This window comes from Nicotiana tabacum, chromosome 9 (assembly GCF_000715075.1).
Source record: "Nicotiana tabacum cultivar K326 chromosome 9, ASM71507v2, whole genome shotgun sequence".
Lineage (NCBI taxonomy): Eukaryota > Viridiplantae > Streptophyta > Magnoliopsida > Solanales > Solanaceae > Nicotiana > Nicotiana tabacum.
The window spans coordinates 93,579,771-93,651,148 of record NC_134088.1 but is presented as its reverse complement, the minus strand read 5'-3'; the positions used below and the strand labels follow the sequence as shown (position 1 = coordinate 93,651,148).

The window sequence follows — 71,378 nt, the reverse complement described above, 5'->3', positions numbered from 1 at the left end:
TCTGAAAACTCACGCACAACATGTACTGAATCCATGGAAGGAACCTACGCACTAGAATCATGAATATAGGCCAAACAAGCTACACACCCCTTCTCGACCATACGTCAAGCCTTGACATAAGAAATAACTCTGCTAGTATAATGGCCAGGAGTCCCTCTCCACCCTAATCGAGGCAACCCCGGCATGGCTAAGGTCACTGTCTTGGCGTGACAATCCAATATAGCATGATAAGGTGACAGTCAATTCATACCCAAGATAATATCAAAGTCTACCATATCAAAAAGTAGGAGATCTACGCTAATCTCAAGACTCCCAATAGTAATCACACACGAGCGATAAACACGATATACAACAATAGAATCTCCCACACGCGTGGACACATACACAGGAGCACTCAAAGAATCACAAGGCACAACCAGATATGAAGCAAAATAGGATAACACGTAGGAATAAGTAGAGCCCGGATCAAATAGAACTGAAGCATATCTATGGCAAACTGGAATAATACCTGTGATAACGACGTCAGATGACTCGGCCTCAGGTCTAGCTCCGTCTCTCGGACGACCTCTAACTGGCTGGCCTCCACCTCTAACGGTCTGACTTTCACTTCTACCTGCCTGACCTCTACCTCAGGCTGCATGGCCCCTGCCTCTAGCTGGCTGAGTGGGTGGTGGAGCAACCAGTGTCGGAACCATGGCATGATAACTCTGTTGTGGTATGCCGCTCAACACTCTCGGACAGAACCTCCTAATGTGACTAATACCTCCACACTCAAAACATACTTCCAATTGTTGTGGCTGCTAAAGTTGAAGCTGACCCGAACGGGCCGAATAACCATGGTGATAGCTCTGTATCGGAGGCGCACTAATAGGAGCTGATGGTGCAGAGTAGGCTAGCTACTCAAAATGAGATACATAAGGACCACGACTCCCCGAAGCACTGTAAGATGCCTGAAGTGCTGACTAAAATGGCTTGGGAGGATAGCCTCTACCAAAAGTACCTTGTCTCTAGATGAGGCATCACTGAAACTACCGGAATGACAAGGCCTCTTATCGGACACCGGCCCCCTCTCCTGACCACGAACCATCTCGATATGTCTAACAATATCTACAGTCCTTTGGAAAGTAATATCATCTCCAATCTCCTTGGCCATCTGTATCCTGATGGTGAAAGTGAGCCCATCAATGAATCTCCCCACTCTCTCCCTCTCATTAGGGAGCAAGATAATGGCATGGCGATCTAGGTCCACAAATCGAGTCTCATACTGGGTACCAGTAATACTACCCTACTGAAGACGTTCAAACTGCATGCAGTAATCCTCTCTCAGAGTGACAAGAATGAACTTCTCTAGAAATAGCTGCGAGAATTGATCTCAGATAAGTGCAGGAGAACAAGCTAGTCTAGTCAACATATAATCCCTCCACCACCTCTTGGCAAAACCAGTCATCTAAAACACTGCAAAATCGACCTCATTGGTCTCAACTATGCCCATGTTGTGTAACACCTCGGGGTAATGGTCTAAGTAGTCCTGTGGGTCCTTAGAAGATGCACCACTGAAATGAATAGGGAAGAGCTTGGTAAACTTGTCCAATCTTAATAAGGCCATCGGAAGATATAGCGGGCCTGTCAACGGCCTGTGCCGCAATAACCGGCTGAACCATCCCAACTGGCTGGGCTGCTGGAGTCTAATATAGGGGAGTTGCCTGCTCCGGGGTGTGAGTAGCGGGAGTTTGTGCGAGTCGGCTCGTGCCACCAGAAATACACCAATATAGGCCACACTCTCCATAAGGCCCACAAAGCGAACTAGAGCGTCCTGAAGCACTAGAGTGGGTATGAACCCCTCCGGGACCTGAGCTGGCCTAACGAGTACGGTCTGAGCTTGTACCTCCTCCTCATGATCAATCTGAGGCTCCACTACAGGTGTTACTACTCGAGCTCTAAGCTGAGCTCTGCCTTTGCCTCGGCCTCTAGCTCGACCTTAGCCTCGACCTCTGCCCCTGGTGGTAGCTGCCACAGGGGTTCTGGCTCCTGTGCGGCTGTAGATATTGTGTGTGTTCTCGCCATATACAAGAGAACAAGAATAGAATGGTTTAATCATCATTATAGAGTAAAATCGCACGATAGAGAAGGAAAAAAGTGAATTTTTTCCTAAACTCCATAGCCTCTGGAAGATAAGTGCATACCTCCCCGTACCAATGCTCCAGACTCTACTAAGCTTACTCGTGACTCGTGAGACCTAGGAAACCTAGTGTTGTGATACCAAATAGTCACGACCCGGAAATCCCACTCTCGGGACCATGATGGTGCCTAACATTTCACTTGCTAGGCAAGCCAACATTAGATGTAGTTATTAGCCATTTTTAACAATTTAAATTAAATGAGAACCAATAAGCTGAAATAAACTAAAATAGGGTGAATAAATTAAAATAATGGCGATATCCAAATACAATCCCAGAACTGGCGTCACAAGTTCAAGAGCGACTAGAGTACTTCAACTAATAGTCTGAATGAAAGCATAATTGTCTCAAATGAAATAAACGGCTAGAATAATGTAGAAGGGGACTTTAGGGTTGCGAATGCCGTACAGTTATACCTCAAGTCTCCGTCAAGCACCGGATTCAAGCAATCTACTGACCACCGCTAGGACCGACTCCAAAATCTGCATAAGAAGTGCAGAGTATAGTATGAGTACAACCGACCCCATGTACTCTTTAAGTGTCGAGCCCAACCTTGACGAAGTAGTGACGACACTAAGGCGGGTCACTTACAATAACTTGTACGCAGTATAATAATAATAATAGGAAAGGAAAATAGGAAAGGTAAAGCAATCAACTTATGAAAAAGAACTCAATGCTTGTAATCAGAAAACCCAGAATAACCGATCTCACAATTTCATGTAACAACACTGGAAATAAACACAATAACAATAATAAATACAGAACACACAATCCATTGCGGCGGGCAACCCGAACCCACCGTACACGCAAAATCCTCCATTATTTCACCACATCAATATCAAAATCACATATAAAATCTGTTGCGGCGTGCAACCCGATCCCACCGTATCAATATCAAAATCCTCCCTTATTCTACCAAAATCATAATCATATATAAAATTTGTTGCAGGGTGCAACCCAATCCCACCGTATCAATATCAAAATCCTCCCCCATTCAACCATATCACAAATGTTATGACGTGCAACTCGATCCAAAAAGAAATTCAATAATTGTAATCAATCCAATAATTCAACTCACAAGAATCTCTACGATTAAAGAAATATAAAAGCAAAGCAATAAAGGAACCCCATACCAAATCAAGGAATACTAAAATTAATACAAAGCAACAAGACAAGCCAAGTATATGACAGTTAAAGTATACAAGTAAGACATTTAAGGCAAGTAGCAATTAATCATGGTGTCATGGAAGGAACGAATATTCAATACAAGAATAATTAATGACAAGTAAGAAGTTACGGCATAGAAAGCAATCAATGCATGTAACAGTTAAGACATAAAATAAGATAATTCATGAAATATGAGAAAGCATGGAAACAATTATTTTGACGACGTATATACACTCGTCACCTTGCATATACACCGGTACACACGTAATTCACAAAACATATAGTTTAAGGGTTCTTAATTCCCTCAAATAAAGGTTAGATCCAACACTTACCTCGGTCCGCAATCAAATCAAAGCTCAACCACGGCCTTGCCTTTCGAACAAGCCTTCAAACCAACCAAATCTAGCAAATTATTGACCAAATGATTCAAAATAAGCTTTAGAAACTATCCCTGAATGAAAAAGGTTCAATTTAGATCATTTTGAAAAAGTCAATAAAAGTCAACCCGGGCCCGCTTGGTCAAAATTGAGATTAGGACAAAAACTCGATTACCCATTAACCCCCGAGCCTGGTTATGTAATTTGTTTCGAAATCAGACCTCTATTCGAGGTTTAAATTCCAATTTTACAAAATACCCAATTTCTTCCAAAATCCCTAATTTCTTCCATGAAAATCATAGATTTAATATTGAAAACACATTAAAAGTAACGGGTAATTGAAAAGAAGTAGACTAAAGTTGCTTACCAACGTTTTTGGGAAGAAATCCTCTTAGAAAACTGCCTCTAGGGTGTTTAGGGTTGAAAGTTTGTGAGAAATGAGCTAAATCTTGTCTTCTTAGCTTTTTGTCCAGGCGCATATGTCGCAAATATGACCTGGGGTTCGCAAATGCGAGAAATCCATCGCAAATGCGAAGAAACTCACATATTTGTTATCATCGCAATTGCGATGATTTGTTCGAAAATACGAATATTTGAACTTCGCAAAAGCAATCAAATGATCACAATTGTGATCTCTGTTGTTCTGAGGCCCTATTCGCAATTACGAACAAAATGTTAGCAATTGCGATCATGACAGACTTGGTCAAACGTCACAAATGTGATCCCCCACCTCGCAATTGCGAGGTCTGCAGACCACACCAGCAACAGAGGGTCATCAACTATTCTTCTAAATCCAAAATCACTCTGTGGCCTATCCGAAACTCACCCTTGCCCCTAGGGCTCCAAACCAAATATGCACACAAGTGTAACAACATCATACGAACTTGCTCGTGCAATCAAAACACCAAAATAATACCTAGAACTACGAATCGGATATCAAAATGAATGATATCTTCAAATAAACTCAAGAACATGCAAATTTACAACTGGACGTCCGAATCACGCCAAATCAACTCAGATGTGCACCAAATTTTACAGACAAGTCATAAATAGTGAAATAAACCTATAACAAGTTTCGGAACTAAAATTCAAACCCTGTAGCAACGAAATCAACCTACAGTCAAACTTAGAAATTTTTTAAACCTTCAAATTACTAGTTTTCAATAAATCATATTAAGTTAAGTTAGAGAATTTCGAATTCGATTCCGGACATATGCTATAATGACCCCAACCGGTCATTTTGACTTTTAGAACCCGTTCCCCTAAACAAAACTCCTTGTATGTGCTTTTATTGATTTATGACTTGCGGGGATGGTTGGTTTGGGATTTAGAAGTGTTCGGGTTGAAATCGAAACACTTGGTTCCTTAGTTTGGCTTTAAAAGGCCAAGTTTGACTTCTGTCAATATTTTGAGAAAATGATCCCGAAATCGGGATTTGACGGTTCCAATAGGTTCTTATGATGATTTCGGACTTGGGCGTATGTTCGAATCGGGTTTTGGATAACCCAAGAGCGTTTTAGCGCTTAATAGTGAAAATCAACTATTTGAAGGTTTAAAGTTCTTTAAATTTGGTTTGGAGTAGGTTTTGGAGTAATCGAGGTCCGTTGAAATTCTGAGTTTGGGAATAGTTCTGTATGGTGATTTAAGACGTGCACGCAAAATTTGGTATCATTCCGAGTAGTATAAGTATGTTTCGGCGCGTTCGGAGTAAGTTTGAAGAATTTGAAATTTCTAAGTTGAATCAATTTGGTTTGAGGTATGATTCTTAGTTTTGATGTTGTTTTACGAGTTCTGAGTGTTCGAGCAAGTCCGTTTTATGATTTTAAACTTGTTGGTAAGTTCGGGCGGGGCCCCGAGCATTAATCGGACGAGGCTCGGACTAAGTTGGAAATTGAGAGCCAAAGCTGAAGCTCCCCAGTTCTGTCAGAATCGCAGACGCAAAAAAAGGGTCGCACATGCGAAGGCGCAGGTGCGACGTACAAGTCATAGAAGCGGACTCGCAGATGCGAGCCGCTGACCGCAGAAGCGAAGGGCCGGCTAGGGGGAAAACCGCATCTGCGATACCTTTTCCGCAAATGCGGAGCCGCAGAAGCGGCTAGCTAGCCGCATGTGCGAAAAACCTGCTTGGACAGAACCTTAAAAACGGACGAGGCTCAGTTCATTTTTGTCCGTTTTTCTTCCATGTTTGGACGATTTCAGAGCTTTTGAGAGGGGATTTCAACTAGCAATTGGAAGGTAAGTTCATTCTACACACCTTGAGTTAAATACATAGATTATGGGTAGATTACAACTGGTAAATCTTGAAAATCAAGGGTTAAGATGAAAAACCTAGATTTTTATAAAAAATGAGATTTTAGACACGAAAATGGTTATGAAATTGGATAGAAAATATATATTTGAGTTCTTGAGATTATGGGTAACGTTTTCCTCCGAAATTTTTCAAAATCCGGGCACGTGGGCCCGGGGTAAATTTTAGGAATTTTACCATTTTGGATATGGTAATTTATTTAATAGATGAATTTCGAATTATTGAACACACATTAATTATTTTATATAACTTTTGGATAGTTTTAAATTTTTCGGCATCGAATTGAGGTTTTATGCGACATTTGATCGGAAAAGTGGACTTGGAGACAAGGTAAGTCTCTTGTCTAATCTTGTGAGAGGAAATTTACCCCATAGGTGATTTAAATTAATAATTGTTGCTAAATATAGGTACTACGTACGCATGAGGTGACGAGAGTCCGTACGTAGCTACTATTTATGCTAAAGTCCGGATAGTTTAGGACTCAAAATCATGAATTACGTGTAAATTTTATTCTTCATTTAATTAATTATTAGAAATATATTGTGAATTGTTAGGGAAAGATAATAAAAGATGGAAAACTCATATGTTTAATTTTCTTTTTAAATCAATTAATTGTTAAAAGAATTGTTCATCCTCTCGAATTAATCTTATAATAAATATGCGCTCATTCCGGATGTACATAAGAAAATGTCCTCCTTTCTTGTGGAGCGGGCCAAACGCCTCGGCAATATAGATGCATCTATGGATCACGTCGCACGTCCCCCGACAGTATACACGACGCTCTGGATCGGGCCGTACAACCTCGGCAGAAATCGTGCCTAATAATAATAATAATTACACGATACCTTGATATTTTAATTGTAGCTTGTAAATTTAATTTATATATTAGGAATTATTGCATTTGAAGGAATGTAATTATTTCTATTAGTTAAATAAACTTATTGTTAACTCTGTGAATCATGTTGATTTAAATATTTTTATTTTTATTTTATTTATTATTATTGACCTTTAGTGAGTGTCAAAGTCGACCATCTCGTCTATACCTCTTCGAGATTAGGCTTGATACTTACTGGGTACACATTGTTTACGTACTCATGCTACACTTGCTGCACTTTTTGTGCAGGACCTGATACAGGTGCTATAGTTGGACCTATCGGCGCGCACCCACGATATCCAGAGACTTAGTGGTAAGCTGTCCTTCTGAGCCATTCTGCAGAAACCAGTGCCACTTCTTGAATTTTTATTTTGTCTATTCTATTTCAGACAGTATTTGAACTTTCGTATAATCTACTAGATGCTCATACACTTATGACACCGGGTCTTGGCACACACACACTAGTAGAATTTTTGGATTTAGTTATTTTTCTTAGTTATTTTAATTTACCAGATCTTTTCACACTACCTTGATTATTGCAAGTAAGAAGAGCTTAATTACTTGGTTAATTTTAAAGAATAGAATATGCGTTTAAATTATTGGTTGGCTTGCCTAGCTGTAATGTTGGACGCCATCACGTCCTATAGGTGAAATTGGGCCGTGACATACGCTCAAGTCCTAAATCACGATACAGACCCACCGAGAATGTTAAAATACAGATCCTGGTCCGTTTACACAAAATATTGGCCATGGTTAACTCAAATGAGTTTTAAGACAAAATTTCACGTTTTCTTCATTTGTTTCACATAAAAACTTTCTGGAACAAGATACGGACTGAAGTTTCTCAAAACGCGAAAATAAAGGCTAAAACTCAAAATGACCTATAGGGTCATCACATAATATAGTTTCATCCCAAAAATTATCAGGTGCATTATAGCTAACTAACATGAAGTTTATCATCTCTTTTAATGTTCTACTTTTTCTTTCAGCTACTCCATTAGACTCGGGTGAATAAGGAGGAGTTAATTCATGAATTATTCCTTCCTTTTCACAAAAATCATTCAACAATAAGTATTCTCCACCTCTATCAGATCTAATTTTTTTTTTATTTTTCTACTAAGTTGATTTTCAACCTCAGTTTTATAAGAAATAAAAGTATTAAAAGTATCATCTTTATTTCTAAGCAAATATAATTTAGTATATCTGAAAAAATTATCAATAAAAGTCACATAATATCTTTCACCACCTCTAGTCATAGTCTGCTTTAAATCGTCTAATTCGGTATGAATCACGAATAATAATTAAGTTTCTCTATTTATAGAGAAACAAGTCTTTTTAGTACTTTTAGTTTCAACACATATTTCACACTTATCGATAGTATTTGAGTCTAAACCAAATATTAAGCCTAATGACTGCCTTTTCTTATATATGCAATATTAATATATCGTAATCTAGCATGCCATAAAGAAATAAACTCAACCATATAAGTAGAAGTATGTGCATTTCCATTGATAGCATCATAAACATTAAGTACAAAGAGTCCCTGGTTACAATAGTCCTTCCCCACAAATACATTATTTTTATTATAATCTTATCAGATTCAAATGACACGTTCACTCCGGCTCTTCCCAACAAGCATACAAAGCTTAAGTTTGCCCTCATAGTAAGAATATGCAGGACATCAACAAGGGCTAAAGTTTTTTCCGAAGTGAGTTTCAGGAGAACTTTACCCTTACCCAAGACTTTGGTAGTACTTGAGTCTCCAAGGTAGACCTCTTCTCTATCATCATCTAAAGGAGTGCAATAAGAAAATGCTTCTCGATTTGCACAAATATGCCGAGTAGCCCCAGAGTCTACCACATATTCTTTTGCACATGCTACAATGTTTACTTGAGTAATGATAGCCGTAATAGTATCACCTCCTTCAGCTAAGTTAGCCTTAGGAGTATAGTTTTTCCTTTGCCATTTCCTACTTTGTACTTGAATTGTGAGGTATGATGACATGGTTTTCCTCAAACAAAAAAATAAGAGCCTTTTTCTCTCTTAAGATTAGAATTTTTAGTCTTGTAACCTTTAGACTTATTCACATACCTTTTGCAGTTGTTGTTGTTACTTTGTACTAAGTTTATTTTGAGAGTGGTCATCTAGCTTTGGCTGATTCTTTTCTATTGGAATCTTCAATTAGGATATGGGTAATAATTTCTTCAGTGGTGAAACTTTTATGTATGTGCTTTAGGCTATTCTTATAGTCACTCCATGAGTTAGGCAGCTTCTCAATTAGTACTCCAGCAACAAACTTTTTGATAAAGCTATCCCTCGACCTTCAAGTCTTCTAACAATTTTTGATATTCGTTGATTTGCACATTTATCTCTTTATCATCTGTCATCTGCCATGAATAAAATTTTTCTTCTATAATTTTTTATTTTGTAGCGTCTTCAACAGTAAATTTTCTAATTAGGGCTTCCCATATAGCTTTTGCTTTCTTACAATTGCAATACACGTCAAACAGTTCGTTAGAATAGTTTGTAACATAGTATGACGATATACCTTGTTGGCATGTTGCCATGATTTCAATATTTTATTATCAGCATCTGCTCTAGGTTATAGATGCGGCAGTGCATGTGCAACGCCATGGACATCAAACAGTGAGAAAATACATTCTTGCCAAGGCTTAAAAATTTTACTGGCGAAAATTTTAATATTTAACACATTTGGAAATGGCCTGGCATATGATAGTGTAAATGAGATTGGAGCAGCAGAGGTAGCGTCAATATGGGCAGTATTGATAGTATTTTCAGCATTAGTGTTTTTGCTATAGTTTCTTAGATTATAGTAAATAAGGGCAAAAATTTCAATAACAGCACCGCAATATTATTATTCGTGGGCGAAAATAAATATACATATTGGCTTAAGTCGTGCTAGGCACTGCAATACGAAATATTTCTCTAGGATTAATTAAGCGTACCTCTACATAAGAGGATTCAAGAATTAGGAAAATATTAATATACAAACCTAGCTAGTAAGAATAAAAGAAGAAAAATGACAACTAAATAATATCAAAGAAGGAGGAAACGTAGGAAATGTTGGAAGGAGGAAAGAGTGAATACTTTTTGTCTGATGCTATTTCTTCAAATGTTTGATCCTATTTATAGGCATTTTTGCATATAAAGAATTGGTCATTTGTTCAAAGTCTTGCCACTTGTAAAGGCCCTGCCACTTGGCCATGAGTTTTCATAAAGAACACACCAAATTGTTTGTCTTTTCAGTGAAAAATAATCATTTGAAATAACTTATTACAACATCATTATCCGACCAAAATATGAGAATTCAAAAACTACATCAGACCTATCAAACGTCATTTTGCTTCGAAATCTTGAAGAAGCTATTAGTAAAAATAGTACCACATCGCTATTTTGGCTCCAGAAAAATAAAGCTCTTGAACGTGTTTTGCTCCGGCAAAATTATATGCATTGCTTTTAGATAACATTTTTAAACTGTGAAAATAGAGAACCACTAGAACCCACATCCCATATCCCTCTGTATCGCTGGAGTAGGGTGAAATTTGTAAAAATACTATTTTCGATTTTGTGGTCTACTATCATGATGGTTATTCTCAGCTGAAATTTGGCATTAAGAAATTAATTTTTTTTAAAAAGAAGAATTTACCGCAAATAAAGGTGGGTGAAATTGGAGTAGAGGTGAAGGAGATATCAACTGATTTAAACGAAGACGAAGAAGAGAAAAGCAAAAAAGAAAGAATGAGAGAAAGAAAATGAAAAGAAAAAGTTAAAGGCAAACAAGAAAAAGCAAAAATAAAAAGGCATTCATATTTGGGCAGATATTTTCTTCACGCGTGCTAAGATTACATGCAAAATATTGTGGGTGCCAGGTAAGCTCAAAAGGGGGACTTGTTTCACTTCAAGCAATGATATGGGGTTATAGGACCTAGTAAAGTTTGAAGATGTGGTACAACACCAATGGGTAATTATGTATTTTTTTTAATATTACCCAATATTTTCCTTTTACAGATTATTAACATATATATAAATAACTAAATATTTTGACCAAACGGTGTCGGATAACACCACTTGGATGAACGAGCCTCTGTCCCTAGACAAAAAATGACTGTCAACTATTTTTAAAGGAATATTCCATTGTCGTTGATGTAAAATCAAACTTTTGATTTTTGGAAGTTCTCAATAGCAATCTATTAGCAGAGTTTCTCGATGAATTTTTGATGGCACATCTTTGTCGAAATATCATATTTTTTCAAGTAAGAAAAAATATCATATTTTTTCAAATTTTTAATATTTTGAAAAAGTTTAACAAGTTGATCGATTAAAAATTTCTTTATTCGGAATTGTTCAAATTATTTTCGATCAATACCTATCAAAATTCTATTGAAAATCTAAAAATTGCACTTCAGTGCACTACTCATTTTCTTATTTCTCTACACAATACGTCAATCGCTAACATATAAACAACACTTTGTAAACACGTACAGACATCCATCAAACCTCCAAACATATACCAAATATAATTCAAACCCTCAAATACCAAAAGAAAAAAAATACTAAAATACCAAACACAAATCACAAATTACAAACAAATATTATCAAATATAATTTAGGTGTGTAATCGCACATCGAAAAAGGAGCAAGAGAAATTCATTTCAAGCATGTTGTATGAGCTTGAAAAAATAAATCGAAGTTATAATAAGCTAGCGTTTGGCCATAGATTCCCAAATTTGTTCTGAAAAATCTGATTTGGGTGAAGTTTGGTTTGAAGATGAAAATGTGTTTGGACATCAATTTTCAAAACATATTTCCCAAATTTATTTTGGAAAAACATGAAACATGACTTATACCCATAAGTTTTAAAAACTATCACAAATATTCAACAGTACCTTCATCAATAACATTTATTATATTATCGCAAACCATAATCCTGAACATAAATAAATTTGGTACAAAATTATCATTTTTATAATGAACTACTTAATACACTATCAGATGACCGAGAAGACGAAGCAACATTGTTACAAAATAATAAATTGTGGGCTCTTTTATAAAATACAAAAGTTTGGGATAATTTTTAAAAAATATAATAGTAATATTTTGGACCAAAACCAGTGAGTTTTGGGTTTTGGGAATTTGCCAAAATATGGATAAAATTTATGAACAAACATGTATTTGCCAAAACAAACCCAAATATATTTTGGCAAAATCTATGGCCAAACGGGTCCTAAAACTATGTTCAAGTTTGTGGGGCAAATTCTAACATTATATTAGCGGGTGGAGAACTTTTTTTTTTTTTTTTTTTAGGAAACATGAATATTTACATTAATATTAAAGATGTTCAGTAATATTACATTCCATGGAAACACCACTTAGGACATTTTGATTGCCAAATTCAGCAAACTTAATGCAAACATTATTCGAAATAAGTTTAACAAAATTTGTTAATACTAATTAATCTCCACATAAAATTTTACATAAAATAATTTGGTTTTTGGTTAGCTGCATAAAGAACATATAATCACCGCATAATTGATATAACATTTGGTTGATCATATAAGAAAAAAAACAATTATCAAATTACTAAACAATATGATTAATTGGCGGTATTAGATAGTACTAGCATTAAGTTATACGACATAGAATAAGAATACATGTAATAATATTATAAAAATTATATTATTTAAAGAAAAAAAATTCATTAGTTATCACTTTTACCACATTACCAATTAGTAATTATCGTCAGATCAATTACCCATAATTAATAATTATCATCGGATCATTTACCCAATAAGTAACCTAAATATCCTAATAATTTTTAAATTATCCTACATAAAACTTTGAAGTTTTTTTTAAAAGAGGGGAAGTCTCAAGTTTTTTTCTTAATTTAGAGGAAAGTCTCCAATTTTCCTTTAAAATTTTTCCTTGTTTTTTTTCTTTCTAAATTCTAAACTATTTTATTGGGGTGGGATTTTCAAAAGGCATATACCTCTAGGGTTTCTTGAATAACCCCATATATAAATTCCCACTATTGCCTTTTTTAAGACCTCCTCTTTCGCCAACCAAAAGGTCACAGCCTCATACTCTCTTCCACAGTCTCAAATCTCAATTCCTTTTTACTCTTTAACAATGGCTGTAACCTTCTCAGATCTCCACACTGAATCTGGTCTCAAGTCCGTTAACGACCATCTTTCCGGAAAAACTTATATTTCTGGGTAAGTTTTTTCAGATACTTATAGTGTGTTATTTTCTCGAATTTTTGTTTTTGTTTTGATCTTTTTTTTTTTGGCAGAGATCAATTGACAAAGGACGATATTAAGGTTTATGGGGCAGTTTTGGAGCAACCCAGTTCAGATCTTTACCCCAATGCTAGCCAATGGTACCAAACTGTTTCTGCAAAACTTGCCTCAAGGTAGAATTTTTGATTTTCCAATTGTTTGCCGCTGAAAGTTCAAATTATAGTGGTTATTTTATTGTCTTTGCGACTAATGATGAATGTTGGCGATTAGTTTTCCTGGGAAAGCTGTGGGTGTGAGAATTGGAAGCCAAGCTGCTCCTGCTGAAGCTGCTCCAGCTAAGGAAGCTGCCAAGGTAATTAATTTAATGTTGAAGTATGTATTTTTCTGGCATTAGCCACCTTTGTTTTGCTTATACTGTGTAGATGAGATCTGTAGCAATAAGTTTAGTTTGCAATTGATTTTATCCCAAGTAATTTAAATGTTGGAATTTGTGTTGGAGAAATAGGTTTGTTATTAAATATGAAGATCCAAAGTTTGTTCTAATAATCTCTAGGGATGTTTATTATATTTGAGGTGAAGAGTGTGTTAAATTACTGAAAAGACTAACATGTGTTCTGAATGTTGTCTAAGTAAGATTTAACTCTTGTTGTGACAATAAAACTCCATCAATTGACATTGATTTTGTTTTTCTGTTGACTGTAATGAGAACAGTTGGTGAAAAAGACCCCTTAAAGTTTTTTAAAAAGAAAAAAGACCTTGTTTCGATCTAGAAGTAATTAGCGGACTTTAATTTAAAGAGACACTTGAGTCTTTAAGAGAAAAGGACTTCTAAGTTTTTTTTCATAAAGTAAAGAGACACTTTTAGGATTAAAGGCTTATGAGGTTTGACTACATATTTTAAAAGGCCCCAGGAGTTTCTTTTATCTACACAAAGGCCTATAGATACGGAAGCCAACACTCTACCAAGAAAGGAAACCCCTAGTTTTTCAGCTCTCCTATTTTTGTACAAACAGCCACACATTGTCTTGAATAACCCTAGTTTTTTTATTTATACTAAAACAACACAAGTTATTTAAACCCTATAGTTTGTTTCATACAAGTAATATGCAAACACACATTCTTTGTATAAGAAGCCAAATGCTGTTTAAACAAACCAAGGAGTAAACAACCATGAGTTGTTTAGGGTTGTTTAAACTACCCGTGGTTGTTTAATAAACTATCATATCTGCAAAAATCTTGAAAAATAGGATTCGACCAACCAAAGAAAAGAAGAAAAGGTTAAAATTTTCAAAAGATAGCCAAATTTCAGTAAAAAGAGATGTGGTGGATACATGTGGTCGCCAGTGAGGTTGTTCCTGGTGATGGCCATTGTCAATGGTTCTCCTCATTTCCGATTTGGTTGTGAGGGCCTTTTATAAAAGAAGAGAAAGAGAAAGAGGAAGAAGAAGAAGAAGAAGAGGAGAGAGGGAATGGCGGGTTTGGGGATTTCAAATTTGTGGTATTAGGTGTTGAGTAATGAGATCTTATTATATATGAGGATAACCAAACTTTCCGAAAAAGAATATCTCACTTCCCTACATAAAATCTCAAATTTGAAATTCCCATTCTTTCTCCTCTCCTTCCTCATCATCCTCTTCTTCGGGCTCCTTTTCTTCTTCTTCTTCTCTCTTCCTTCCTCTCCTTCCTTATTTTGAACTGTGAGAGGAAGAAGGGTGGGATTTGGGGAGGTGAGAGAATGGTTTAAACAACCCTAAATAACATGTGGTTGGTTAGTATGAAAAATGTGGTTGTTTAAACAATCACAGCCTGTTTAAACAAACCACAAATAACCTCTGATTGGTTGTTTTAGTTTAAACAACTTGTGGTTGTTTAAACAACCCGTGGCCTTGGTGTAAATAAAATAACTTTTGGGCCTTTAGGTCTAAATGGGATCAAACCATATTAACCCTTTATCGTGTCAGGCGTCTTTTCTATTTAAAGAGCCCTTAGCTTTAAATGTCTTTTCCCTTTTCTGGACAATATTTTTAGAGATGTGTTGAATTTAATGGAAAATAATAAAAAAGAAGAGGATAATATTGATGAGGCAGTGAGATGACTTCCACTACAGTGGCACCCAGTACATCAAACCAAAAACAAACTAGTCAAAATTACCTTGAAGGGTTTGTAGATTTCAAGGCAGTTCATCAAAGGATATGACAATATATAGTACATAAAATTAAATTGACTCTATTTTTCTGAAAACTACCATGTAAGATCTCTTATACTGTCTTCCTATTTTGTAGTCAGACATCTAAGGATGTGTTTGTATGAGCTCTTTGTTTTTGAAGACCTCCTTGTATATGGTATGCATATTTTAAAAACACATAATTCATACAAACTAAATAAAGTATGTACCAGCTGCACTGCTCAGGAGTCACGTTCCAAGAGCTTTGACCTGCCACTCTTACTCTTTAGTTGACTGATTTACTTTATCATGTAGGACCGTTATAGTGGGTAGTGTTCATTCATTTAGTAGGGAACTGTTGATTTTGTCTATGCTCAAGTGTAGTTTGACACTTAGGATGTCTGCAGGCTGCCGATGATGACGATGATGATGATATTGATCTCTTTGGAGAAGAGACAGAGGAGGAAAAGAAGGCAGCAGAAGCAAGGGAGGCTACTAAGGCATCTACCAAGAAGAAAGAGAGTGAGCTTTGACATTTCCTTCTCAATTGCTTTTCATAATAATACAATGCTCAATTACTTTGATATGTGCAAGACATTTCCCTTATAAAGTGATTGCCAGAATAAAAAAGGAAGATAAGAAGCTGAAGTGGAAAATGCATAACATATCAGAACTGGAATATAGAAGGAAAATATATTTTAGCTCAAGTAAATCTTCAATCAGCTTAATTCTGTTTTCTTTTTTTGCAGGTGGAAAGTCATCCATTCTTTTGGACGTTAAGCCTTGGGATGATGAAACTGACATGAAGAAACTGGAGGAGGCTGTTCGCAGTGTTCAGCAAGAAGGGCTTACTTGGGGAGCATGTATGACTTATTATTTCCATTGCACTCTTTAACCGTGCTCTAACTGATTATATATTAGCGTTTGGTTACTGACAAATCTGTTCTTGCCGTCTCTTTGACAGCCAAATTGGTCCCAGTTGGCTACGGGATTAAGAAATTGCAGATCATGCTTACCATCGTGGATGACCTTGTCTCGGTGGACACTCTCGTTGAGGAACAACTAACAGTAGAGCCTATCAATGAATACGTGCAGAGCTGTGATATTGTTGCCTTCAACAAAATTTAAGTTCAATACAACAGGGAAATGTCTATCTGGCTTGAGCCTTGTTCAGGCTGTAATTTTGCTAGTTTTTGCGTTCTGATACTTTATATTTGTCCCTTCTAGCATTTTACTCCTCCATCTTCTGTTCAACTGTGTTTAGTTGTGAGAATGGGTATTTAAGTTCCTTCACTGTTACTCTCTATATCTTGCTGTCAAAGTTGTGTGGAATTGAGAATCAAGTTAATCCTAGTATTCTTTTTCTTTTTGACTTATATGTCTGACTACTGTTTTTGGAGCTTTCAAATATTTTCTATGGTTTTTACTTTTTAATTTTATTTTCAAGTGAAGCAAAGTCCAACAAGTAGGGCTGTTCATGGTTTGACAAAAAAATCAAACCAAACTGATTAAGTAAATCTATATTTTTCTCTATTTGGATTGGTTTTGGTTTTAAATTTTAGAAACCCATAATATTTGGTTTGGTTTTGGTTCTATTATAAAAAACTGAAAAATAAATAAATCAAACCAATAAATTATATATAAAATTTGATAACTATTTATATAAAGTATCATATCTTTTTGTAAATAATTTTAAATATTTTCTGTATTTTAATTATTATATATAGATTTTGATTTATTCTACTTATATCTTAAAAGATTGCCTAAGCCCAAAGTAATAGGAATTGGCCAATTTCTTTTCCTTAAGAGACTCAAATTCTCTAATCCTACGGCTACTCAAATTGCAAGACTACGGGCTAAAGTTGTTGTTGAAGAGTAATGCCTTGTATGATAATTCTTTTTTCAGAATATCCAGATACTGCTTTGAGCATTGACTAGTTTGGAGCTTAAGCTAAGGACGATGATGGAAGCAGCTGCGAAAGTGATCTTTATGAAGAAAAAAAGTAGAAGTGAATATGATATTATGGATTCTCTCATTCTTTTTTTAGTTTAAATACATAATTTTTACTTTTAAATGGACAAAGTTGTTTGTACTTTGGAACCTTTATTTTGGCTTGTTCTTTTGATTCTATCATGTACTGCAACTTAGTTCACCCGATACAGTTTTCTATCTTATATTATTGCTACAATTTTAATACTCTGCTTTATATTATATGCTACAGTTTCAAATATAAATAGTTAAAAGAACTATCACTGTAGGTATTTGAATTTATGCTTTAGTAGTACTTAAAATATTGTTGTATAGTGTCATTTGACTATTATCGATTTATCATTAGCTTATTAAGAACCGAAAACCTGAACCAAACCAACAACAACCAAACCGATAGTTTGTATTTAATTTGGTTTGATTTTGGTTTTAAAATTTTAAAAACCGATTAAATTGGTTTGATTTTGATTTTAATAAAAACCGACCAAACCGAACCATAAACACCCCTAAGTCCAAGCATGCCTATTCTCACATATTAGTTTTCTTTTAATTCTCTTGTTTCAATTTCAACTTGTATATTGTCCTAACTCTTAGGAGAACTAAATATCATTTGAACCTATAGATATAAAAAAATATATAAATTAAGCTGGTTAATATTATTTTAATTATTAATATTATTGTTGTTTGTACTTGCAAACATAATTTCTGATCTTATCTCATCTAATCTGGAAGATGTTGTTGGTGTATGTTCTTTTATGCCATTTCGGTTGCTTTATTATGACTAAATCCATTGCTGTCGACATTAATGCCCCTCTGAATAGTATGACATTTAGTTGCTCATATGAAAAAATATGTTGCAGAGTAATATTGGGGATTGTTTGGACCTATGCTATATATATTATCTCGTCCGTCATCATTTTGACTCATATCCTACAACCTGGAGTCAATTAGATTCAATATTGCATTTCATAACTTAATCTCAAAACATTCAATGAAATCTAAAATATAACTCATAGTCAAAGCTTAACGATATGTCAAGTACTCGATACAACCAAAAGAACTACTCCTATGAAGTACCTGAAGCAAACTCTACAAAAACATAACCTAATTTTTCTAAATAACATGCACCAAAAACATAAATAAAAAATGATTCACACAAAAAGATATGCGATTCACCAAGATGCTTCCTAGACCGGTTGCTCAAACTCAAACTCTAAAATGTTATGAATACACTAAAATTGTAGATGTTCACGCGCGTAACTTGTAAGTAACTTCCTGTAGAGGCTTTCAATTAATCAAGTTAAAGTAACTCATTCGCAAGCCGCAACCGATGATTACACCCAATGAATATATATAGTACATGTCTTCACATATACTTTTATCACTCCTCGTAGTAATTAATATATATTTTCACCTATATTTATGATTTATCCATGGTAAATCATTGTGGTCTTATTGAGAAAATAATCAAAATGGTCCTTAATGTATTGAGGTGGGACTATTTTGGTCTTGATATGTACTCCTTAACATAAATAGTCCAAATGTTTTAGGAAGGTGAACACTTTTAGTCCTACCCGTAAACATTAAGGACCAACCACACCCAAAACCTAAATCGTCAGAGCTCTCGAGAAGAAGTAAAAGCCGCCGGAAAACGACGACTTTTTACGGCGACGGCGACACTTCTTCCAGCAGCTACTTCTTTTCATTTTCGGGTATCCTTCCACTCTATCGTTCAAGTTTGTTTCCAGAGTTGTATCTTCCGTTTCGGGATGATTTTCGTTGTTCAGTAAAATAAGTGAAAATATTTGCACAGATCTTACTTTTTTAGTTTGAATATATTGATATCTTTTATATAGTTAGCTACATCAAATGGAACTTTCAAGGATTAGTCATATGCACCTCCACCCTGGTTCTTCTACTCGAGATGAAGGACACTGATTAAAAGGAGGAAATGAACTCTTACTCCTATTGTTTGTTTTATGTGACGCGATTTAAAAGACACGGTCGTAATTTAGCTTTAGCTTGGATAAAAGAAAAAATATAAAAACAAATAGTTAAGTTATTGTGATCGGGAAAGATCATATAGTTGCTTAAAGTTGAATTCCTTAAATGAATATGGATTTTTAAAGAAGTTAGAGTTGTATAAGCTATTATTGCTTGTAGAATAATGTCAAACATCTTAGAATGTTTTACTTGTATTTCCTAGAAACAGAATATAGTTCTCTGGTGGAGCCTTGGCGTAACTGGTAAAGTTATTGCCATTTGACCAGGAGGTCACGCCGTCACGGGTTCGAGACGTGGAAATAGCCCCTTGTAGAAATGTGGGGTAAGGCTGCATATAATAGACCCTTGTGGTCTGGCCCTTCCTCAGATCTCCCGCTGCCCTTTTTTTTTTAAGAATAAAGCTCACTGGTCATTACTAAGGAAGCTAAATCTGTCGTTGATCTTTTATATTCTATCAAATGCTAATTTCTGAGAGATGTTTATTACAGGATAGAAAAATCAAAACAAATGTCGATAAAAGGTAGAAAGATTGCTGGGAAGGGGGAGACAATGGCATCACATTATGCATTTGGACAACTTGAAGACGAGATAATTATTAAGCATAGACTTCTGACTCGGACAACCACCACTAGAGGTGAACCGCCACTGAAGAAACTCCAAAAGAAGTTTACTACTTTTGCCTCGGAGATAGAGAAGGAAGCTGATAACTACGGAGATTGTAAAAGACTTGCTAAAGCATTCTTGCAAGAGCTTAATGCGTTTGAGATTCCGCTCCTAAAGAGCAAAACAGTAATAGATGCAAATGTTAGAGAAAAGGAGAATTTCAACGACCTGAAAGGTGAAATCAACGTGCAGATTTTACAAGCTCAGGCGGATATAGAAGATCTCAAGAGGCAACTTGAAGAAAGCAAGGTTGAAAGGAAGCATAAAGAAGAGGGTGAGGTGATCAGGAAGTTGATTGCTATGCAACCTCCAAGATCCGAAACTCAGAAGGTTTTAACAGAGCTTGAGAAAGATTTAGCTGCGTTGGAAGCAGAGAATACTGCTAGTTCAAGGACATTGGACCTTCGAAAAAAGCAGTTTGCCCTTTTATTGCATGTGGTACGTATCTTGCTACGGACTTACCTTCCGTTAATGCTCTTGGTTTCTTCAGGAAGTTTTAGCTCGGAATGCATTGATTGCTGTTAGTGATTTAAAGTTGCTAAGTATACTATATACATCAGAGATAACTGATTCATATCACTAAGTAATAGGTCAAACTGTTATAGAATATCATTCGTGTAGCCCATTTGTGCATTTTAGTTGCACTTAACGTTTTAGCCGATCTTAGTTTTTAATACTTTTTCGTCTTTGACAACACTGTTAAAAGTTGAATGTGAGATTTTTCATGTTTGGAAATACTCTGTTTAGGTACATAGAACTTTTTTAGTAGTACTTCATCCGCATTAGAGAAAAACTTAATTGGTGAAAGTTGCTCATATCTTTTGCTGAATGTCCTTTTTTTGGTTTCAGGTCGATGAGTTGCAGAACACAATAGAGGAAGAGCAGAGGAGTTTAGTCGAAGAGATGAGGAACGTAGTCGATGATCATAACAAGAGTGGAATCGAGGATGTTACTGTGGGTCCTGAGGCAATGATTGTGGATTAGCTAGTGAATCCCTAGCTTTTGTATGCTCGGTTTACTCTTACGTAAGATGAGGATTGAGGGTTGTGGATTCATGGTGTTTATATGATGTTTCTGAAAATAATGTAAGGCATCAATCTAACTTAAATATCTTAATACGAGAAAGAAAGTGTTGGTATTCAGGTCTTGTAGTGCTGCTAGATTTTGCCAGGTTCACGTCTTACTGCAACATGTGTAGGATTTTCATCTCAGCATTCATATGAAATGCTAAGCTAGTTAGGTTGCATATCTGGTGTTGCCAAAGAAACATTTGCTTCATTAACAGTCTCTTCTATTGTGCTTCCAGGTTATATTTGGATTGTCCAGAAAGCTTAATTTCTGTTGAGATTGCTCAGGGTCCATTGGATGACTTCTGCTATGGGAGCTCAATTTTGGGATGTATAACATTAAGTGAAATGGGTTTGGTCATTGTCGTTTAGGATTCTGTACTTTTTGTACACATCTTGTACAATATCACATTATGGATAGCTGCTGCTTTATATGTACATTGTCTTCTTCGTATCGGGATGCGAAATTTGGAGAGAGCATGAGAGATAAGTCTTGAACACCTCCACATCTGACTTGCTTGAGAATCAGCCTCCTTTTGCTTATATCTGTAGATTACACTCCAGAATTATCAACTTAATCAGCCTTCCCTCCTCTCTTGCACCCCACAATTTTTTTTTTTTTCCGTTTCGTAATTTTCTGTTGTATCATTCTGGAATATACAACAACATATCCAGTATATTCCCACAAGTGAGGTCTGGGTATTATTTTGGAATATGAGGAAGAAATTGGTCAAAAAGACATTTACAGAAGGAATAGAGGTAAGTGGCCTTCTAATTTCTTTTTAATCAAGTTTTAATGGAGAGAAACAAGAGAAGGGTTATACTTTTATGAACATCTCCCATAATGAAATGTCTAAGTGTTTTAGTTTGTCGCTTATTAATTATTATTAGGATTATCAAACTGCATGTTTTATAAAGTGAGATTTTGGAGGAAATGTGTTATGTAGATGATTGCTCATTTATCGTTTATAAAATCACCTAAAATTATTTATTAGTTACTCCCTTTGTCCAAGTTTAAATTTCTTTCGGGTTTGGGGTGAGCAGGATGCCCTTGCAGGAACGGAAGGTAGGCTAGATTAAAATTAAACCTTTTATTCGTAGGATAATACTGGGTATTTTGTTGTTATTTGTAGGATATATGTACGGATGTGCAATTACAATCAGACCTCTCTATAACCGCGTCCCTATATAGCAACCATTCAATATAAAAGCCAAGTTTTTTCTCATAACCGATTTTTTAAGTTTATATTTTACCTATCTATAACAATTTTTTACCTATCATAGCAACAACCATATTTATAGTAGATCACTCTTCGTAAAATTACCTCTCTATAACATCCATATAGGATCTTTAAAATTACTAATAATAATTCTAAGAATATGCACACAATCTTTTCCATTAAATAAAGTTTCTATCTTGCATAAGATATAAAATTTGAAGATTTGCACATAATATCTTTTTCATTGGACAATTTTCCAAAAAATATTTAGATAGAAAATTTAACTGTTAAGCTCTTAGATTATCTTTAAGGAAAAACTATTGGATACCTTCTTGCTGAAAATTTGGACACGATATTCACCAATTCAAGCATAATATCGCTAGTAAGAGAATGAAATACATGAAACAAGCTACAATTACAAAGTTATTCCATCAATCTTTAGTTTTTAGGTAGCTTTAAAATGTCTACCTTAAAGTTTAAATCTTTATATTTTTAGTTATGAATTTATTAGTAATGTATTAGCTTTCTTCAATATTTAACTAGTGAAATATACAATTCTTTTGATATTTTAAATTTGAATAATTTTCTTATCTTTTATATGTAACATGAAAAAAGGTAAAAAAAAATAATTTTTGGATAATTTTTATCTATAACAGCCAAAAAATATTTAAACGTCAAATGTTGTTATAGGTGTATAACAGTCATTCACTATAAAAGCCAAAAAATATAGGAACAAACGAGGTTGTTATAGAGAGGGTTGACTGTATAAAAAGAAAAAGTAATTACTGTATATTTTCTAAGATATTCAGCTAAAATTAAAACATTTCATGAATCCCTTAACAAATAAAAGTTGTCAAATAAATTGATAATGTCTTTCTTCAGAGTTTCACCATAATAAAGTCTGGATATTACACCTATGAAAGAACGTCATTCCAATGTTGTTCTATCTAGGTGCTCATATTCACAACAATTTCACTTGCATCTACAGAAAAGTAGTAATAGACTTAATTTAGCTAGCACTTGCAGAAACATAATGTGGGAACTGGAGACAGATACAGCATAAATAAGCACCTGTCAAAAACTATGCATGTGCAAAGTTCTCTATTATTTCTGAAAGAATGACAAATGCTGCACCTCCAAAAATAAGTGAGAGAGTGATCTTTCCTCCAGGAACCAGCGGGGGTAGGTTTGGAGTTTGAGTTGATACCGAATATCTGTCGGACCAGGACATTGCAGCTGGAAGAAGTCCGAAAAGCACCAAAACTACAAAACCACAAGCACACGAATTATATAAATTGCTCAGAATGATATTGAATAAACATACAGATAGATGGACAACGATATGCAGCTGATGGCTGATGCCACATTACATTATGTCCCAAATTGAAGTTTTGAAAATTTCGGGTGCTAGCAATAGCGAAAAAGTCATAAAACAAAGGGCAGCCCAATGCACTAATATTCTACTATGCGTAGGGTCTGAGGAAGGACTAGACCACATTGGGCCTACTGTACACAACCTTACCAGTTCTACATGTCAAGGAGCTATTGGCGATTGACCTATTGTTTACTTTTTATATACTTTTCCTACCGCCACCTCTAGGCCTCCATCCTCAAAGGGTGCACAATATGCAACCAAATTACTGAACTTCATCCCCTGTATCCTTTCGTTACTCCAATGCAAACAGCATGTGATAGCATTTGTATTTTGTTTCTAGAGAGAAAAGGATTCCACGAAATGAATTATTTAATACTAAATACAGTTTTCTTTGCTTTGATGTAATTCATGAGACTGTGTACACCATCTTTCCTCACTGTTTTACATATTATTCTCCAACTGCTCGGTTATAGTAAAAGAAAGTTATACTGTAGGTAAGTCTCCGTACCTCCATAGGTTCCAGCAAAATCCAATGCTTTGAAGAATATCTCTGGATCTAGCTGTGAAAGTATCAGGGGAGGCACCAAAGTAAGTAGGTAAGGCAGAGGCCTGTTCGGACCTGATGGTAGTTTCAGCACTGTCAGCAGTTCAATGACAAAAGTAAAACATAAGTTAGACCTCATAAAGTGTGCTAAAAGGAAACTTATTACTTATGTAACATAGTGAAATCTACAAGGTAATAACATTGCTAGTAGGTTTAGCTCAAAACCGTTTATGAAAGGTAGCAAAGAGTGAATAGATTTTTAAGGCATAATTTTGTTCATCGACTCCACAAAGAGAAGCTAAAAGGGAAACAAACTCGGTAAAATAAGCGCCCGGAGAACTCAGGGGCATAGAAGATGTGTTAATGATTCCTCTGGTAATAAACCCTCCTGTTTTACGCCCTTTTGGCTTCCTGATAGTGACATTCATTACCAAATTGTCTCTAGCAAAGCTAAAGTGGACAACCAACATCTCAATCACTCCCCTTTCTTTGTTTCTAGATACTCGAAGCTAAAAAAGCTGTTGTCTGGTAATTACTGAAAGGGACTTTACATTTTGTGCTAATAAGCATTGGCTTCTAGAGGACACTGTTGTAATCACTTTCTTATAAAAGAGATGTTCTAAGATTTCAAATTACCACACCATCCTTCCACCTTAGTTCCACAAACTTCCCGCTTGAGAATGAAGGTACAACTTTTACATTGTTTTAATTGGTTAAATACATTAATCACCTTCGATTGAAAGCGCTTAAGTAATGGTGAAGAACCAGCGGAGGAATGTTTTAAACTAATTACAAATGATGAACATAATCAGGCAATTGTGGTACAAAAAATACAAGTGCTTTCCAATAAATAGTGAACCAAAAAAAAAAGATGAAGATTTTATGCAAGACAATCATTCGCAACTATACTAACTGCAAACCAAGTTTCGCTAACAGAAAAGCCCTGAAAATAGTACATGAACATAAATTAGATGATTACTGAGCCAAGTCACTCACAGTCAGCAAGAAAGTCCACAAGGCCCAAGACAAATCCGATATAAGAAGTAGCAATTGCCAGAAGCGAAAAGACATCAACTATTGGCTGCAAACACAATGTTTAGTTAAGAGGAGAAAAACTTTCAGTGCCGGCTTATTTTACTTAATTTCAAAAAAGAAATATAGTAGATCATTGTAATAAGTACCAACCCCAACAATTCCATTAGTAGCCCGCAGTAGTTGTAGTGGATCTACAATTTTGTCTGCTTCAGTACCAAGAGTTGTGATTGTTCCCAAAATGACACCATCCCAAACAAGAAACAGAGCAAGTGGAATTGCTGTCCCGAAAACTATAACACTCCTGCATCCATAACAATTTAATTTATTTTGAACATAGCAATAGCCAACTATATAATACTACCTGAAATATTGATAAGACGTTATATAAAGCAAAGATGAACCGAGTGAAACAGCCTCTATAAAGGAAGGTGACCAAATTTTATATGTTCGTAAGGTATGGCTAATATATGCAGCAAAATAGCGATAATCACCTGACTTTTGACAGGTCCCCTTCAAGATTTGTACAGAGAACAGGTACAACATTCTGAGAACAAAAAGCAACCGAATATCTTAGATGCACAATCCCGGGGTGACTATATGAATTGATTGGAAAATGCTTTTACCTGATAAACAAAAGAAAGTGCAATTATGGGTATACTTTGAGGAGCAGCTTCAAAATTAGCTTTCAGAAGAGCCTCCCAGTGCAAGTCTCCACTGGCAACAACCTTAGGCATAAAAGATAGGATATCAATATTTCTCTCTAAGCCATTTCCAATGCTTTACATGAAAGCTTGATATAGGTGTTTCCGAGACATGGATTAATATGGCAAAAGTTTGTCATTGACTTTTTAAAGTTGTTAAAATTTAATACATCGCTTGGTTTTTTAGGTTTCGGCATGTATAAACAATAAATAAAGTAGACCATATCTATTAAGAAGCCCATCTTAGTCAATAACCGTCTATTAATGTAATGTTCATATTGATGGGGCCATGTGAAGTTATTAACTTCTTTTACGCGTAACGTTATAGCTTCAGGAACTTCCATTAAGCAAACCTGTTGGCAAGAATCATTTTAACATTTCATACAACACCTCTAATAAAAATTCTATTAATGTGGTTTCCAAGAAACTTATTAAAAAAGGTCTGCACTTGATGTATGGGAAGATAATATCCTGTATCATGTCTACAACGTATATAAACAACAAATAAAGCTGATCATGTCTAAGCATTAAGAAGCTCAATCGAACCGATAATCATCTACTAATCTAATAAGCATATAGTATATAGTACTATGTGAAGTAAGGATCTTCTTTCATATCTACCATTATAGCTTTTGGACCTGCCAATGAGTAAACCTGTTGGCAAGAAGCATTTACCATCTCATGCAACATCTAAATACTAAAAGAACCTAGGCATTCTAACTAATTCAGGTGGCAGCTAATCTATGTTGGCCTCACCAGACACCTATCGAGGCATATATTGGCATGAGTCAGATACAACAGCACCAATTTCAATGAAGTACAGAAACACATTCTCTACTAAGAAGAATATCAATATTGCACCCTTACAAGTAATATGCAAAACAAATGTTACTATCCTAAAGATAGTAATAACTGCCTTTTCTACTTGATTAAGAATGGAAATTACCACAAGAGCTGTGAAAGAGGCGACGATACCAAGGACAAGGACACCGTTAACCGACCCGATAGTTCTCTGGCTAAACAAAATTAGAAATTGTGTTACTTTCACAATCTTCTAAGGATGAAAATTATGTATCATTTTGCAAAAAGAAAAGGGCTTATTCCTCCATGTAGAATAGAACAACAATAAGATTAACTGAGCAGTACACACTGCCCGGGGCATAAGATATTGCTTTGTCAGTATTTAGCAATGTTTTCCTTTACCATGTTGAAAAGACCGTATCCATGAAATGAATTTACATACACAATGTGAGTATTTGGTAAAGCAGACGGCGTTCCATATCTGAACAAGGAAGAACAGCATTACTGGTAATAACAAATTTTTTCTTCAGGTATTTATATTTCGTTTACAGTTCTTTAGATGTAACAAAGAATTAAGGAACCATAAATCACAGGAAGTACACAAACCAAAGAGTACAAGTTGAAGTTAAACCATTTATCACAAAAGTTTCTTTCATATGAATATCGACGCATGTCAGAGCACCCATCAGCTGGCGCGCTGCACTTTCATAGACAATTTTTCGTGGACCTTGTTACAAAATGCACTAAACCTTCAGGGAACAATTCTTTTTAAAAGTAATGCATACTTGTAGTCATTGGTTTTGAAAAGGAGTTACTGATCATGACAATAAGAAAAGAGGAACGCTGCCAACAAAAATGAGAAAGTAATGTCAAACCTTCCAGAGAAGCAAATCCCTCCAAGAAGCAGTGAAAACAAGGTTGCGGTTTCCCATCTGCAATCATAATGCTTCCATCAACTTTTGCCTAAAAAAATCATATGAAAAAATTTACAATATTCTCCAAGAAGCTATGAGAAATTAATGCCAAACTTATGGCGCTTTGAAATAACACATACAGGAAGAACAAAACATCCCAAAGACATCATTTTGACTATTTAGGAAGAAATGGTAACCCTAAAGGATTATCATTTGTCTTCTGTAAACAAACCTATCTGGAAGTAAACTTCACGATTTAATAAAGTAAATCACACTCCAGTCGATGAATGTAAGAATGTTGCATAAAACTTGGACAGCTCATTATTTTCCTTCACACTGAATATCATGTCTGTGTTAGTCAAATAAAATAAAGCCAAAATTCAGTTTTAAAGCATTTAAAACAAAAACAAAAACCATAAATCTGTTTGCAAATCTACATCCTAGATTAAGACATACCAAAAGGAAATGAGGAGTAAGTGAACCCATTTCCAAGTAAACTCTTTTTAACTGATATATGGCATAATTTTATTTCTAAAATGCCTGCTCTCAAGTATATTCAGGAGTGGAAGCAATGCAGGTAGAACCTCCAAGACCAAGAGGTACCACGAGGCCATAGTCCATCGATAACATCAGGCATCAACCTTTTCTTTAGAAGTATAAATTGGAAAGCCAAACTCTTGAGAATTGTATGATTACATGATAAAGGAAATTTAAAGACTGTCATCAACTAAAGCATAAAAATTACATAACTGATGATACTATCCGAAAGTTTTAAGGAAGATTTTGAACATACGATGGAATCCCGCTGAAGTTTGTCAATATATCTGAAGAACGAGCGACGTAAGCAACAAGAAGGGCGTAATGGATGAAAATGTACGACCAGCTGCCGTTAGAAACACAGTTTCATTAAACGAAAAATTATTCAAATCAAAAGTGTGTGTGTAAAACTAAAAATACTTGATTCTCATAACTAAGAAAACTATGGGAGGGGAGAGGGGTTTAGATCAATTAATAATGGGTTAACATACATCAATGAATACCATCAAAAGACAGTTACTAAAACTTGTTTTCCTTTCTCTTTTTCACTCAAAGCAGTCGATAAATCACTATAGTAACAAGGCTCACTGAAAAAGTTTTGGAATTCAAGCAAAAGATAACCAATTTTTGCAGCATTAGCAATGTAAGATCAACCTACCAAGCTACTTGCACTCCTGTATTTCCTAGCGTTCTCCTGACCATTGACACCTGAAATAACCACGTTCCATTAGGATAAGAAATGAATGGAATTAGAAGTTGAAATCAAAGAAAGCATATCGGATTAGTATAGCCACCACATCTATAGGAAGTGAGGAAACAACTTCATATAAAAACGACGCGTGATGAGAAGTGTAGATGACACTTTATTAAACTTTTTAAAAGAAACTAATGTGAAATAAGACCATCTATTTAAAATATTTTAAATGTAAAAACGGTTATCTTGACTTCCCATTTCACATTATATAATGACAGATTATATCTGCTTTGAGAGAGGAGATAACATTAAAACACCCAACATGGAAAAGAAAAATGGAAGTTCAAATTTCTAAGTTCTGTGAGCATAAGCTTTTCTCCACGCAGAGTAATGGGTGGTCCTGAGTAATTTAACAAAACCATTTTCTTGAAGAAGGAAGAAAAGAAAATCTATGCTCAGATCAATAAGTATCATACCAATGACACACCGCCTGAACCAAGCTCACACATTGTCTTCACATTTACTTCCGCAATAAGTAGTCCAGTCACTACCTGCACCATTTTGGATTTCCAAGAATCTTATTGATGCCAGAAAATTGAAGACCGGTTTAGGAGTGGGGAGGAAAAGGGGTAAGAGGAATCAAACGTAGCAGTCAGAAATATAAGCAATAACATACTATTGATGTGGAGGTTATTACAGAGAAGAATCTATAGGGGCAACTAGTGAATTAATTAATCGACTTTTACATTTATACTGGTTTTCAACAGATTCTTGAGAAACCAGATTAGAAAATGATAAGAAAATGAAAAATGGAGAAGTTGAAAAAATGCTGAATCGTTTACCATAAAAATCCAGCAAATAATGCAAACTACTGCAGAGGCTAGAAATCCAGATTCTTGTGTGACGGCCGGAATAGCAAGAATACCTGCACCTACCTATTCACGACACATAGATGATAGTTTACTGTAAGTCCTTTCATTCATGTTAAATAAGAGTAAAAACATAGGAGACATGATGCCTAACGAGAAAGAATTTGCAATCAGAATACGCTCGAGAATTGTTGATATTCATGGAAGGAAGCTACTACCATCAAAATCAAAAAATGTACGCAGCCAGGAAAAACTCATATATTCATATTTTGAAATCGTCGACTTCCCCTCTTCATGCATTTCAAATAACTTTCTCATACTCCCTTAAGCCAATCAGAGTCTACACATTAATCAGGAATGGATATTAAGAATTGAGTGTCTGTACAGGTTGCTTTATTAACTTTCTTATACTAGTAAAAAATGTGGCTTTAAAGTTATAAATTTAATTAACTAAAAGCTTCTGGTAGAGTAACATTGGATAGGATGCTAACTTTCAGCAACGTAAATTTGGAGATTTGTTGAATAGCATGAAAAAGATTGTCCTAATAAATGGGAAGATATTTTGGGACAGTTAGAAGAAGATCAGTTGTATAGCAGAAAGCTGACTGTGCAGAAGTACAAGTCTTGATATGTAACAACCACATAAAATTTCGGAATGGGAGAAGATCACAACAAGAAGCTTTTTGGAATATAAGACCACATAAGAAAGCAGGCAACAGAAAAGTACTTAATACTAGGAAATGAACCAAGATTGCACATTAGAGATGAAACGAAGAGAAAGAAACCTTTGAGCTTCTTAACGAACCACTCATGATTATATAGGTCACACCTAGTAATAGTAATTCTGAATCTATGTGTTACAGGATCAGCAAGCATCCTGTAGTTGTTACACATGTCACATAACATCCCCCAGTCTTCATTTGTTTTCTTGGATGTGCTATATAAAGTAAAAAATGATAACATGTGAATATGTGATCACTTCTAATTTATAGGTAGTCGATGAGAGACATTCCCCATGTGACCATTGAACCTCATAATGAAGAAGATTACTTCATCTCGAAGCACTGGGGAAGCAAAGATATTAGTAAAATTCAATTCTCTGAAACAAAGAAGTAGCTAACAGTGAGCAGAACAAATTCATCCATTTGCATAGTCTTTTGAGAGTCCACTTAAGGACTACTTTTTAATTTTAATTTAGTCTCAACAGAAGCAGAAAGCTCTTTGTTTCTCTACCATTGCGGCTAAAAATGAACTGAGTAACCCCTTTCTATATACATTTTGCTCCTGTTTAAGAAGATTGCATCATCTAAAGATGCACACTCGATGAAATAGGGCCTGAAACTACATCCATATCCCACCAATATCAAGTCAGAAGTATCATGAAAGTTTGACACCGCAACTACAACAACTAGAACATAACATGATAAAGAAGCAACAATTACATGTTCTATAATTACAAAGAGCGTGTGGATGACATAAATTTAGTATATTATCATTAGATGATGCTATGTGATATATAAACAAATAATGTACACATGCATAGTTCAAACATTGTGAAAGGGAGAGAAAACTTACAGTGGTGCCAGCAACGAGAAAAATGGCACTGCTGAGGCTTCCTGAAACAATTGAGGAAGACAGTTAAACAAACACATAAAACGTCAAGATTTCCAAATAACATAATTTCTAAGGGAACTTGAAACACTTGCTTCATTCCGGACATAAAGTTTAATTTTCGGACTTTGATATTAGTCCCAATGCTAATCCATCTAGACCAAAAAATTTATTTCAACCAAAGTGCCGAATGTTGAACTATAAGGGTTGTTACTTCAACTATCTCTCCCACCAAGATCTTCCTCCTAATTCCTTATTTCTCTAATCCTTTAGACACTGCAGTGTTACAACCAGCTCAGCAATGCAATAATAGTGGGGTTAATTTCATTTACTCATATTTCACGTAATTTCACCAAAGTCACTAAAAATAGTTCAACTTTACCTAAATAACCAAAAAGCGATTCAACTTTGACTAAGTATCACAGAAAGTCACTAGGAGGAAACAATAGAGATATGGTGATAGTGGATATAATATTATTTCTATGATACTTCGGCAAAGTTGAGTGATTTTTGCTGTTACAATCCTTTAGTGACTGTTGTGATACTTTGAGTATTAGTTTTACATTTGGTAAAAGTTTTGAGAATTGGCTTAAGAAAATGGCATTGACCAGACCATTAAAGTCAAGCATGATGAAACAGTGAAAGATGAACCAAGAAAGCAGCAAATTAAAAATACCTGCTTCTCTCTTCAAAGTGGCTTGATTGAGGTTAGAAAACAGTCTTTCAAAGTCATACACTTCTTCCCTTATACCCACTACTTCTCCTTCCAATATTTCTTCAGTTTTTTGTTCACTTGACTGTCTTTGGGAGTAACACTTGAACAAAGTTCGTGACTTAAAGCTTTGAGAACAGCATTTGGGTAAAATCCTAGGAGGTACATAACAAGAATTTGAAGAAAATCTACGAAATGGGTTTTGCGTATGAGGAAGGGAAAGCTTGAAATGAAGTAATAGAGAAGAAGAAGAAGAAGAAGAAAAGGCCATTGTTAGGTGTTACACAATTAGAGGGAGTTGCCTCTTTTTGCTCGTTCTTGTTGTATTTGGTTCTGAGCTCTACCTGCTCTCTCAGCCAGTTCTTTCTGGTTTTTTGGTTGGTTGGACGAGAACTAGAGGCAAAAAAGAAGCTGATGTGGAATTTGGAAAACTTTGTGTTATAAATGGGATAAATACAATTTAAAAGCCAACTTCAAATTAATCTTTTAATTAAAATCGTCAAATCTTTTTTCCCTTCCTTTTGTTTTCCCTTTAATTTGAAGGTTATTTTTCTTATATTTTAGTGGGAAAGATGATGTGCAATTTCCACATAGAATTTGTCCGTCGAGCTAATTTACAGGTTAGGCTTGTCACAAACATCATAGGCACGCTGCTTTCTAAAAAAATTGAGTTACTCTAGATATAAATCACGAAAAGCTTAAAATCAAGTAATAATTCATATTATGTGTCATTTACATAAACTTTTCCCATTTGTTTGGTTAGTTAATTTTCAATGGGGGAAGTTTTTAATCTCAATTATTACTAATCGATTTATTTAAGCATAGTTAATTTATGTAATTTTACCTTTATTTTATGTAACTAAAGATAATTACCAACATACAGCGATTACGGATAAATTTTTCCTGCACGTGGTAGGTTTTTTCTAATTAATATAAGAAACACAAACCAATTATAATGGTATGTTAGTAAACCTATAAACCAAAATCAAACAGCTATAAAACTGAATTTCCGATATAGATTCTTGTCATTTTTAAATTTAGATTTAGGTTTTTATTTAGATTTAGCGGGAACCTATTTTATTTGGAAGAAGGGGAAAAAGAAAGCGGTATTAAACCAAACGACTGTATGCTTTTTCACTATAATTGATCACAATATCAAGAGGGCAAATGCATCACAAGAGCCAACACCAACACCAAATCCAAAGTACATTTACTGTTCTCTTTTTTTTCATCTCTTTCTTTTTTATTCAGTCAAATCTCTCCCACCACCCTACAGCGAGGGAGAAGAAACAAACTGTCTTGGTAAGCTAAAAAGGTCTCTCTCTTCAAAAGGAGAAGTCCACTCCCGAGAACCACCAGCCGACGATTCTGCTGTACTTGCTCCATCGTGCAACCCGGGAATCGGTATACCAATCCCATTGCGCAGATCAGGTCTTATGGTAGACTTTACAGCGAGTCCAGGGGTAAATGAATCATATTTACGAGCATGGTTTTGCATAAAAGAGTTCATTGTTGGCCACATACCACCTGTTCTCGACGACAATGAGCCGCGATCTAAACTCCAGTCTATGTTGGCGTAATCTAGCTGCTGCAGCATTGAGCCACCGCCGGTGTTCCAGTCAACAGGAGACGATGGCCCAGAAGTACCATTGGTGCCCAACCCGGAGAAGAGTCCAAGTGAGGAAGCTGCAGCAATTGTTTGTGTCTGGGATGCACCTGTGTTACTCCACAAACTATTTCCCCGGTTAGATCCTGGTGATTCGAGTGTGCCATTGCTGGAAACAAATTGCTCTGGATGCGGGTGCTGTTGATAATGAAGCCGGTTATACAATTGGTTAGTGCTGACACCATTCATGCTCAGGCTTCTTGTGCACGGAATATGTGGAATCATACCATTGGGTGTCATTGTTTCAGCAATATTACTAGGATACCACGACACTGCTGTTCCTGGAGGAGATGAGCTTACATTTGAGGTGGGAGTGTGCCTGGCATTGACAGACTGGGGTCGTTGCATGACTATAACTGGTTCTCTCACAGTTCCTATCTGTAGATTCTTCAATTCATTTCCAACAGCCACATAACGAGCTTCTGTCTTGGGCGGTGGAGGTGATGCCTGCAAAGAAGATGCCAAAGAATAGGAAACAGAAGGATTTGATCCTCCATTTGGCCACCTTTTATCAACAGGTACTGACACTTGTGGTGACATGGCCCAGTCCAATTTTGGCGGAACCCTTTTCAGCAATGGTATGTTTTTGCTCCCAGGATCCAAAGGAGGCCCTGCTGCGGCAGCAACTTTAGTATAATTGAAGTCTTTCTCATCTCTCTTTGCTGGTATTGTACTAGATAATGAAGGTTTTACAGGTACTCTTGTTAGAATCTGGCCGGTGGCAATTGGTAGCTTGCCATTACCCACAGTAGGAGGATCGCCAGTTTCTTCTGGCTTGGACGGAACAGAGGCGGGCTCCTGCTTTTGTGATCTCAAAGTCTCTTCAGCCTTTTCAAGATCACCCTCGCAGGCAACTACTGCTCTTTCAACCTCCTGCTTGGAGCACTTATATCTAATTTCCATGTGCGCGATGCGAGCAAGCTCTTCTGATATGTCAATTTTCAAATTACCCCCAGTATCAAGATTGTGTTCCTTGTCTTTGTTTGCTTCTTCGCCTCCTTCAAATAACCATGCTACTGACTCTTCTACTCTGCCTTCATTCAGAATAAGAGCCATAGTTGACCGTTCCAAGGAGAACCCCATAGCCACAAGCTGCTGAGCAAGTGCTTCCAGCTTTCTTGACATGAGATAGCCACTACACTTTTCATGCAACTCTTGTGCTCGCTTCTCCTTCTGACGTTGATGCTTCCTCTCATTTTTCTGACGGATTTTTTCCCGCTTGTCATTATCAGCACCAGGTAATATCTCTTGTCGGGAAGGAAGATTAGAAGTTCTCTCTTTATGATCCTCCGACTCACCAGACCAGCTACCATTATTGGAAACAGCATCATACTCTCCACCAGCTCCGAGAGAGTGCCCACTAGGGTCATCTGTCTCATCAATGTTTCTGAAACGACCATTGACATGAAGAGCAGCATTCGAAGTCACAGGAGCTGTGTCAAGTGTATGGAATGTCCCCAGAAGAGGATTGTATCCACTAGTGGGAACCCCACCGCCTGCATTTGCACTTGAAGGCTTTGAAGCAACTTTGGGTGGTTCCTTGCTCATCTTTTTATCCTTTGACTTGGACCTAGCTGCCGGAGACATTACTGCAGCTTCTAATTCCAAAACCTATAGCAGTTGGGAGCTGTCAGGTCAGCAAATAACTAAAGCAACTTCAAGCAGACAAGGTAAATTTTAAATATATATTAGATACTCATTATTTTATCGGTAGGAGCAAAGAACCAAGCTATTTAACTTTTTGAACCAACGCATTTCAGCAAAAAAAAAATGTATCAAGCTTCTCTCTTCTTTTTTTTACAAGTTTGAAGAGAAAAGTATCTTTCTGAAGTGCAGAGCTCAAAGGAAAGGATAATACAACAGTCTCAATGAAGGGTAGATGATAGTAGAGGCCTGCACCCATCCCAATCTATAGTAACATCAAAGACAATGATATTGGATTATAAACAGAAGTTCTTTGATTTCCTAGGTTCGTATTGACATCTCAATATCAACTATAGAAAAGAAGACAAGATATGATTACAAATGAGAATGGACAACACCTAGTCGCCAAATAATTTTAAGATCTTTGCCTAGAAAAAAAAACTCAGTTTTAGCTAGCCAACCAAGTGCCAAATGTCCACAATGGCATTTCAACAGGCCATATTTAATTCATAGCAATCAGAAAAGCAAGCTTAAAGTTTCAAATAGTTGATAATTCAAAAGTTTCAAATAGTTGATAATTCAAAGGATATAGGCTAAAACATTGTCCAAAATCACATGAGGAAAGGAAAAATGACCTACTAGAACATGAGAAAACCCGAACATATGTTATTACAGTATATTTTCATCAATTATTTAAACTTGAAGAAAAGATAATTATCTGACAAAAGGAATTCTACTGAATGTGGTGCTAGTGGCAGCATGGTCATAAAACAAGAAAAGAGATAGTCTCACCACAATCAGAGTGCAAAATTAAGCAAATAAACATAACACGTGAAAGAGCTAAGCCAACAAGAAAACCAAGGCCCAATATAGGTAATTGATAGATGAACATCCATCCAGGTAACCCAACTTACAAGCATGGGTTACCGTCGGTTTTGTTTCTACTTTATCAAGAAACTCTTTGGGTTTGTCTCTGTCACCCTTTGTTTTGTGCCCTTCAACAGTTGTATGTTTAATGTTACTTCCAAATATATCTATCCCCCCCAACCGCGGGGGAGGGGGGGGGGAGAACCAGAGAGAGAGAGAGAGAGAGATGTATGTAACTAAGCTGTTCCACTGTCTTTAATGGCTCACTTGTACTTAAAATTAGCAAAAATGCGCAGTAAGACGTGTGCTTTCACCTTAGGCACACCTTTATTTTCCTTTTACTAACACTAATGACTCACTAGGTTAGTCACAAAATGGGATTTTAATATATAAAAAGTTCATTAGATCACGAATCTAACAAGAATCGCTTGACGGAGGTAGTGGCGATAAGGCTTTTCTTTTTCTTTCTTTTCCAGTATACCACTATGCAAGCAAAGCAAAATAACATAAATTTTTTATAAGGACAATTGAACATAAATCAAACCAAATGCGAGGAGACAAGTAAGATCGTTGAAATTATAAGAGTCGTAGATCATCTGGCTGGTAGAACCTAAGTTGCTCAGACTCTTCACTTTCGGTGCCGCACCCATGTCGACATGACGTTGGTGTTGGTGTGGGATCCGTAACCGAAGTCCGGAACTGGTCAACCGATTTTTGGGTAATTTGACCAAAATCGACGGAAAAATTCGGCACAGATACAATAATTTTTGAAATCAAAACAAAAGTTATAGTGAAATTGAAGAAAATAAAATACCTTTTATATAGAAATTCTATGTCAGTCCTTTTCCTTTTATCTCCTTCTCGGATTCTCCTCTTGATCAATATTTTCTCCTTCTCGGAATACGTTGTAAGTTTTTCACAAATGTCTCATAATATAGACATATTTTTATAAATCTATTTTCAGATATTTGAATTATTTTTAGTCAAATCCCCGCACCCATATTTGTACTTGGATTTGTAACCCCGAATCTTGAAATTTAGATCATGAAGGATCTGACCTCTAGATTCTCACTTGTATCGGACATCTGCACCTGAGTCCGAGCAACAGGGTAGAACCAATAAACATCTTCACCATCTTCTAGTGTCAAATTATAATCCCATTCTATCTCTCCCTCGTTACGAACAAAAAAGTGGGGCTGCGACTTTGGTATCTTAGAAAAAGGACCCATCAAACTTGCTCAAAGGAATAGCCTTATATTTGCTAATATTGGCTTGTCCAAATCCCTTAACTAGCACCCCCAATTGACAAGAACAGTCACAACTTATAACATGAGCCCCAACAATGTCTTACATGGACCAAAAGCTAGATAAAGTGCTCTAGAATGGTAGACTAGTATTAAGAGCTCACATATTTTATACTCAATCACCATCCTCATGTTGTTACAAATTCAACCTTAAAATATGTCATATGCAGACACTGATTTACCCTCTCTGTAAAGTTATCTTATAGATGTACTCCTATCCAACTTTTTCTTAAAGTTGGCCCCTTCTTTACATCAATAACATTCTTTCAGTTACCTATCAAAAACAAAATATATATGCAGACACTGATTTATACTATTCTCACTCGATTTAGAAGCATAGCTTAACAACAGAAAAGACACTTAAATGCGCTGAACAGGGGAAGTTTCAGGAATGTGGATTTTCCTCTCAAAAGTAAGAAATGCAGAGAGATTGATTAAATTACAATTATTATTATTTATTTATTTTGGTCAAGAGAATTTAAATTATAATCTTTTTTACAAATATAAACCAGTGTTATCAAAAGCGAAAAGCGCAAAAAAGCTCTAAGGTTTGTTGGGGCTTTAAGCGCAAAGCGCAAATAAAGCGTGGGCTTGAATGAAGAAACGCGCAAATGGAGAAAAACTACAAATATGTATGTATACTCCAAGACTAATATCTATAAGCATGAATACCAAATATATGGACAAAGAAATTGAAGAAAGTTTACAATAAAGTGAAATATCAATTGTTTAGTGTCGCCTCTACCGAATTACGCTCGTTAGCAAGGAAAAGTATGTCTTAGAGCCTTGATGACAACACTGAAGCGCCAATTAAGCGAGGCGAAGCACTCAACATGTTTTGAGCCTCGCTTCAGGGTTTAAGCGCGCTTTAATCACGCCTTTGATAACACTGATACAAACAGAAACTGAAAGGATACAGCTGAGGGACGAACAATGTAAATCTCATGCATGGTCAAAGTACTTATTTATTTTATCAGTAAAGTCCATGTCATTATTTAACACTCCATTAAACAAGCAAATACGAGGGATTGATAAAGTTTCACTTTTATTTTTTCCAGAATATCCTTTGCAATTACAGGTACACCAAAACCAAACCAAAGCAAGCCCTTGCCACTTCTATAATTAGAAAACATAGCATGTCGTAAATCTTCACACTCCACGTACGCAGAAAATTTTGTAAGCGGTGTCGAAATTTATAGAAGAACTGGAATATAACTTTGATTATCATACTTTTAGACAAGAAATAGCCTTAGTCTATTGGTTTTGTTGAGTTTTAAGTTATAAAAAGTCGTGATTCCAATTCTAATTCATCACAATTTTTAACCACAAAGGCTCTCTCAAATATTTGCAAAAGAAAAATGTGCTAGCTGAGGTTTGAACCTTTGACCTCTCTTAGAGCAAAATCAAGCACATAACCAACACACCAAGACACAATTTATGTCAAGTGGTGTCATTTTATCATACTTATCTGTTTTAGTGCAGTATTAATACATATATTTAGTAAAATTTTCCGACAAAGCGGTGTCGCGTGACACCGCTTCGGTAAGCGTGCATCCGCCCCTGCTCACACTCAAGTTCTTACAGCCATTTACAAATTCCTCAATGTCCCATAGGTCAAAAAATTATCTCTTTCTCTCCATGTGTGTGTGTATAACAATCCAGATTGAGCTATTAAAAACGTCATGTTATGACTTTATATCAAGTCAAACTGCCAACATATTTCATTGGCAGAAGCCTCTGAAGATGTGTACACTATTGGCTTTACCTCTAGTCAAAATCAATAGCAGCAGTTATCCTTTTCTTTTTTGTCCTTTTCTAAGTAATTAGCAATTATCCTTGATTCCTTTCTTTTCCATTGCCGGATGCATATGAACTTTGAAGAAATGAAAAGCACACTGAAGTAATATACATACTGACTTCAACATTATAATCAAAAACACCAAACTGTCTTACAACCATAGAATCAGATCTTAAGAGGAAACGAATATTCTCCACATCCCCAAAGTGGCTGTCTGTTATCTTGCATTTACTCTAGTAAGTTCCTTAAACATTTCTTTTTCTATTTTTATAGCAGCAAAAATACTTCCCTATGCATCATGGCTAAGAATAAATCACTTGTCACCTTGATTTATCTTTCAAATGTATTACTAAAATTTAAACTGCTTGCAACTTATAGTACGTTTTGCAAATTTACAATCCCTAAACATGGTTTGCATCTATTCGAGCTAAAACAAAAAAGCACTCAATTGACCAAAAACAAGATAGCACTCTAAACTATGGAAGCCAACATTCCCTTATAATTTTACTATCAGATAGAATGACACAGCACAAAAGAGAGGTGAAAATTGGTCTTCTTCAAATGACTGCCAGAACGCTCAATCCATTTCTCAATATCAAATTTCCCTTACTTTTTTATGACATGGTGTTTGGGCCAGCTTGCGTACACCTCGACCATTCCACCGGGTGACTGATATCTCCCACCACCAGTAGAGGTACCGATCAAATTTCCAATTTGACACAATAATTCTCATAAATCAATCAATAATGCGCACATAGACAAACCCCCCTCCCACCCCCACCCCAATGCATTTCTTCAGCTAAAGAAACATAATCATATACCTCTATATACATATAAACTCAAACATCACCCAATACAAAACACACAAATGCAAGCGTCCTCACTCCCATAGCATCAAAACACGAATTCCACTCTCCATTCCACAAATCTAGCAACTCCTCAACTACAACAACAAATCCCAAACCCTAGAACACAAAATTCAAAAGATTGCGAAAAAATTTAGAAGACAAACAAATTCGTATAATTCACCAAATGGGCATGCAAAACAACGAAACAATTCAGAAGAATATCACAATCAGAAGCTCTAATAAAGACCGATCATAAGAAGACAAAAAGGGCGCGGGGGTGGGGGGAGTGGGAAATGGGAAAGGGAAATATGAACGTACCTGTAACGGAAGAGAAAGGGGCGGATCGATCGAGGAAAACGGTGTGTGGGCGGTGAGAAAGAAGAAGAATGAGAAAACGCGGGGAGAGAGAGAGAGAGAGACGCAGAGAGATTGGAAAAATTGGATATAGACAGACAGAAAGGGAAAGGAGAGAGAGAGAGTATGTAATACGAGGCTGAAATGAAAACTGAATCAACGGAATTAGGGTTTTTTTCTTTCACTTGTACAATATAAAAATTGGATTAGGAATTGGATTTTTCTAATTTTTGGAATTTGGGGGAAAGATGGGGGAGAGATGGAGAGTAGTATTAGAAGCTATTCATCATTAAATAATATATGTATAAAGTTATACGGAAATATATATATTATTTTATGCAATATAGAATATAAAATAAGAGTCGTGTAATAGATATGTAAGTAATTCATATATAACAATTATTTTAAAAGTAAGTAAATCATGTGTAATAATCATTTCATTATTAATCAAACCATAACAATCCTTTCATATTAATCATCACATACAAATCATTAATTATTAATTACTATATAACCAATTTGTACATTATAACCCTCACATAATTAGTAAGTGAACCAAATAATCCCTAAATGAAGAGAAAAAAAGTAACAAACATTGTTCTTTTTTCTTCCTTCTTCTTTTTCCCTTTTGTGTAGAGTCAAATAGACTGAGTAGCATATTATATCAAATTAAGTATGAAATGCTCCCTTATCCAAAAATAAAATAAAATTATATTTACAAATTCCAACATCTTATTATTAAAGTAATAATAAATACAAACGGTGAAGTTGACATGGAGTAGTACTACAACACATACATCTTATATATATATAAAAATTTGTCATTAAAAGTTTCAACTATAAATCGATCTTTTATTTATTGTTGAAACCTTCAGTAACAAACCTTTTAAATTATCTCACTTTCTTTCTCCTAGCAGAAAAAGTGTGCCTAGAACTCCTTGACTGCTTGTGCCTAAACTCCATTGTTTCCAAGGAGCACTAAACTTGGTAAAAAAAACAACCTACTTTTTACCATTTCGCCGAATAAAAAAAATTGATATGCATTATATTGAATGTGTTAAATATTTTACATATTTGAGAGTGAGGGTGATTTGGTAATTTAGGAATTCCAAATAATTCTTCATATAATAGTATCTTTCTTTGCAAGAATATGATTTTATGGTTATTTTTTATGTTATTTATTTTGTAGTTTGTGACATATGTGGATGCAACCCCACACAATATTTCGGGATAAATATATAGCAGAGTGATAATAATAAGAATAAAGACAAAAATAAAGGTAAAGTAGTAGAGATCTTACTTATGTAGCTCCATATGAATAGTAAAGAAAAAGTTAAAGACCCTTGAGCCATATAGAAAGTGTACCAGTGCGAACAATTTAAATAAAAATCATATAGTTTTCTTATGATCAAACGACTATGAGTTCCTTCCCATTTATTACTAAGATAAGATCGTGTTATGACCCAAAACTATCAACCATACACAGTCATGAGCTCCAAAATATAAGTACAAGTCTGTAATACAAAGTACAATACTATTTGAATGAAAATAACAGTACTAAATGAAAAGAGACGCCAAGACAGTGGTCGAGATACAGCTCTACCTCGTCTCTCAAAGATAATCTCAGCAACAAGTCACAGTTATTGATGGCTCGGTCCAACACTTGGATCTGCATAATTAAGTGCAGAGTGTAGTATAAGTATAATCGGCCGCATATACTAAGCAAGTATCATAACTAACCTCGGCGAAGCAATAGAAGCAAGAATTATTAGTGATACTCGTTATTCACCTGTACAGTTCATAATTCTAACAAGTACAAAACAATAATATGATCAAGTCATGAACCACAAATAAAATTCGCCTTGGTGCACACAACAACTTAACATACTCTACTCGGTCAATAATCCAGCATATAAAGAAGATATGTAAATAAAACAGGTAAACCACCAAGGAAACTACAAGTAAAGAAGAAATGCAATAACCGAATAAAATCACAGATCAACTTTTCTCATACCGCATATACACCATCAACATAGAAACATGAGAGAGTGGCCCTAGGAGTCGCACGACGTATTCACGTGCTAATAATCACAACCGCACAGCGCATTCACGTGCCAATAATCACAAATGCACGACATATTCACGTGCCAATAATTATAACCGCATAGCGTATTCATGTGCCAATAATCACAATTGCATGGCCAATTCACGTGCTACCCGCAATCCATAACACACAGAAGGCAGATATACAAGATTATATGTACATGATCAATGAATATCAAATTTCATACTCCTGGACTGATATAAGTAACATGCTAAAGTGTATACATGTACAAAGTGTGTTATCATAGCTCAAGTCAGGCAATTTATGTTCAATCCGGAGATTAACCTTTATCTAACCTCAAACATAGTTCAAATAGCTCACAAAAGGGGTACAAATATAAGAAATATCACAGCATGAAACTTAGCAATCAATTCAAGGCATATCATAGCCTAAGCACTACCCCGAGCATGAATAATACCTCGGTGCATGCAAATGAGTTCAACCCCATATATGTGCCCCACCCATAGTACGTAGCTATCACAAACAACTCAGATAACTAGTGCCTCGACCAAGTTTGGTAAGATACTTACCTCAAGCAAGCCAAATTAGTACTCTATAAATCCCTTACCGCATGAATCAACATCCGGACGACTTGAATCCAACCAAAACAACTTAATAATATCAATAAAAATCATAGAAAATAACCCCAAATAATAAAGCTATGATTTTGATTCAAATACGCAAAGTCAACCCGAAAAGTCAACCCCTGGCCCGTCCCAAAACCCGACAAAACTCACAAATCCCCAACATGTGATATTAGTCCCAATATATGTGTTTCATCCAAATCCAACCTCAAATCAACCCTCAAATCACTAAATTTCACTCTCCAAAATCATAGTAAAAGACCCTCATATTCTCATTTTGGATTCTTTGTTTTAGAGCAAATATCAATAATAGATTCAAGTACAAGTCGTAGATCCAAGTTAGAATTCCTTACCCCAATGATGTAGATAAAATCTCCTTCAAAAAATTCCCAAACTCGAGTTGTGTATCTCCCAAAATGATAAAATGAAGTTTATGTACGAAATAAGGCTTAAATAGAGAAGGCTGAAATTTCAGCACCTGGCATCGTTCCTGGGATTCGCACAACGCACACCCTTAAGGAAATCCCATCTGAGGTTGCGCCTGAGGTTCACGCAATGCTAGCCTTAAGGCAAACCTCAGCAACCTGATGCCCAAATTTCTACAATTTAACTATTTCAAAACCTCTCTCGAACACCCCAAAACTCACTCGAGCCCCTCAGGACCCCGTCCGATCATACCAACCAATCCTGAAATATAATACGAACCTACTCGAGGTCTCAAATAATATAAAAAAAAATATCAAAATCACGAATCCCACCTCAATTCAAGCCTAAGGAACTAATCCAAATATCCAATTTTAAAACTTGCGCTGAACATATGTAAACAACTCGGAATGACCTCTATTTTTGCATGCATGTCTTAAATAACACAACCGAAATATTCCATCTCCCGAAACCAAAATCCGAACGCGATATCATCAAAGTCAACTCTCGGTCATACATATCCATCTTCCAAGCCATTAATTTTTTAATTTTCGGCAAATAGAACCAAATCAACCTAGGAACCTCCAAATCCAAATCCGAACATATGCCTAAGTTCAAAATCATCATACGAACCTATTGAAATCATCAAAACACCATTCAGAAGTTGCCTATACAAAAGTCAAACTATGATCAATCCTCACAACATAAGCCTCAAACCAAGGGATTAAGTGTCCCAATTCAATCGAAAACTCCCCCGAAACCAAACCAACCACCCCGACAATTCACATAACGACAAAAACACATATGTAAAGCATCAAATAGAGGAAACAAGGCTAAAACATACAAAACGACTGGCCAGATCGTTACATTCTCATCCTCTTAGACAAACATTCATCCTCGAACGAGTCTAGAATCATACTTGGGTATCAAAAAGGTGAGGATATCTGCTTCGTATCTCCTGTTCGGTATCCCAAGTAGCCTCCTCAACGGCTAACCTTTCCAATGAACCTTCACCAATGTTATATTCTTCGACCTCAACTTCTGAACATGTCGGTCTAAAATGGCCATCGGCTCTACACCATAAGTCAAATTCTCGTACAACTGCACCGTGATGAAATCTAATACATGTTATGGATACCCAAACTACTTTCGGAGCATGAAAACGTGAGACACTCGGTGAACTCCCAATAAACTAGGTGGAAAGACAAGTATATAGGCCACCTACCCAACTCTCTCTAGTATCTCAAAAGGACCAATATACCAAGAGCTCAACTTCCCCTTCTTCCCAAACCTCAGCATACCCTTCATGGGCGAAACTCTAAGTAGAACCTTCTCACCCATCATATATGCCCTATCACGAGCCTTCATGTTTGCATAACTCTTCTGTATGGATTGCGTTGTGTGAAGCCGGTCCTAAATCAACTTCACCTTCTCCAAAAGCATCACGGACAAAATAAGTGCCCTACAACCTAGCTTCCCCAGGCTCAGACCAACCAACCAGAGAACGACGTCGCCTCCCATGTAAGGCCTCAGACGGATCCATTTGAATACCCGACTGATAGTTGTTGTTGTAGGAAAATTCAGCTAACGATTGGAACTGATCTCGCTGACCCCCGAAATCAATGACACATGCTCGCAACATATCCTCCAATATCTGAATAGTACGCTCGGATTATCCATCCGTCTGGGGATGAAATTCTATACTCAACTCGACCTGTGTGCCCAATTCACGTTGCAATCCTCTCCAAAAATGCAATGTTAACTGTGTGCCTCGATTTGTGATAATAGACGCGGGCACACCATGAAGACAAATAATCTCACGAAGATAAATCCGAGTCAGCTGCTCTGAAGAGTAGTAGTCATCACTGGAATGAAGTATGAAGACTTGGTCAGTCTGTCCACTGTGACCCACACAACATCAAACCTCATAAAGGTCCATGAAATCCCAACTACAAAATCCATGGTGATACGTTCCCGCTTCTACTCCAGAATATCAAACCTCTAAAGCAAACCACCAGGTCTCTAATGCTCATACTTCACCTACTAACAGTTCAAACACCAAGCAACATGCTCAATAATATCTTTCTTTATCCTCCACCACCAATCATACTGCCTTAAATCTCGGTACATCTTTGCCGTACCCAGATGAATAAAATAATACGAACTACGGGCCTCCTCAAGAATCAACTCTCATAACCCGTCCACATTCGGAACACAAATCTGACCCTAAAGCCTCAATACCCTATCATCTCCAATAGTCATCTCTGTAGCATCATAGTGCTACACCGTGTCCTTTAGGACAAGCAAGTAGGGATAATCATACTGACGCGCCTTGATACGCTCAAACAAGGATGACCGTGATACAACGCAAGCAAGAACCCTGTTAGGCTCCGATATATCCAACCTCATGAACCTGTTGGCAAAATCCTGAACATCCACACCTAAAGGCCCCTCCCTAACTGGGATATAAGTAAGACTCCCCATGCTCTCAGCCCTCCTACTCAAAGGCCGGCTACCACATTGGCCTTCCCGGAGGTGATAAAGAATGGTGATATCATAGTTCTTTAGTAGCTCTACTACCTCCGTTGCCTCAAGTTCATATCCTTTTGCTTGACTAAGTGGTGGAGACTCATGTGATCCGTGAACACCTCACAAGACACGCCATAAAGATAATGCCTCCAAATCTTGAGCGCATGAATAATGTCTGCTAACTTTAAATCGTATACTGGTAGTTCTTCTCATGAGGCTTCAAATGACGCGAAGCATACGCAATCACCTTGCCATCATACATCAACGCACACTCAATGCCAATCTGTGAAGCATCACAATAGACTGTATATAAACCCAATCCCGAAGGCAAAACCAGAACTGGAGTTATAGTCAAAGTAGTCTTGAGCTTGTGAAAGCTCTCCTCACACTAATCAGACCACCTGAATAGGGCACCCTTCTGCATCAATCTAGTCAATGAAGCTGCTATAAATGAAAACCCCTCTATAAAACGGTGATAATACCCAGCCAACCCAAGAAAACTCCGAATTTCAGTAGCATTAAACAGTCTGGTCCAACTATGAACTGCCTCAATCTTCTTAGGATCTATCTTAATCCCCTCACTGTACACCACGTGACCCAGGAACATCACCGAGTCTAACCAAAACTCACACTTGGAGAATTTAGCATATAGCTTCTTCTCCCTCAAAGTCTGGAGCACAATCCTCAAGTGCTACTCATGATTCTCCCGGTTGCGTGAATACAGAATATATCATCAATGAAAACTATTACGAAGGAATCCAAATAAGGGTAAAATATGTTGTTCATCAAGTGCATAAAAGTTGTTGGGGCATTGGTCAGCCCAAAAGACATCACCAAGAACTCATAGTGGCCATAACAGGTCCTGAAAGCCCTGATCTTTAACCGATGGTACCCTGATCTTAAGTCAATCTTCGAGAATACCTTAGCACCCTGAAGCTTATCAAATAAGTCATCAATACGCGACACTGGGTACTTGTTCTTGATAGTAGCCTTGTTTAACTACCTTTAGTCAATGCACATCATTATAGAACCATCCTTCTTCTTCACAAATAACACAGGTGCACCCCAAGGTGACACACTCGGCCTGATGAAACCCTTATCAAGCAATTCCTGTAACTGATCCTTCGATTCCTTCATCTCCACTAGTGCCATGAGATATGGTGAAATAGAGATGGGTTAGGTGCTCGGCACCAGATTAATACCAAAATTAATATCCATGTCGGGTGGCATGTCCGCCGGGTCTGCAGGATACACATTTGCAAACTCCCTTACTACTGGAACTGACTCAACAATTGGAGTATCAACACTAGGAACCTCCAAATCCAAATACGGACATATGATTAAGTCTAAAATTACCATACGAACCTATTGAAACTATCAAAATACTATTTCGGGGTCGCCTACACAAAAGTTAAACTCCGATCAATCCCCACAATATAAACCTCCAACCAAGGGAGTCTAAGTGTCCCAATTCAATCAAAAATTCCCTCGAAACAAAACCAACCACTCCAGTAAGTCACACAACGATAAATACATATATGTAAAGCATTAAATAGAGGAAACAAAGCTAAAACACGCAAAACGGTCGGCCGAGTCATTGTAGTTTGGTGTCCAATTATCCAATTAATTGCGTTAAAAGAGGTTGAAAAGACTCTAAACTACATTCTGAGATACTAGGAAATTATAGCTATCGTGAGTGGATAAGAAGTCGAGTTTTGTTACGTTTTCATTTTAATAGACTAGGTTTCAGAAAAGAGTTTGTCATAATAGGCTGCTTGGTAAGTCGGAATTGAGTAACTTCTTTACGAAATGATCCAAGTAGACGACCTTTGCATGGTCTGGCTTCAAGTTGTAGGCTGACTTCTTTGGGCAAGCCCAAGCTACTATAGTATTGACAATTAGATTTTCACTTTACAAGTCAAAGAATATCATTTAGCTTGGTTGTATCAATCATCTGTATATAGTCATTGTTGTTGATGATGTTTGAGGTTGTGGTCTTAGTTATGGAACCCTCAACGAGTCGCTTGACCATTTCTATCTTATTATGTACCTAACAAAGGGTATGTTAATTTAATGTGATTAATTGTATATCATATATTTTAAGTATTCAAGCTATCATATAACCCCAACCCTTGTATCACCTAGAATAAAACTGGCCATGGAAGCTTCCATAAATTGTGCCCAAGTCAAGCATAGGCAATGTCATTAATTAGCTTAATTTCGTAGGGTCATCCTAAGTATCAAGAACATTAAGTACCTCAATAGTGGTAAACTATATCCTATGTGACTCTCATCATTCAAGAGCAATCAAAATATGTTCTAACTCATCAATAAAGAGTTAAGAGTATGCTGAATTACATGTTGAAGAACTGTAAAGGCTCCAGCTTTAGAAAGCCCCACATGGATAGCTGAAGCACCCCTCGGCTATATGGCATAAAAAAACTCCAAGTTAATGAGATGTGTCCTGATTAATGGGAGCATGTATGTCGCGGACCCGTTTTCTGGGGGTTCGGCGAGGGCAGCAAGATAGCCTGACTACTACTATTGCTTCACCCCTAAATAAAAAACAAGCACAAAATCATGTTTTGGACCAAGGCAATCACACAAACTCAAAGGTTGGAGGGATAACGAAATGAAAGACATAAAGATGGGAGGCCAAGGCCAATTTTTGGGGTTTATCTCATATACAAAAGAAGGAAATACAAGTAAAGAGATCTGCCTTCTAACAAGGCCTAAGTATCCTATTTATACAAAAAAGGTCCACATGCAGCTAAGCTGGTTGTGGGCCCGTCCAGCCTGTGGTGCACTTCTTTATGCTGGCATCAAGTAATTTCTAGGAAGGTGTTGGCAGCCCATGTGCCAATTGACTTGTCCAGTTGCTGTGCCCCAGTTCTTGCTGGCAGACAATTGCTCCCATGTTCATAAAGATAGGATGTGGCCCTACCTATCTGTGCAACACATGCCTTTGCTGACAGCATGTTGCTTCCATGATTGTCCTGGCAGACTGTGGTCCTGCCCAGCTGTGCTGCATGTGACTTTGCTGACGAAAAGTAGCCCATAGGAGGGCCAAACAGCCTGTCGGATTGTTGCCTCCATGTGCAAAGACCTTCTGGTCTTTGGCAGCCAAGTTTGGCTCGTTTGGCAGCCCTTTAGGCGGCAAATTTGGGTGGAAAATATGCGGGTCGGTGCACTTTCCCCCACTTGAAATGGCGACGACCTTGGCGCCACAAACATTCAAGTAGTCGTGAACTTGATCTTTGAATGTCCACAATGCCTCATATTTTTCCCACGATGCCCCTTCTGGCGGTTGCCCTTTCCATCGGACAAGAAATTGGGCGCTTGAATTACCCCAACCTACTCCTTGTATCACCCGATGGTTGATAATGGCCTCGACCTTTTTGTCGACGACCGAAGAACTTGTGAAAACATTTGGTCGCCCGGATTGCCTCCGTTCCCTATCACCCTTGTCTCTACAAAGTGCCTTTAACGGACTAACATGCCTCGACCCAAGCAGTTTTCCACGTTGCTTCCTTGAATCCTCCAACTTTGGAGGTGCCATGTACAGACCCATGGCAGGCGGCTTTGCCCACGAAATGAAGTCCTTACCCTTAAGGACTTGCTGTTCATAAGGAGTCAAGGCTTTGTCCATCTTGACCTCCTTAGTCTCTGTCCTGATTGCCAAAACCGGTGCTCCCTCTTCCTTGAAGCCTTTTACGATTTGAATCGCGGACAATAGATTAATAAGTTGCGGTACCCGAACTGTCGGTACCACACACGGACCCCTTGGGTCATAAATGTAGATCTGGTTGAGAAATGGGCATATGAATGCCTTCACTGCATCCCAATAATCCAGCCCTAATACCAGATCAAACACATCCAGGGAAGCGACAAAGAAACTCATGTTTCCCCTGCCAAACTCCTAAGTTGAGCTGCACATTGCGGGCGATCCCTTTCACGTTGGTGGGTTTAGCGTTCACCGTCTTCAGTACAGAACTGCTAGGACCGAACACAAGGCCAGGTGACTTAGCCTTTGCTTCGGACACAAAATTGTGTGTCGCGCCGATGTCTACCATGATACAGACTGATTGTCTGTTTAATCGTGCATCCACGAACATTGATCCTGGTTCTCCTGACTGGCGCTCCTTGCCAATCACATCATCGCCTAAAGCGTGAACCAGTTTGACAATATCATGCTTAACTTGGGCCGTCTGCTTCACAGCAGGCTTTTCGGCTACTGTTGCGCCCAGTATCATGTTGGCAAGATGAGCGCCAGTCAGGGGCATCAACTTGTTTGCCCTTGTCCCGATATCCACGGTCTCCATCCGGTTGGAAGTTGGCGTCCCTTGCCTTTATGGCTTCTGTCCTATAATCATTTAAGGACTCCGCCACCGCGATAGCTTCATCGACGTCTTGGACTTGACGTCACTGCAATTCCTGTCTTGCCCAGTCTTGAAGGCCATCGATGAAAGTGAATAACAAGTCATCGCTTGCTAAGTTTGGAATTTGCAGAATGAGTTTTGTGAAATTTTTCACGTACTTGCTTATGGAAGTTGTTTACCTGAGCTCTCTCAACTTCCTACGTGCCTCGTTGACAACATTTTGGGGGTAGAACTCGCGCTTCAGTTCGAACTTGAACTGATCCCAGCTCTTTATGGAGCAAGTTCCCTTCTCCATGTCGGCTTTCTTCCGTCTCCACCAAAGCATGGCGCTATCGCAAGATACATCGTTGCTGCCCGGATCTTGGCAGTCTCATCAACGATGTAAAGGTGCTCAAAGTAGTCTTCCATCTTCCAGATGAAGTTCTCTACTTCTTGAGCGTCTCTTTCGCCCCTAAACTCCTTCGGTTTTGGGCCCTCGATCTTGGTTTCCCACACTGTCACATGACCAGTGCCACCGGCTAACTCTACTGCCTTCAGTTGTTGCCTTAGGACCTCAATTTCCCCGTGCAATGCCGATACAGCCTCGGTCAGCTTAATCTCAAGGTTGGTCAGTCCTTTATTGTGCTAAAAAATCGCTTGATCTATCGACTCTTTGACCTCATCTAGTCCATCTAAAGTCGTAGACTCAAGTGCTTGGAAGTTATGCTGAACTTCTCCCATATGCTGGTTTAGAGCATCTAAACTAGCTTCAGTGAGACTCATTCTCACGTTTAAAGGATTTGAGGCAGAAGCCTCACAATCTTCACCATGGCTAACCTGTTGTGGGGGCAGCAATAAAGCTGGCGCCTCACTTATTACGGCTATGACGGGATCTCGCACTTTGCTTGTTCCTCTCTTCTTTGGTTTCTGCCGCTTTGTTGGTGACTCATCTCTGCTATGAATGTTGTCTAAATTGACATTATCTCCATCAGTTGCCATGGTCGATAACCTTTGCTCCGATACCACTTGTCGCGGACCCATTTTCTGGGGGTTCGGCGAGGGCAACAAGATAGCCTGACTACTACTCTTGCTTTACCCCTAAACAAGAAACAATCACAAAATTATTCTTTGGACCAAGGCAATCACAGAAACTCAAAGGTTGGAGGGATAACGAAATGAAAGACACAAAGATGGGAGGCCAAGGCCAATTTTCGGGGTTTATCTCATATACAAAAGAAGGAAATACAAGTAAAGAGATCTGCCTTCTAACAAGGCCTAAGTATCCTATTTATACAGAAAAGGTCCACATGCAGCTAAGCTGGCTGTGGGCCTATCCAGCCTGTGGTGCATTGCTTTGTGCTGGCATTAAGTAATTTCCAGGAAGGTGTTGGCAGCCCATGTGTCAATTGACTTGTCCAGCTGCTGTGCCCCAGTTCTTGCTGGCAGACAATTGCTCCTATGTTCATCGAGACAGGATGTGGCCCTACCTAGCTATGCAGCACATGCCTTTGCTGGCAGCATTTTGCTTCCATGAATGTCCTGGCAGACTGTGGTCCTGCCCAGTTGTGCTGCATGTGACTTTGCTGACGAAAAGTAGCCCCTAGGAGGGCCCAGACAGCCTGTCGGATTGTTGCCTTCATGTGCAAAGGCCTTCTGGTCTTTGGCAGCCAAGTTTGGCTCATTTGGCAGCCCTTTAGGCGGCAAATTTGGGCGAAAAATATGCGGGTCGGTGCAATGTAGCCCCATCACTGGAATGAGAGTCTCGACAATGCGAAAAGGAATATGGGGGAATATCGTCAATTTCTTGTACTTGCTCAATATGCACCTAGTAAGCCTGCTGCCCATAGAGCAAATTGCTAATCCATGGCAAACTCATAATCTATCATATCATAGTAAGTACGATAACATATAAATGACTTTAGACCGAGCGTAATACATGCATAAATAGGCTTTAGGCAGCTCAACCATCATGCAAAAATAATATAAAAAATTTATTTTAAAAATTCATATTGGCTAAATGATTCAAGACAGGAGATCCATGCATAACACCAACCTATCTATCTCAATATCCTTAGTGACTTCCAAAATATTTACAAAGTAATCCAAGTGAGTTCCATATGACATATTTGATAAGTCAGGACAAGTGTGGCTCTTTTAGTTCTGATGAGCAACACATCACATACATATTTCATGACACCATTTTGAAGTTCATAATAGTTATTAGAACATTTTATATATAATGCCATAAATGAATAATGTATGGCCCACAACATTTACAAAAAGAATTAGAAAACTCTTTAAATGTAGCTTCAATCTCCAGTCCATAGTGTGGTTGTGTGAAAATATGCTTCCCAAGCATAATTCTCCGTCAAGATTTTCAAGCTTCTTCCTTTTTATTTGATTTTTTTGTCTTGTTTTCACTTATTGTGTTTCAAATTTCTTTTGAAGTATATAAAACATGATGTTCATCAAGTCTCCATTAGTGTTATAGATTATTCAATTAAAACACCAAAAGCTTAAGTCACTCATATACAAATATTGGTGTAGAACCAACTTATACTGTGTCTTCTAGTGAAGGTTAAATGTAATACTACGAAAATAAAACTTAGCTGGAATACTAGCAAAATATTTTTTCAAGAATAATAAAATGGTGATGAAATTGAAATAGAAAGAAAGCAGGAAGAAAGTGGAAACAAGGTGGTGTTAGAGAGAAGAGATATTGGTACTTATTAGCCATGTTAGCATAAAAAAAATTATTCACGTGCTCAAAATAAGTGAGAGCCACTCTTTGTATCATGTCAATATTCTGTGTTTGATAAGGTATACTTTGATAGGCACTAAAGATTTTAATAAGCATGAGAGTTAATTGAGGTGTCAAATGATAAGTGATATCAATTTATGGAGTTATTTATACTTGGCCTTTCTTTTATGGTCTCGTTTTATAAGCATAAGGGTGATATTTCAAACTACAACAACTATAGGGGTATCAAGCTATTAAGCCACATTATAAAAATTTGGAAGAGGGTAGTTGAGATGAGGATATGGAGGGATGTGTGTATTTTCGAGAACCAATTCAGATTCATGCCGGGGTGACCAACTGCAGAAGTCATTCATTTCTTTAAGGAGAGTGTTGGAGCAGTACAATGATAGAAAATAGACTAACATATGGTATTCATTGACTCAAAAAGACATATATTAAAGTCCCAACAGAGATTTTATAGAAATGCTTGGAGTCTAAAGGCATACCGATGACATATATCAGAGCGACATGTACGAGGGAGATAAGACCTGAGTAAGAACAGTGGGAGAAAACTCAAAACACTTTTCAGTCGAGGTAGGATTGCACCAGAGATCAGCTCATAGACCGTTTTATATTTGCATTAGTAATGGATGAATTGACACTAAAGATACGAAGGGAGGTACCATAGTATATGCTATTTGCGGATGAGATAATATTGATTGACGAGATATGCAGCGGAGTTAACGATGGACTGGAGGTTTAGACATAGAACCTAGAGTCTAAAGGTTTTTGGTTGAGCAGAACTAAAACAGAATACATGGAGTGCAAGTTCGATGACGTGTTGCATGAGTCAAATATGGAATTAAGGATTGATACACAGGTCATCTCTAATAAAGGAAGTTTCAAGTATCTTGGGTCGATAATATAAGAAAATTGGGAGATCGACGATAATGTCACACATCATATTGAAGTAGCCTGTCCAAGTATTCCATCTACTTGTTGCCCACTATGGAGGCTGGAGTGCACCAGTTTGAGAGCCGTAAATTGAAGAATAGAATGGAGCGAGAGGGTAGCAGCAAGGCCCAGTCTGCGGGTAACTTTGGTAGTTCATATGGTGGTGGTGGTGGTGGTAGGTCAGCATTTAGGGGAGAGTCATCAGGGCCATCCCAGTCTTTTGCTCAGTCACATAGACTAAACTTGATGGGTTGCATTGTGGAAAGCTCTCTGCTATACCAGTCATATTATTACAATTGTTCAATAGTATCACACTTTTCCGGATAGAAGGTTACATTTCTGATATGGGACACTTCTACGAATATTCTTTTTTACTATATAAATTTAATAAAGATATCACACATCGTATTGGGTGGGATGGATGAAATAGAGACTCACTTTCGGTGTTTTATGTGACAAAAAGGTGCCACCAAAACTTAAGGGTAAGTTCTACAAAGTGGTGGTTAGACTAACGTTGTTGTCTGGGGCTGAGTGTTGGCCAGTAAAGATCGCTCATGTCCAGAAGATGAAGGTAGCATAGATGAGGATGTTGAGATAGATGTGCAGGCACACCATGTTAGATAGGATCAGAAATGAGGTTATTCGCGACAAGGTATGTGTGGATCCCATTGAGGACAAGATGCGGGAAGCGCGACTTAGGTGGTTTGGTCATGTGTGGAGGAAGAGCACAGACTCCCCGATGAGGAGGTGTGAGAGGTTGACATTAGAGGGCCCACAAAAAGGTAGAGGTAGGCCAAAGAAAAGGTAGGGAGAGGTGATCAGGCAATACATGGCGCAACTTCAGCTGACCAAGGACATGACCCTTGATAGGAAGGTATCGAGGTCGAGGATTAGGGTAGTAGAGTAGGTAGTCTAGAGTGTTCATAACAGTAGTATTGGCACACAGTCTCACTTTCTGTGGGCAATAGTTTTTTATGACTAACCGTTTTTTTCTTTCATTGTGGATTACCTTATTACCTTGTTATTTTCATTATGCTTTTATATGGCTTTTTGGTACTGTCCCTTCTTATATATATTTTCATTAATGTGGTGCTTATGCTTTCCTGAGTCGAGGGTCTATTGGAAACAATCTCTCTATCCTCACAAGGTAGGGGTAAGGTCTACATACACACTACCCTCCCCAGACCCCACATTGTGGGATAAGACTGGGTATGTTGTTGTTGTTGTTGTTGTTGTTGTTGTTGTTCAGTCAGTCCACCACCATCAAGGCCCGGTCAGCAGCAGTAGAGTCGTTTTAAGCCTGGTTAGGGCAATAGGGGATCATACCAGCAGGGTCAGCCTGGTGGGAGATTCCAGCAGCATAGGAGGCCCCCCATGCCCTAGGTGCGGGAAGATGCACTTAGGAGTCTACTACATGGACCTACCCATATGCTACAGGTGCGGATTGAGAGGTCACATTCAGAGAGATTGCTGTCCGTCCTGCCAGGGTGCGGGCAGGGGTGCGGCACAACCATCCAATTCTGCAGCTACTACATCCGCAACACCTCCTCCAGCTCGAGGCACTCCAGCACCCGCAGGGCGTGATGCAGCTAGGGGTGGTGCACAGAGTTCGGGAGGACCCATACGTTTCTATGCTATGAGTGGTTGCCAGAGTGCAGAGGCTTCTCCAGATGTTGTCACAGGTATACTGATTGTCCAATCTCATGATGTATATGCTCTTATTGATCCGGTTCCACTTTGTCCTATGTCATTCCCTATGTTGCTATGGAATTTGGATAGAACCGGAATAACTTCATGAGTCGTTCTCTGTATCTACTTCGGTTGGTGAGTTTATTATGGTCGCGCGGGTTTATAGGATTGTATTGTTACGGTGCGTGGTCGGTACACCATGTCCGATCTCATTGAATTGGGTATGGTTGATTTTGATATAATAATGGGGATAAACTAGCTTTATTCATATTTTTCCAAGCTTGATTGTCGAACTAGGACCGTTAGGTTTGAATTTCCAAATGACTCGGTGATCGAATAGAAGGGGGATGATGTGGTGCAGAAGGGTAGGTTTATTTCTTACCTTAAGGCCACGAAGATGATAAAAAAAATGTATTTACCATTTGGTCCAGGTTACGGACACTGATGCTGAGGCACCTACACTCGAGTTCGTGCAAGTGGTGAATGAATTTTCGGAGGTCTTTCTGGATGAGTTCCCTGGGATCCCACCAGATGGAGAGATTAATTTTGGGATTGATATGATGTCAAGCACGCAGCCTATATCTATTCCACCCTACAGAATGGTACCAACAGAATTGAAGGAGCTAATGGAACAATTGAAGTACTTGCTCGAGAAGGGTTTTATTAATGAAACAAAGAGGCGTGTAAAATATGTTGAAATGAGTTATAAATCCTTTTGATAATAAACACTTCGGGAGTATCGTTAGTCACCGAGGAAGGGTAGGTTGAAATAGCCTAACCCCGAAACTACACATGTCGGTGTAGGAGTAAATTGTAATTATTCCCCTCATTTAGGATGAGATTGATGTGATGAGAATATTTCTCTTTATTGGGATGAGATGATTGCTAGAAAAGGGTGATATCGATCCACACGACATTGTGGTGAGACAGCCTAGCCGGTCGGATCGTGATCGGACGTCACGCCGCACACATGGTGGTGATTGTGCTTGAGATTGTGATTGAGATAATGATTGAAGTTTGTGATAGTAATTGTGATTGTGGTTGATGTCTTCAGGTGAGACGACCTAGCCGATCGGGTCGTGATCGGACTCCATGCAAAATACACGGTGGTATTCTATATCGGTGCTAAGATCTCCCAACCTAAAATAATGAAAATCTAATTGAAGACTTATCTTGCTCCTAACTTAATGTTTAGTATTGTTTGAGGCTTCCATTAATTCTGTGATTGTTCTTTCTTGTATTGCTACCTGTTCTAATGAGTGGATGTTTAGTCATACATACTAGTACAATTCCATATGTATTAATGTCCTTTTCGCTGGTGCCGCTACATCTTTAATGGATGCAGGTGGTTCCACAACATGTGACATTGATCATTGATAGCAGTACACCCTCTTCCCAGCAGATTTGGTGAGCCCCACTTCATTTCGGGGTCCTGTATCTCTTGTCCTTTGTACATAGCATTTTAAGGTATAGTCGGGGCCTTGCTGTCGGCAATGTTGTAGCACTCTTTTGTTTCTGTTAGAGACTCCGTAGACGTAGTGTGAGTTGTACCTTGTTTTGGAAAGATTAAACTAAAAATGTTGTAATCGTATCACTTGTTCCACTTTAACTATGATTGTATAGTGTATTATTTTGGAGATTTGTTAATGATGTAACTTATGGAAATGAAATGACGTTGTTCACATGACCTCTTACCGTCTAATTAATGAAATGTAATCTTCTCTTTATTCATGAGCGAGTTGGGTAGACGGCATTGCGCCGGCTTGCTCGACCGGGGTATCCCTGTTGAGCGCCGGTCGCGCTCCCCAAGGTCAGGGCGTGATAAATTTGGTATCAAAGCCTAAGGTTTTAAAGTGTCCTAGGATGTCTCGGACTCGTATTTAGTAGAGTCCTTCTTATCGGTATATTGTTGACCACATCTATAATTAGGAAACTACTTGGACATTTAAAAATAATACCCTTCTTTGATGTTCTAGATCGTGCGATAGAGCTGATTGCAAGATTGTCCCTCGTCTAACTCATCTCTAGCTAAAAGTAATCTTTGGCCCCCGCATATTTAATGTTTTCAAAAGATCTTTTTAAAAAGTTTTTCTGAAAATATTTTCAAACTATAAAGCTTTTTGGACAGTCATATAAAAGGAGATTACATATTCACCCCGCAACATCCCTCTGCCTTCCGGTCTTCCAGACACGTCAAAGTAAACAAAATGAAAGGCCTCGTAAAAACCGGCAAATACCTCAAAAAAAATTCCGGACTCCTGAGACCGGTCAAACATCATTAAAAAAAAACTTGGGAAAACGACAAAAAAGTCATAGGAGAAAAAGAATAAAAAATAATAAGGTGATTATTATTCCTTACATCTCTTTTGTACTTGCCTCTCCCTTCTGCGCTAGTCGTGGCAAAGTTTAAGTGAGTCAAATCCAGAAAACTCTCTCACTTCAATCTCACGTGTAAGCATCTTATTGGTTCCTTAATAGATGCTCCGAGAATACCGAATCTGCTAAGAATTTCGTTTTTTCTAACAGAACATAAGAATTTTTTTCTTTTTTTAAAAAAATTCTTTTACTTTTTTTGAAATCCGCGTTTGTTCTTAAAATTTCTAATTTTTTCACTTGAAAATATATTTTTAAAATTTTAAAAAATTTTAAAAACTCCAAAAAGCTATTTTTCAAAATTTTCATTCAAATCACTCACAAAATTTCAAAAATAACCTAAAATTATATTTATGTCCAAAAATAATTCTAAATTTCAAATACCATTTTCACGAAATTTTTCCCCCCATATTTTAGAATTTTACAATTTTTATGTCCAAATGCCCACTAAGAGCCCGTTTGGACATAAGAAAATTTTTCTTTTTTTTCAAATTTATTTTATTTTTTTCGAAATTAGCGTTTGTTCATAAAATTTTTAATTTTCACTTAAGACATTTTGGAATTTTTCGAAATTTTGAAAAACTCCAAAAAGCTATTTTTCAAAATTATCGCTCAAATTACTCACAAAAACTTTAAAAACAACCCAAAATTATATTCATGTCCAAACACAACTCTAATTTTCAAATACCATTTTCGCTTCATAAACTTTTTCACTTTTTTTTTAGAATTTTACAATTCTCGTGTTCAAACGCCTAACTAAATCTTTTACCTTTTCAAAAAGAAAGTACTAGTAATATTTATTTTGCTTTAATATTTTTTATTATCCCTTTTGAATTGTTAACTTTTCCGAAGAAGACGTAAGGATTTCGAAAAAATTTCATATAAGTTTGTATATATATAGATAGATACTGATACACGGGTTGTGTGTGTATTTGTAAAAAGGGGGGAAAGTTGTATAAATTAGGGTTTGAGTAATTTTGAGGGTTTGATTCGTTGGTGGCCATGAGGAAGAGGCTCGATACCCGATTCCCTGCTGTAAGTCTCACCCCCACCCTAACCCATATAACCCACCCCCACCCCCACCCCCACCCTTTTTCTTTCTGTTTATGTATTGTTCTGTTGGTTTTTTTGATTGTCTATTCTGTGTTTTTTATTTTTTATTTCTTTTAATTCAAAGAAGTAACTGGGGTTTTGTAAATTTAAACTTTAGAGCTTTTATTATTTTCCTGCGGGGGGGGGGGGTTGGTAAAGCTTTGAGCTTTTGATGTATTGGTGATTTTTGTGAGGTTATTGAATGAATAGAACTCTCAAATTGGTAGGGTTGGATGTCTACTATTTACTTGTTGGGTGGAAAAACTGATTATGAAGGTGGAGCTTGAGTTTGACTTTATGTTTTGGTTCCTGGGACTTGCCTCTTGTGTTCATGTTTATGTGTATTTGCTTAGTTTAGTTGTACGTGATGACCCCCCCCCCCACCTCCCTCCCCCCCCCCCCCAACCCCCCCCCCCAAAAAAAAAAAAAAAAAAAGGAGAAAACGGGTTTAAAAAAAGAACATCTTTTTTTTGTAGGAGTTGAGGTACATCAAGTATGATTACTGGTATATTTGATCCAATGGTTAGGACATCTTATTAGTAGAGGAAGAAATATGACCATGCTTAAGCAGTCGGCGCTCCATCATATGTTTTGAAGGTATAATAAGTTGTTCCTTTTTGATAAGTAGGTATAATAAGTTGTTCTTTGGTCTAGCGGTAAGAGTGCAGAGCAACATGTTAGGGGTTTGAACCCTGCCTGAGACAAAGGCCTGGTGATTAAGTTAAGGGTAGAGGTGTGAGCCCATTATCCATCGGGTTTTGAACTATGTGCCGTTGGCCCTTGGTAATTTCTCGGTTATTAAAAAAAGTTGTTCCTGATAATTATTGGAGCACATCTTTGCCCGTCGTTCTGCAACCTGCTCAGAAGCAACACCTTGAATTGGTTTAGTTGAAGAGGCCAGTAACTTGGCATCTGTAGCGTTTTTTGCTAATTTAGCATTTGTATTTAATTGGGCTACCTATCGATAGGAAGGTGGTAAGAGTACCGTGATGCTAACCTTGTGAATGACCCTCTAAAGTATGAAAGTTTATGTTGGTCATCTTATTCATCATGCAGGTATAGATGTTCTTGGGTGCAAATGGTTTTAGTTGACTGGTTATAGTACTTTAATATCATAGAGCTGTTACCTGCCGGTCATTGCTTTGACTGAGATAAATTATTTTTTTGCTTGCCTTTGGGACATTAATGAGTCTTCTGAGCTATATACTAACTGATGCTGATCTTATCTCAATTCTGATTCTTTTACCTGGAAAGTGGAGGGTCCTTTCTGTCAGTTCTTTGAAGTTGTAAATGTAGCTCTACAACTGAAATTTACCTGTAATGTGTACTTAGGTAGAGATGCATGATATTAGAACTGTTAGTTGCATATCACTTATTAAGTGCAGATATATAATACAAACTATATGGGGGAAATGCACATGAAACAAAAGTTCTATCTGAGAGTTTTATGTGGATTGCCTGTGATTTGGTGTTACATGGTAGTCTGTTTCTCTCGTGGTTCAACAATATCTTGTACTGATATTTGGTTTCAAGAAAGAATCTTTGTGATTGTAATTTGAGAGTTTAGCTCTTTTTATTATTTTAAATTATTTGTATGGTGAAATCTGAACGTGAATGAAACTACTTACAAGTTTCATGAGCTCTTGTTGTATGGACTATTGTTTCTGTTCATTAAGTTTCTAACTGTTCTAATACCCATTGGCATTTATTTGCAGGCGCGGATTAAAAAGATTATGCAAGCCGATGAAGATGTGGGGAAGATTGCCATGGCTGTTCCTCTTTTAGTCTGTAAGTATTTTTTGGAAGTCCTTTTCACTTATTTTAGCATTTTGAATCAGCTGGTTTAAGAGCTATTACCGTTATTCGTCCTTCGCTTCTTGGTATCTATTTTTGTGTGTGTTTCATTTTGTTTATCCTAACTTGTATTTTGTCAATGGTTATATTCAGCAAAAGCTCTTGAGCTCTTTCTGCAAGATCTTTGTGACCGAACATATGAGATCACCCTTAAGAAAGGAGCAAAAACTATGAATTCGTTCCATTTGTAAGTTCAATGAGCCAGTTTTTTATACACATCATACCAGTTCTCTGGTTATCATCTAACTCAGTCCCTGAACTTCATAGGAAGCAATGTATCCAGAGCTTTAATGTGTTTGATTTCCTCAAGGATGTAGTGAGCCGGGTTCCTGATCTAGGCGGGTCAGATGGTGGTGCCGAATCGGCTACGAAAAGAAGGTAAAAAAATTGTACTTCCCATTTTCTTTCCTGTGATGGGTTTCAGGGCGATGAATTTGTATCATTAACAGCTGACTGTTCGCTGATGCAGGAAAATTGCTGAAGAAGATGATCATGACAGTGATGATGATATCAAAAGGAGTCGCATGGTATGGATATTATTTCTGTTAGATAATGTTGGGTTTAAATTTTGGGTTTTCCATAATTGATGGTCCATTTGTTAGTTTAGACATCGAGACCACACTACCAGCTTTTGGCATACAAAGCTGTATGTGGCTGATTTCTTCTGTGTAAAACACCATATTAGCGCCTCCTGTATAATAGTGATTTTTTTTTTCATTTTTTAATCACAGCATGAGACTGCACACACCAGCGGTAGTGGGAGGGGACGAGGCAGGGGTAGAGGTAGAGGCCGTGGTAGAGGTGCACGAGCATTAGAGCGAGGAGACTCCAATGTTCACTGCGATAAACTTGAAGACCCTGCTGATGTTCCAAATCAAAATAATGAGAAGCAAAAGCAAAATGATGAAAGGATGGACTATGTAGCAGAACCAGCAGATTCAAAGAACATTTCGGCTGGTAAATGCCCAGAAGTCCCTGCTAGAAACTTCGATCTCAATATTGACTTAAATGAGAGTGTGGAATCCACAGCAATACCAGCCGAAGCTCCTTCAACATCAAAAATGCCGCCTCCTGAAGTGAAGCATGAGGAAATCCCTGGATGGTCCTTGTCAGAGATGGAAAAGATGGCCATTGATCCGATTCAACTGGCCAACTTAAACAGAGGGTTAGATGAGGAAGAGGAAGATTATGATGAAGAGGGATAGGGATAGTTTTTCTAATGTGTTAAGAGCACTTACTAACTCACATACAAGTAGGCTTTGTTCTGGTCTTGTAGGAATTAGTTCAAGTGTAACTGAAAAAGGGTATAGTTGTCAATGAAGCTCATCAGATTTCTTGGGTTTCTGTAGTTGACTTAGGCACCTGTATTTATAGTCTTCTGTATTGTTCAGCAACAGCATCTTAGGAGACATGAAATTTATTTCTTCTAATTCAGAAATATAATCTAGGTTGGAGGGTTGCATTCAGTGTTCTCTATTTTACCTTTTATTTGCTGAGATGTGTCAGAATCTGCCGATGTAGATAGCATTCTTGACCTTTATTAATTTGGAGGAGACACTGACATTTTTCCAAGCGTGATCTTGTTCTTTTGTCTCATGTTCCTTTGTCTATCGAAACACACTGCTCCGGCCTGAGCAAGTGGTGTTTTAAAATTATTACGACATTTTTGGCTTTTTTTGGGCAGACAGTTATTAAAATCTAAGTTGGGTGGGTTCTGACTTTCGTAGCAGCACCTACCGTTCTATTATAGGAGTATTAGTTTTAGTTGTATATATGTTCCGGCAAATCAACCTGGATTTTATGTCTGAAAAATATTTGTGCATGGATTTGACTTCTGATTTAGTTTGCCCATTATATTCCCAAAAGTGGAAGTGGGGTCCGGAGAGTGATAATATGTACGCAGACCTTAATTATTCCTACCTTGTGGAGGTAAAAAAGTTATTTCTGATAGACCATCGGCTAAAAAAATTGGTTCCAGTACTCTCCTAATGAGTTGCACCCCTGTGTTAATGCCAGATAGATCGTTCGGAGTAAGCCAATTTCAAACTAAGAAACTCAGCTAATTCTTCAACCATGCGACTGCTTAAGAATCATTGTAATATGCATTTCTATGGAGTTGATTCATCTCAGCATCTCGGAGACAAGTGTATCATCTGCAAAATAGTAAATAGGGAAGTTGTAAAATATCTAGCCTTCCTTTGTTTTCTATGAAGTCCTCTAGTGTTATGAAGCAGCCCCGGCCTAATGTCACACAAGTAGCTATTGGGCTAAGAAGAGCTTTTGGGCCGAGAACAAGTAATAGGGCCAGGTTAATTTGGGATCCAGGTTGAGTATTTGACACAATGATAGTTCTGTTAAAAGGGGGACTGGTCGGTTATTTTGGGATTATGGGTATTGTGATGTTGAATATATTCTCTCTCATCTCTGCTCTGTATCACTGATTTCCTCATCCCCTTCTATATCGAACTCTGTTTCTCACCTCTTTCTTGTTATTAGTTCTTCTATGTCATTTCAATTGCTATTCCTTCTAATTCTGTTCAGTAAGGGCAATACTACAAGTGAGTTTATTTGTGTGCGAATTGGTTATTTCAAGTTTGTTACATTGGTGCTTTCATCCATCGGACTCCAATTATTGGATCGATTCAGCGGCAGTGGCAACCCAGAGAGCTGGCTATTTCGGGCCGAACAGTAGTTCACTCACCTTGGCTTTGCCGATAAGGATTGGTTACCTCTTCCTTCCTTTTACCTTGATGGTGAAGCTCTTAATTGGTTCAATTGGTTGTTTCGAAACAATCAATTTTCTCAGCATTTTCGACAACAACCCACCACAGATCCGGTAGGGAGTTTAGCTTATTCCTCACAGGTTCGTTTTAACTACGTTAATTCTATTCCTACGGTTTCACAGTTAGTTCTAGTGTCTTCCTTTCCTATTCCGAGCCATTTTTCATCTGCGTTTGAATCTGCTGATGAAATTGGAAACTCAAAGGTGGACAATGTGTTCGATGAATTGCCAGAAAAAGTATGAAAATGTGGATTCCTTAGCATTGATTACTGACAATAAGACTAAGATTCAAACTCTTGCTGACATAGAAGCACCTCAAGTTAGGCATCTAAATTCAGTAAAGGTAGCAGATATGGTACAGGAACCTTCTGCATTATCGAAGAGCAGGTGTTCGACGAAATCAGGTTCTAATGGTCAGATGCTTGTGTTGTCGAATGCGATTGTGACATTGGCTGTAATAGAATTTCCATTTGATGGTACACTATGGTTCGACACAATTCCCTGTTTGCGTAATTATCTTGAATAAATTGGTGGGGTTAATCAAAATAAGGTGTCGTTTTACCTTGACTTTGGCTCACACAAATGCAATTGGGTAGATACTGGGCAGGAACGCAATCTTCCAGGATTCTTGTTGTCTAAATCCAGAGAGTGTGCTTGGAAGCAGAAAATACAGAGAGGGCTCCAGGTATTAGCTGAAAGTTACTTCCACCAGTCACCGCATATTCGGATCGATAAAGCTGTTGGATTCTTGTTTGTTCTGTTTGGTCTAGTTCATAAGGCAAGGTTTGCTTCGCCGTATATTATCTTTGATCCTGGACCTTATCTTGATTATGCCAGATTTCCCTTGTTAGCCGTCTTCATAGTAGCAAACAACTACAGTGACTGCATTTGCTCTGGATGCTTGCACTACGTGACTTCACTTAATTTTATTATATGGATTGTTGTGACTGTTTCTTGTTCCCTTCCTTGTCTGCTTAAAGCTCAAGAACTACTTGCAAAGGATAACAATAGAATTCTTGTTCCCTATTATACACTATTTCATTTGGAACCTGATGGTAGCTTGGAGTTTGATTTCCCTATGATGCAGCTGAACGAACTTTTCAATGTATACCGCTTTAATATAAGCCAGGAGCATCCACATGCTGCTTCCTTGCTGCAGATCCATGAGTTGGACAGAGCTTATGGAGGGACGGTTGTAAATGATTGTGTAGATAAATACTTTAGTGATTATAACGAGACATTTGGTGAGGAGTGCACTACTTATAATGTTCTTGCCTCAAACCTTGAGGACAAGATCCATAAGAGTAAGAGACAACACAAGGTCCTTGAATTCGTGCGCACCGTACAAGGTGTATATGTTATTCTCGGCATGGACTTCTTTAGTACTGTCACTGTAATTCGCTCAAGCCTAAATGACTCCACTGGTGTTCAATCACAGAGACCATTCACTAACACATTGTCAAGTTTGGGATTTACATTTATTCTGGCTGAGAGCTTTCCAGAGGAATTTCCACATGAGGAGAAGTACTGGTATACTGTGGTTAATCGGCCAAATTTTTACAAGCTATGGGGTGACATGGAACAAGTTGAATCTGACTTTGAATTTGCACATTTTAAGGTCAATTGGGAGCATCTTCACTATATTTATTTTTCGATGTTGATTTACTTTGTGGAAAGTTCACCTAGAATTGTCCATTTAGACAAATGGTTTGCCCCTTGTCAGAGACGTAAGGATATTGTGGAAATGCCTAGGCATGTTAATATACCATGGAGGGGAATATCAGTTCTGTTGGATGGCAAGTTTGATGATTCCACTGTGTGTAAATATTTGAAGGGGGGTTATCATAATAAAGGAGTTGCACTACAACTTAACTTTACTCAATCTTTTGTCTGCACTATGTTAGGTTGGAGTGTGATCGAGTATGGTGCAAATTATGAAGCTGTTGTGGAGCTCAATCATGTCAACGATATTATTATAGCAGTCTCTATCCTACTGTTTATTCCAGTGTTGTTGTGGCCTATGGTTGTGGAGCTTTCAGAGTTTCACAAGATTCTTATCATCACAGCCACATCCACCGTGAAGTAAACTTTGCCAACACACTGAACAGTTCCGTTTAACCGAGTTCATGCTTTTGCGGAGGTTCGTCACTAGAATATTTGCATTGGTTCTCTCATTTAGCTTGCTGCTAATTGACTTTAAAAGATGGCAAGCAAGGTCATGTGAATATGTATGGCAGGTCAAGTTAAGATCTCTGTTACTATCTACTAAGAGCCACAATGATAAAAGGTTTGATTGGTTCATAACAGGTATTCTGGTCAAGTCACAAAGCATGCCTCGGTTATGAGATAATGGGTTGGGAGCTCGCGAGTATCACTGTTCTTGACTCGAACCTTGAGGACAAGGTTCTTATTGAGAACGGGAGTATTGTTATGAACCAGCCCGACCCAATGTCATACAAGTAGCTATTTAGCTGAGAAGAGCTTTTGGGCCGAGAACAAGTAATAGGGCCATGTTAATTTGGGTTCCGGGTTGAGTATTTGACACAAGGATAGTTCTGTTAAAAGGGAGACTGATCGGTTAATTTGGGATTATGCGTGTTGGGATGTTGAATATGTTCTCTCTCATCTTTGCTCTGTATCACTGATTTCCTCATCCCCTTTTACACCGCACTCTGTTTCTCAACTCTTTCTTCTTATTAGTTCTTCTATGTCATTTCAATTACTATTCCTTGTAATTCTGTTTAGTAAGGGCAATACTACAAGTGAGTTTACTTGTATGCGAATTGGTTATTTTAAGTTTGTTACATCTAGAAAGCCTCCTATGCTCTTTCCAACTAATGCAATCTAAACACACTAGTAAGCGCAATAGGATGGCAATGGGACAAGACTAAAGTAGGGCAGAGAAAGGCATGACCTTAATAGGGCAGGGCAAGGCAATACTTAAACGAGGCTGGCCGGGTCAAAACACTTTTTTAGAAAATTTTAAATAGGGCAGGTAGAGACAGGTAAGGTGTTTTAGCTTCATTAAAAAGGTCAAAAAGTTATAAAAACTTGAATAGAATCTTGCAATAATAATAATAATTTAAAGTTAAAAAAATAAAAGAGAGTCTAAACAGAGCAGGGCAGGAGAGGACAAGGCTTAATACGGCGGACAGGGTAGGCAAAAACTTGAAAAATGTTAAATAGGGCAGGGAATGGCAAGTCAAAAGCTTAGCAGGTCACAGTTTGCCCTGTCCTGCCAGGGGCGGCCCGACGTATTTTGGGGCCTAAAGCCAAACTTTAATGATGGGCCTTAATATTTTTTTTTATTTTTTATTTGAAGTCAATTTTTCTAGCCTTTTTAGATGCAAAGTTACTAATAATTTTCTTATAATCAATTTCTCTTAATAAAGTCTTTCTCAATTGACAATAAGGGTGGTATGTGGGCCGGTTAGGATCGGGACCAACCCAGGACCGCAAGCCCAAATGAGCGGTGGGCCTAAACGGTCCTAACCGGATAGGCCCGGGACCGTTGGGAGGTGGGCTGGGTAGTGGGCCGGTCCCATAGGCGAGGCCCGCGAGACCGAGACCGTTTGGGACCGGGGCCGGCTGAGAAGTGGGTCGGTTCAAGCGGTCCTAAACGGGCCTATCCGGGCCCAACGGATAAATTTTTATTTTAAAAAAATTTGACCGTTTGGTCATTTAAAAACTAGCTGTTTGGTCTGCCAAAATAGTCGTTGGCTATTTGCAAAATAGCCATTTAACCCCCCCAAAACTTTGTTTTAACCCCAAACTTTTTATAATTATATTTTTTTTCCTATTTTTAACTATAAATGCCCCCTCATTCTTTCATTTTTCTCACAAAATCATCAATCTCTCTCAATCTCTCTCTAATATTCTTCTATAATTGCTTACTTAATTGTTACAGTTTGTGCAAAATTATGAAGTTAGTGAATTGAAGTCTTCAAGTCTTCAAGTCTTCAACGATAATTAATTTTCAATAGGTTGTTCATCAATTCGGTAAACTCGTTCCAACTCTTATGTTTTAATATTATAGTTTTGTTTGTTTTATTTACTTTGCTTGATTAATTAAGATGACTTATTCCTTAAAAAAAATATTTAGTAAAAATAAGAAAAAATCTAAGAATGGTGAATCTAGTGGCCAATCTGTTCCTCCTCCACTTCCCCGGGCTCCTCGACCCAAACCTGTTACCCGTCCTACACCTCCTATTCTTGATGGAGATAATAGTTTATTACAATTTACCGAGAGTCAATTTTGCCATAGTATTGCACCTGGTGAACAATTAAACCATGAATATATGAATGCTCTTTATGGTAATCCAACTATTGATGAAAATGATGATGAAGAAATAGATTTTGATGAAACGCAACCGGATGACGATACACCCACTAGTACTAGTGATTTTTCACAACTAAATGAGCTTGAAGTTTATTTGTCACAGGGAATTGAGGAAGTGAATCCCGACGACTCCTTTAATATTTTGGAATGGTGGAAGGACAAAGAAAAACACTTTCCGATTCTTTCAAGGATGGCCCGAGATATTTTAACTATTCAAGCTTCAACAGTGGCATCAGAGAGCGCTTTCAGTCAAGCAAGACTTTAACTCGGTGTTTATAGAGCGTCTATGAGGGAGAGCTTGGAAAAATTAGTACTTTTCAGAGATTGGATCCATTCGGAAAGAAGAAATTTTGGACTTCTTGAATCACAACTAGAGGTAGACGAAGCTTACGAAGAAATGCTAGCTGAACTTGCGGAGGATGATGCTTCGCCTGGAAGCGGTGATGACCAAGCTTCATTTTCCCCACCACCAACGGAAATTCCTTCGGACCTTGAAGGATTTATGAAATTTGTAAAAGATACTATGTAAATTAATATGTAACTTGTATTTTGGCATATCTTGATTAGTTTCTTTTTCTTCTCAATGGTGGTATTAACACTTTGTTGTGCTCATTCCATAGGGGGGAGGAAGACTAAAAAAGATATTGCCATGATTTTTTAATGCTATAATAAAATTATAACATATTGCTTTGAATATCTCTTTAAAATATTTTTGTCTTTTTATATATCTTAAGCTGTATATATAGTATATAAATCGAATATAGCTTATATATCTTAAGATGTATATATAGTAAATCGAATATAGCTTATATATCTTAAGATGTATATATAGTATAGTATAGTATATATATATATATATATATATATATATATATATATATATAAAATAACGCATTGCTTTGAATATCTCTTTACAATATTTTTGTCTTTAAATTTGAATTAAAAAATTTAGGTGACACTTCTATAATATAATTACAAGGAATTGCCTTAGATATTTTTATTACCATTTTTTTCTCTAACTTATATTAAAAAAATTAAAAAATAGAAAGTATCTGTTGGGCCCACTTAGGCCCGGGATCGGCCCACTTAATCCGGGACCGTTAGTTCGTGGTCCCGATCCGGTTCCAACAAGAAGCCCACGAAGCCCGGGACAGCTTAGGACCAGCCCACTTTGGACCGGGCCCGGCCCACATGCCACCCTTAATTGACAATATAGCTAACACATTTAATCTCTTTTGAGACATTGTTAATCTTAAGTAAGATTTTATCAATTTTAATTTTGAAAAGCTTCTTTCCGCTGAAGCAATGGTAACATGAATTGTTAACATTATTCTATAAGCAATATAGGCATTTGGAAAAGAATCAAGTCTCTTTATTTGATTGATTATATCGATTAGACTATTATCTTCTACTTGTACTATTTTCCTTAATTCTTTCAACTCAGAAAATAAATCTAAACTATCAATATCGGATTGATTATTATGCTTTAAGAAAAATTCAAGATTAAGACAATGTGTTTTTAAATTTTCATCATTTAGTGATCTTAGTTTTTTACCATTAAATAGAAAACCAAAAATATTTTCATATGCTTCAAATTGTTCAAATCAATTTTGAAGTGAAAAACTAGCCTTGTCTAGTATGTATAAAAAGTAATCAACTCTAAAGGACTCTTCAAGAGACTTTGAGATTTTATTATCAACATTCTCATCAAATATTTTCTTCCTAGATATCACACGTTTCTTACAAAATTCGGGTTCGATATTTATTTCAAATGCAGTTTTCTTGGCAGAAATCATAGCAGTTGCAAATCCTTCTTCTCTACATTTGTTAAAAAAAAGAAATCAAACATTTTAATTGATCTATGGCAACATCATTATGCATGTCTTTTGACTGCATACTTTTGCGAACTGAATTAACATCAAATAATATATCATACCAAATAGTCATACAAAAAAAAAAATCAAAATTTTCGAGTTCCTATGTTACTAAGCAATTAGCTTCACTTTTAGTTTTTAGATCATTACTAATTTCTACTAATTTCAATAAAGCATTTCTTATTTGTGGAGTTTGAAATCTTATTGCTTTAATACTTTCAATACGACTTTCCCAACGAGTTTGTGACAATGATTTAAGAGTTAGACTAGGTACACTATCCTTTAATACTTTCCATCACTTAGTAGAAGATGAAAATAGTGAATATATATGTTGTACCGCTCCAAAAAATGATATAACTTTTGTACAAGAATTAGCCATATCACAAAGTAACAAATTTAGATTATGACAACCACATGGTGTATAAAATAATCTAGGATTTACATTAAGAAGTCTTTTTTGCACTCCTTGATGTTTTCCCTTCATATTGGACCCATTATCATATCCTTGCCCTCTTGAATTGTCAATATCAAGTCCAATATTTTTTATTTCAACTATAATAACTTCAAAAAGACTTTTTCCGCTTGTATCATCTACTTTTAAAAATTCTAAAAATTATTCATTAATTTTTATTGGAGTTGTTGAAATATCCACACTCCGTAGTATAAAAGATATTTGTTCTTGATGACTTGTATCTGGAGTGCAATCAAGTATGATCGAGAAATATTTTGCTTCTATAATTTTATTCTTAATTTCACTTGTCAATAAGTTTATCAATTCTGATAGAATATAAGGGTCCACCAAACTCTATAGAAAATCAGGTTCTTTATAAGTTCCACTAGAACACACACACACACACACACACTGCAGTAAGTAAATGACAAGAGGATTTTTACGTGAAAAATTTCCAGCTCAACGGGATTAAAACCCACGACCTACCCTTGTAGGATTTCAACGTCACTACTGAGCAACTTTTAGATTACAACATCTGCAACCTAGGAATTAACCTCTTAATCCCTCACTAACTTGTAATACTCTATTACAAGCCACTTTGTAATAACTCTATTACAAAGACTTTACAACTCGACTAACTCTAGCCAAGACTCAAACATAAAGGTTTAAGGTTTACAAAGGGTTTCCTACAGA

General features: G+C 37.1%; 5 protein-coding genes across 10 annotated transcripts; 3 read left to right on the top strand and 2 right to left on the bottom strand.

Moving 5' to 3' along the window:
- The first annotated feature begins 12,955 nt into the window (after positions 1-12,955).
- LOC107759618 (elongation factor 1-beta) lies at positions 12,956-16,700 on the top strand. Its single transcript, XM_016577595.2, has 6 exons — positions 12,956-13,136; positions 13,214-13,333; positions 13,431-13,512; positions 15,732-15,846; positions 16,074-16,187; positions 16,289-16,700. The coding sequence occupies exons 1-6, from the start codon at positions 13,051-13,053 to the stop codon at positions 16,450-16,452; spliced, it is 681 nt and encodes a 226-aa protein (XP_016433081.1). The 5' UTR covers positions 12,956-13,050; the 3' UTR covers positions 16,453-16,700.
- Positions 16,701-18,861: 2,161 nt separating this feature from the next.
- LOC107759617 (THO complex subunit 7A-like) lies at positions 18,862-21,553 on the top strand. Of its 2 annotated transcripts, XR_001642216.2 has the most exons (4): positions 18,862-19,023; positions 19,804-20,416; positions 20,828-21,063; positions 21,285-21,553. XR_001642216.2 is itself a non-coding variant. In XM_016577594.1 (3 exons), the coding sequence occupies exons 2-3, from the start codon at positions 19,823-19,825 to the stop codon at positions 20,960-20,962; spliced, it is 729 nt and encodes a 242-aa protein (XP_016433080.1). In that variant the 5' UTR covers positions 18,862-19,023; positions 19,804-19,822; the 3' UTR covers positions 20,963-21,120. The 2 variants fall into 2 exon arrangements, 1 of the variants encoding a protein (XP_016433080.1); XM_016577594.1 differs by lacking the exon at positions 21,285-21,553 and having other exon boundaries at positions 20,828-21,120.
- Positions 21,554-23,073: 1,520 nt separating this feature from the next.
- Positions 23,074-32,465, bottom strand: LOC107759616 (uncharacterized). Of its 2 annotated transcripts, XM_075221865.1 has the most exons (15): positions 32,023-32,465; positions 31,311-31,351; positions 29,709-29,801; positions 29,343-29,417; positions 28,831-28,880; positions 28,429-28,518; positions 27,597-27,653; positions 26,867-26,936; positions 25,843-25,944; positions 25,711-25,763; positions 25,370-25,520; positions 25,181-25,265; positions 24,149-24,277; positions 23,337-23,528; positions 23,074-23,247 (listed from the first exon to the last, which is right to left on the bottom strand). In XM_075221865.1, the coding sequence occupies exons 1-14, from the start codon at positions 32,327-32,329 to the stop codon at positions 23,347-23,349; spliced, it is 1,485 nt and encodes a 494-aa protein (XP_075077966.1). In that variant the 5' UTR covers positions 32,330-32,465; the 3' UTR covers positions 23,074-23,247; positions 23,337-23,346. The 2 variants fall into 2 exon arrangements, with proteins under 2 accessions (XP_075077966.1, XP_016433079.1); XM_016577593.2 differs by having other exon boundaries at positions 23,074-23,528.
- Positions 32,466-33,167: 702 nt separating this feature from the next.
- On the bottom strand, positions 33,168-40,709 carry LOC107759615 (uncharacterized). Of its 3 annotated transcripts, none has more exons than XM_016577590.2 (2): positions 40,504-40,709; positions 33,168-35,335 (listed from the first exon to the last, which is right to left on the bottom strand). In XM_016577590.2, exon 2 carries the CDS (start codon positions 35,309-35,311, stop codon positions 33,329-33,331), a length of 1,983 nt encoding a protein of 660 aa, XP_016433076.1. In that variant the 5' UTR covers positions 35,312-35,335; positions 40,504-40,709; the 3' UTR covers positions 33,168-33,328. The 3 variants fall into 3 exon arrangements, with proteins under 3 accessions (XP_016433076.1, XP_075077965.1, XP_016433078.1); XM_075221864.1 differs by lacking the exon at positions 40,504-40,709 and adding an exon at positions 39,948-40,460; XM_016577592.2 differs by lacking the exon at positions 40,504-40,709 and adding an exon at positions 37,050-39,938.
- An 18,411-nt stretch (positions 40,710-59,120) lies between these two features.
- On the top strand, positions 59,121-66,798 carry LOC107759614 (uncharacterized). 2 transcript variants are annotated; one of them, XM_075221863.1, is made up of 7 exons: positions 59,121-59,328; positions 59,862-59,982; positions 61,101-61,173; positions 61,333-61,426; positions 61,507-61,617; positions 61,709-61,766; positions 61,971-66,798. In XM_075221863.1, the coding sequence occupies exons 3-7, from the start codon at positions 61,119-61,121 to the stop codon at positions 62,442-62,444; spliced, it is 792 nt and encodes a 263-aa protein (XP_075077964.1). In that variant the 5' UTR covers positions 59,121-59,328; positions 59,862-59,982; positions 61,101-61,118; the 3' UTR covers positions 62,445-66,798. The 2 variants fall into 2 exon arrangements, with proteins under 2 accessions (XP_075077964.1, XP_075077963.1); XM_075221862.1 differs by lacking the exon at positions 59,862-59,982 and having other exon boundaries at positions 59,122-59,328.
- The last annotated feature ends 4,580 nt before the right edge of the window (positions 66,799-71,378 follow it).

Excerpts from the sequence above, each read along its gene's own strand:
- LOC107759618 (XM_016577595.2), top strand. The coding sequence starts at position 13,051 with ATGGCTGTAACCTTCTCAGATCTCCACACTGAATCTGGTCTCAAGTCC. Across the intron at positions 13,334-13,430 it reads TCTGCAAAACTTGCCTCAAG|TTTTCCTGGGAAAGCTGTGG; the intron begins GTAGAATTTTTG and ends GTTGGCGATTAG. Across the intron at positions 13,513-15,731 it reads CAGCTAAGGAAGCTGCCAAG|GCTGCCGATGATGACGATGA; the intron begins GTAATTAATTTA and ends GGATGTCTGCAG.
- LOC107759617 (XM_016577594.1), top strand. The coding sequence starts at position 19,823 with ATGTCGATAAAAGGTAGAAAGATTGCTGGGAAGGGGGAGACAATGGCA. Across the intron at positions 20,417-20,827 it reads TTGCCCTTTTATTGCATGTG|GTCGATGAGTTGCAGAACAC; the intron begins GTACGTATCTTG and ends TTTTGGTTTCAG.
- LOC107759616 (XM_016577593.2), bottom strand. The coding sequence starts at position 32,329 with ATGGCCTTTTCTTCTTCTTCTTCTTCTTCTCTATTACTTCATTTCAAG. Across the intron at positions 31,352-32,022 it reads CACTTTGAAGAGAGAAGCAG|GAAGCCTCAGCAGTGCCATT; the intron begins GTATTTTTAATT and ends CAATTGTTTCAG. Across the intron at positions 25,764-25,842 it reads CACTTTCTTTTGTTTATCAG|AATGTTGTACCTGTTCTCTG; the intron begins GTAAAAGCATTT and ends TTTTGTTCTCAG.
- LOC107759615 (XM_075221864.1), bottom strand. The coding sequence starts at position 40,070 with ATGAGAATTATTGTGTCAAATTGGAAATTTGATCGGTACCTCTACTGG. Across the intron at positions 35,336-39,947 it reads AAACACCATGTCATAAAAAA|GTTTTGGAATTAGAAGCTGC; the intron begins GTAAGGGAAATT and ends CAACTGCTATAG.
- LOC107759614 (XM_075221862.1), top strand. The coding sequence starts at position 59,296 with ATGAGGAAGAGGCTCGATACCCGATTCCCTGCT. Across the intron at positions 61,427-61,506 it reads ACTATGAATTCGTTCCATTT|GAAGCAATGTATCCAGAGCT; the intron begins GTAAGTTCAATG and ends TGAACTTCATAG. Across the intron at positions 61,618-61,708 it reads GAATCGGCTACGAAAAGAAG|GAAAATTGCTGAAGAAGATG; the intron begins GTAAAAAAATTG and ends TCGCTGATGCAG.